The following is a 69,602-nucleotide window of genomic DNA, read 5'->3' on the forward strand; positions in this document are numbered from 1 at the left end:
GAAATTCGAACCTATGCTTGTCTGAAACCACCAAGTGTGCCCTCCTCAATCACTGTGCTGGCACACCCTTGGTGGGCTCCAGCTCAGTGCAGTCTGGTTGAGGGGGAGGAAGAGGAGGGCCCTGCCTGTCCTTGCATAAGACTGGGGAGTGGAAGGCAGCGGGCCGCTCCTGAAGGAGCCGGCGGCTGCCTTGTCCTCAGGCGCTGTGTACTGGTGGCCACCAGGTGGCAGTGGCATGCGGACGGGATGGGGGTCTGCATTCTGCTGCCCTGAGCTTCCATGACCCCAGATAGATCCCACTTCTCATGGCCTGTGGTTTCCCCATCTGCACAGATAGAACCTTAGATCTCTGTAATATCTAAGGAACCCCTGCAGCTCAAATGCCATCTATAAGAGACAGGTGCGGCCACTGGAAGTCAAATGCCCCCAAACCAAATATACTGTTTTTCTTCGCCCACACTGAGAAATACCCCCAAACCAGAATTCCATCACCAACAAACCCCCTCCACCGCTGCAAACCCCCACTATACTATCACTGTCCAGAAGAAATATGCAAGCCACAAAACTTAGCCACATAATTTCAAATTTCCTAGTAGCTTATTAATAAATATAAAAAGTGACATTAATTATATTTTACTTAACCCAATATATTCAGTGATTATATCAATGTATAATCAATATGGAAAGTTATTACCAAGATAGTCTGTCTTCTTTCTGAGCTACACCTTGAAATCCAGTGTGTATTTTATACTTAATAGCACATGTCTCAATTGAGACTAGCCATGTTTCAAGGCTTCACCTGCCACATGTGGCTAGTGGCTGCCCTGGTAGACAGCATAGTCCTAAGATATTAATGACAAATATTTATTGAGGTATGCACTATACTATCTATATACATTGCTCAGTCCTCATAACACCCTATGAAATAGGCAAGATTATTATCAGTCTAATTTTGTAGATAATGAAACTGAGGTTCAGGGAGGCTTTTTGGCCAAGATCACAGAGTAGGTCAGCAGAAGAGTCTGGATTTGAACTTGGCTCTGTCTGGCGCCAGAGTGTGGCTCTTCATCTTGACATAATCCTGTCCTGGTAGGAGATGTTTAGGATATGCAGTCAATGGGACCCACTGACTGGGATACCAAATCCAGGGAATGCAAAAGCCCGGGAGCCAACAAGAAGGCCTATGAGGGCAGTAGATGAGAGGCCTTGAAGCTACCGTTCTCCCACCCTGAGTTATGTGTTTGGCAACGTTGAGCTTGCCCAGCTAACAACCAGTGACTCTGTCAAGAGGAAATCATGATCTTAGGAAGAGCATGTCAGTGTAATGAATAACTGAGCTTGCCCTCCCCCAAAAAATCTGGTGTCAGGAGAAAGTGAAAACTGAGAAATGCAGGAATAACCTGCAGGGAGTGTGGGAGAGGGTAGAATTTCAAGGGACAGGGCTAGGCCCAAAGTGTGGAAGTTATAGGAAGCAAGTTGTAACTGCCTCAGAAAAAATAACAATAATGACAGTGTCAGTAGCTAAATTTATTAAGCACTTACTAAGCAACTTAAATGTAGCATCTTATTTAACCCTCATCATACTAGGAGGTAGGTACTGTTTCACCGTTTTACACGTGAAGGAACTGAGGCACAGGCTGCTTGAAGGAAGCAGAGTTGAGATCAGCCAAGTAGTGTTGACACTCTGCACTGCCACACCATCCTACTGCCTAGAATGGGCTGCTCATGGAGGCGCTGAGCCCACTGTCTCTGGAGGCATTTCAACAGACCACCAGAGATGTGTGGAAATGCTCAAGACAAGGATCACACCTGAGCAGGACAGAGCTAGTGAACTGATAGTGAAGCTTGTCTGGAGAGTAACGGAGGTAGCACAATTGCCCACAAAGATTGGGAAGGAATCCTGCCTTTCTAATCCATCACCTTGGTAACAGGGGCTACAGGAGGCACGACCATCACTAAGATTGGTCACAGCGAGTAAGGGGTCTGTGGGAAGCAGCATGGCAGAGTAGTTAAGAGAATGGTCTCTGTTGATAGCTTAAACCTGGGTTCACATCTTGGGTTTCCCACTTGCTGGCACTTAGCTAGTATTTGTACATCTCATCTAATCTTCCTGAGACTCACAGGGCTATTGTGACAGTAAAATGAGGAAACACAGAATAGTTTATACTCAGAGATGAGACGAGCTCTGCCGAGGCAGGAAAGTCAGGAGCCAAGGCCTTGTTGTAATTCAGAAAGCTTCACTTTCCCCTCAGACCCAGTGGACTGGACTGATGGTGGCAGCATTTGCAAAATGAGCTGCTAGGCTGAGGAGGCAGGTCTGAGAGGAGAGCAGGAAAAGAGAGGCGGCAGGGAGTTGGTGCCTAGGAGAAGAAACACTCCAGGACCACTCCTGCCTGGCGGGGGGAGGCTGGTCAGCCGAGTGACAGTGCTGTGCAGGGTGGCCCTGAGGAAGTGCCGGTGACTCGCTGTGCGGGAGCCCAGCAGAACCCCTGCTCTGCAGCGTCACGGTCCCCCCCCCCCACCCTCCCGAGGCGTTCCCTTCTGGACCACAGGTTCAGACACCAGGACCTGCATCCTCTTCCAGAGGCTACCCTCACCTCTCTGCTCCGCCTCCCGTCCTGGTTTCACTTCTTCCCTCCCAGTCACCTCCCAACCCAATTCTCAGACCTGCTTTTGTCAAGATCTCCCATGCCTTCCGGGTGGCCCAGTCCAGTGGGCCTTTCCCTCAGCAGTGTTTGACGCAGCTGACACTCCTTCACTCCTCTGTTGGGATCTGTGATCACACCCTCTCCCTATTTCCCTTCTGCTCCCTGACCACTCCCCTGCACTGCTCAGAGCTGCTTCTCATCCGATCTCTACACATCAAGGGTCTCTAGAGCTCAGCCCTAGTCCCCCGGTAAAAACTGTCTGCAAGCCGATCATTTACAAACATGTATACTCACTCTTCAAGTTTTAGTCTGGCACCGTCAGTCATCGATGATGTCTCCACATGGGTGTCACACAGACTATAGCCACAACAAAACTCTAGGGTCTTCCTATCCCAGAATGTGTTCTCCCATCTCCTACATCCCAGTGAATGCCACCATCCATTGCATAGCTCTAAACCCGGACACCATCTTTGACTTCACTCCCACAGCAAGTCCTGACATTTCTACTTTTCAAAACAGCTATCGAACCCATCTGCTTCTCCTTGTCTCCACACCGTCTCTCACTTAAATGATTTTACCCCTAACTGATCTCCACACTCCCACTCCTGCCCCTGGGAAATCTGTATGCCATACGTCATTAAAAAACATAAACCAGCCCCAGCCCATCCCTGCTTGACACTCCCCACCAGCTTCCCATTTTCTTGGAATAATACCTAAGCTGCAGCCCAGCCTGTCCCTTCAACAGCATCCGAAACCACCCTCCCCCTCACTCACTAGGCTCAGACGCGCTGCACTTCTTTCTGTTCCTCAAATGTGCCAAGGACTTCTTGTTTCTGGAAAAGACATCATCTCCGTCACCGAAGCCAAAAAGCTCAGCAACATCTTGGTCTCACCCCTCTATCCATATTCAGTTTGGTCTGAGGCCTGTGGATTTTCCTCCTGACATTTTTATTCTTTGTCACCTTTCCTGCAATGCTCCCAGCCATGGCCCCCAACAGGCCTGACTCTCCAGCTTGACTTTTCACCACAGCCTCCTGACTGATCTCCCTGCCTCCAGCCTCAGCTGTGACCTGACCCCTAATCCCAGCCTCAGCTACTGTAGCCCAGGATCATTCGTCGCCAGGTGTCTCCATTTGCCCCTGTGTCCTGGTGACTGGTGCAGAACTGTGCTTGATACATATTTGCTGGATGAATGAATCCTAAGAGAGGGCTTGATCAGTCTTGCTCAGTTGTACTAGCTGAGATCACATGTCCAAGGGCTATACTATTAACTTGCCTGCCAGACAGCAGCTGGGAGAAGAGTCAGGAGTCCCAGATCCTAAATCGGTTGTAGGACATCTGACCTAGGGCAAATCAAATCCTCTCCTCACTCCATTGTTCCTTCAGTACGATTGGAAGGAGCAGAGCAGCTAGTCTCTTTCTCCCAGAAACACTGTGAAGTGAACAGAAGTGAGGTGAAAGTCGCTCAGTCATGTCCGGTTCTTTGCGACCCAATGGACTGTACAGTCCATTGGAATTCTCCAGGCCAGGATACTGGAGTGGGTAGCAATTCCGTTCTCCAGGCATCTTCCCAACCCAGGGATCAAACCCAGGTCTCCCACATTTCAGGTGGATTCAAGGCCATTTGTTACAAAATGTTTCCTCACTCTCCTTCTCCTTGGACCTTCACAGCAGTCCCAAGAGGTAGTGGGGATTATCTGCCCCTATTGTACCGACTTTCAACACAGCCTGAACCACCCTTTTAAACCGCAATTTGGATAATGACACCTTTTGCTCAAAGCCTTCCCATGGTGCTTTTTTCTTTCTTTTCTTTCTTTTTTTTTTTTTTTTGGCATGTAGGATCTTAGTTCCCCATCCAGGGATCAAACCCACGCTCCCTTCAGTGGAAGCACAGTCTTAACCACTAGACCGTCAGGTAAGTCCCAAAGCCTTCCCAAAGCTCTTGATTTTACTCAGAGTGAAAGCCAAGGTTGTGACCGTGGCCACAAGATCTGGCCCAAGACCTTGTTCGCCGCGCGTCCTGTCACGCCCCACCTCAGTGGCTCCACGCCAGCCACTCTGGCCTCCTTGCTGCTCCTCAGCCAGGTCCATCCCCACGCTGGGATCTTTGTTCTGGCCGTTCCTTCTGTCCAGGGAATCCCTCCCTCAGACATGGCCTAGGTTAACCACCTCATCTTCAAGCCTGTGCCCAAACCTCGCCCTGTCAGAGAGGCCCAGCCCACCCCCCTATAAAGTACTGCCACTTGCTCCCACCCTGCAGTGCAGGGATTCCTTTTGTTTCCCCATCTCGGCCATTACTCTTTAACAAACAAGTTTATTTGTTTCCAACTGGAATGCAGACTCCGTAAGGGCAAGGATACTGTCTGCTTCATTCATTGACATAGCCCAAGGACCTGGCACGGAGTAGGTGGGCAATAAACAATTGTCAAATGTGTAAATGAGCAAGTGAGAGGAGTGAAGTAAGGGGCTTGCCCAGGCCAGGTGTGACACGTACAGGACTGTAGTGTGGGCCTGATCCTTCCCCATAGAGAGGACCTTTTCTGGCCTCTTGTTCATGGCCAAGATGTGCTAGGATCCAAGGGGCCCCAACACAGAAAGGATGGCCTGGCCATGTGCGGTGGTGGACAGGGCTGGGCCTACACTGCCTGCCTACCACCTAGGGTGGCTCTTTCCTCTCCCAGGACTTGGGGACCAAGAAGGAACACAAGATTGTTAGAGGTCCTGGGGGATTCCACCTCCTGGCTCACCCAAGTGAACAGGCAGGAACTCACACCTCTGGGGAATGGAGTGCCCAGACCAAGGGAGAACAGGCATCTCAACCTAGACCAGCTCAACAGGGACACCATAGGAGGAGACTCCCAGGATGATCCGGGGGTGAGGATAAGGGCCCCTCTGGCTTTGTTGTACAGCTCCAGATCTCTGGGCACAGTCCTAGATCCAGATTCAGCAAGTTTGCAGAGGGGCTTCCCTGGTGGTTCAGGGGTAAATAATCCACCTGCCAATGCAGGAGACATGGGATATCCCACATGCTGTGAAGCAGCTAAGCTCATGTACTGCAACTACTGATTCTGTGCTCAAGAGCCCAGGAGCTACAACTGCAAGCCCACGTGCTGCAACCGCTGAAGCCCTATTGCCAGCACTCTGCAACCAGAGAAGTTACCGCAGTGTACCACAATGTCACTCCTGCTTGCTGCAGTTAGAGAAAAGTCCATGCAGCAATGAAGACCCACTGCAGCCAAAAATAAATAAAATTTTTTTTTAACTTTGCAGAAAAAAATTTATCACTGAACTACTTAATGCTTATTGCACACTTAACCTCTACATCAGGCATATGTATATTAATTCATTCAATCATCCCAAAAAGCCAATGGTTTAAGTTCTATTAGTATGCCCATTTTACAGATGAGGAAACTGAGGCATAGAGGAGTTAAGTCATTTGCTCAGAATGACACATCCTGACATCCTGTAGTAGTGGAGCTGGAATTAAAAATATATATATTTATTTATTTGGCCAAGACAAGTCTTACTTGCAGCCCAAGGGATCTTTAGCTGTGGCCTGTGGGATTTAATTTCCTGACAGGGATCAAATCCAGGCCCCATGCATTGGAAGCACAGAGCGCCAACGACTGAACCACCGAGGAAGTCCTTGGAATTTTTTTCTAATCAATACAAAACTTTGGATAATTTCTGAGAAATTTCAAGGAGGACTACAACATACATTTTTTGCTTATGCTGTGGAAGAGCCCACTGTCAATGTAATAATGTGTCAAGGGAACAGTGGTGGAAATATAGTGCCTTCTGAGCAGCTAGCACAGTTTTTATATAGGAGGGAATTGGATTTGTACACAATTGCTTTTAATTTTTTCCCAACCATTTATTATTCAAAATTTCAAACATACAGAGATGTTTATACATTGCACTTAGATTCACCTATTGTTAATTTTATCTATTATCTTTTTTCCTGAGCTATTTTGAAAATAACTTGCAAACCACATTTCGTGTCACCTCCAAGTACTTCATTCAGTCTTTAGCCTCTAAAAATATATTTTTCTAGCAGACTAAAATTGCATTATTGTACCTAAGAAAAGCAATAATAATCCCCAAGTATCAGCCGAAGTTCAGTCTATATTCAAATTTCCCCAGCTTCACAAAAATATCTCTTACAGCTTTTTTCCCAACCAAAATCTTGTCAGAATATACAAATTGCATTTGGTTATTATGTTTCTTTAATCTTTTAAAACACAGAACCCTCTCCACACCCACACAGGCATCTTTTTTCATGACACTGACTCTTCCTTGGGTGCTGTTGTTCTTTGGAGACTGTCTGAATTCTTCTGTTTATTCATAGTTTTATTTAATTTGTTCTTCTGTGTCTGGTAAATTAGAATTTAGGTCTAATGGCAGATTCAGTTTAATGAATTTTTTTTAGCAAAGATACTTCCCAACTGACGCTGAGTATCTTACCTCTTTAGGAAACACAAAATGTCACACTGCTCTGTGATCGGTGATGCTAAAAGTCCGATCCTGTGGTGGCAACCGCAGGACTGCACCACTGTAGGGTGGCTTTTCCTATAAACAACCAGCAAGGACTCTGGAGAGATGCCATGGCAGGTGGGTATCCTGTGTCCCCCAACCCTTTGTCTCATGATTTTGGCATCCATTGGTGGTTAACTGTTACACTGGGGATTACAAACAGGTGATTTTCTAATTCTGTCTTCTCTTTTACATTAGTTAGCTTGCATTCTTCTGGAAAGAAGAAAGAAAAGAAAAGAAAGAAAAACTTATCACCTGGGATTGAACTATATAGTTCCTTTTGAAGAAGCAGGGAAAATTATTCTTACTGATGCTGGAATTGTCTCATATTTGGCTGGCAGGTGCTCCTTCAAGTTGGCTTCGGTGTCCTTCTGACAAATACCAGTGGTCCTTGAGCATTTCTTTGCTTTCTGGGGAAAAAAAAAAAAAAAAAAAGATGTCTGCAACTCACCTGTTTCCCTTCCTCAGCCTTGGGATCGACCATTTTGGCACTAGGATGTTATTCGAAGAAGTTAGCCTCAGAGCTCTTCTGTTTAGACCGGATCCAGCTCTGTGCGACCTTGGGCCTGTTCCTTTCCCCTTTCTGAGTCAGACTTTCTTCATATGAACAGTGGGGGAGCTGAATCCTGCCTTAACCCTGGGTCCTTCTCAGGGTGTGGCAGACACCAAGCCTTCCTGCTTCCTGTCATTCTGTCTCCATCTCCATCAAAAGAATGGGTAGGACAGGACTCCTCCACTGGGCAGTGGGGCCTGTGTGACACCTGAGACCTCTTACCCTACTAGAGGAAGAGAAGGGAACCATCATCCTGTCCACTCTTCTAGCTGGAATCTCCAGCCTCTTGTGGGCGAGGACAGGATGACCTTTGGGGTCACCCTGAACTTTGACCAAAAGCTGCTTCACAAAGAAAAGGCTTTTTTTAAGATTGCCATTTTGTTGTCACAGTCAGCTCAGAATCAACTGACTTTGATGTTAAATGGAGTTTTACTTCATATCAAAGTTATAAATTCACATATTTAAATAATCAAATCCTTCTAAAAACCTGGCTGCAAAAAAACAGAAGTCCTTTACCTTCCTTTTCCCACCACTTTAAAACGTTTTTAGCCTCTGTGTCTCTCAATAACTTCTGGTACTTTCAGATTGTTTCAGTTTTAAACATGATCTGGTTGGCTTTTCACTGTGGACACAAGACCAAGATTTAGTCCTCTTTCCTTCTCTTCTAAGTCAGTTTTCCTATCCTCTCATCCTCCCCAAATGCCTCTACTGTATGTTTAGTTAGATCAGTATTCAAAATTTGCCATATTATGACAGTAAATGCCATTTATAGCTGTGCTGTGTAGTATGGTGTGATGACTATTCATTTCCTATATAACTTTTGTTTTCCCCAACATTAATAATTGTCTTGATACAACTTAGCAACTAAACAACAGCAACAAAAAATAGTTGTCTTGGGTTTTTTTTATTTGCTTAATTTTCTGTGAAATTTATCATAACCTCATACTCTCCAAAAAATGATTTAAATCATCTCTCAGTATATTCAGATCTATCAGCTGTGTATCAATTTTATCTTATTGAAGAAATGTCTTTCAGAGCCTGTGGACCTGATCCAATACAAATCTATTGCTTTTCTCTTGGGATTTCTCTGTGCCACTCTTCTGGGGAATCCCCATTCCCTTTTGTGAGTTGAATTTCAGCTTCCTATATTCCAAAGTGAAAGTGAAGTTGCTCAGTCGTGTCCAACTCTTTGCGACCCCGTGGACTGTAGCCCACCAGGCTCCTCCGTCCATGGGATTCTCCAGGCAAGAATACTGGAGTGGGTTGCCATTTCCTTCTCCAGGGGATCTTCCCAACCCAGGGATCGATCCTATATTTCAAGTCTTCCTTTATTTTTAGTGAAGACCTTCATTTTGGTAAAGCATACGTTCATGAAGCTTTCTGAGAAAGAAAAATTTTTGAGATAATGAATGTCTGAAAATATCTTTGCGATACCTTCATACCTACTTAATAATTTGGCTCAGTAAATATTCTAGGATGGAAATAATCTTCTCATAGAATTTTGAAGGTGTTGCTCCATTATCTTCTGGTTTCCAGGGTTGCTCTTAAGAAGTCCAAAGTCATTCTGATTCCTGGTCCTTGGTATCTGTCTTGTTTCTTTCTGTGAAATTTGTCTTTGTTTTTCTATAACCTCACTTGATGTGCCTTGGTGTGAAATTATCTTCATGCTTTGTCTCTGGTATTCACAAGGTCCTTTCAATGTGGGAATTTATGTCTTTGAGTTCTGAACATTGTACTGAATTTTTTCACTGACTTTTTTTTTTCACCTTTGTTTTCTCTGTTCCCTATTTCTGGAACACTGATATTTGGCTATTGGGCATCCTGGATTGGTCTTTAATTCTCTTATTTTTTCTCCCAATTTCTTTTTATCTTGGTGGTCTACTTTCTGGGAGATTAAAAAACTATCTTTTACCTACTGATTGTTTAATATCTACCCCTGTACTTTTAATCTTTAAGGTATTTTTGTTGTTGTCATCATTGTTCTAACAGTACATTTATCTTTATAGCATCCTATTCTTGTTTCATGGGTGCAGTATCTCCTTTATCTCCCTAAAGCTGTTAATATCTATTTGTTTCCTACATGGTTCCTTTTTGAGATTTGGTTATTTGTTTCTTTACTCTCTTGTGTGTTAGAGGTTTTCTTCAGATGTCCCAAGAGCCTTGATTGTCTAAAAAAATCAAGTGGAACCTGTGACTGATGTGAATGGCTTATTGGCTGAGGTCTTCCCTGTAAGGTTATTTGGCTGGGTTGTTTCATCGTTGAACCCCAGTATCAGAATCTTTAGGTCATTCCTTGTGGTCATGCTCTCCAGAGAAGGATTCTCTCATTTATTGCCCAGAAAAAGAAGGTCTGGCTTCTGGCATTTTGGAAACTGGGTTGGAGAGAAGGCTGGGACTCATCTTCAGAGCTGGGCCAATGCCCTGCACTGTGCCTGGGGATAAACTTCCAGCCCTCTTTCAGGGAGGGAGGGGTAGTTGGGGAGGGACAGGACATGGATATCTAACTGTACTCCTACCCAGTGTGTCTAGTTCTCAATTCCTGAACCTGTTCTACCACATAAACTGGTGGCTTCTCAGCTTTTCTAGCTGCAGGTTTAGAATTAACCTTTCTTGGGTCTGTTAATGACTACTCCTAACCCACTTGCTTTCCAGCTTCTAAAATTCTGCTCTTTTCTCCTTTTCTCTCTGTCCATACAGATCTACACTTAAAAAAAAATAGAAACTTATTGTCAAGTGAAGCCAAGTGAAAGAGGAAGCAAACATATAATGTGTTCTAACCATCATTACCAAGAAATCTTTTTTTAAATTGAACTATCAATTTCACATGCCATAATATTCAGGCTTTTAAAATGGTACAGATCAATGGTCTTCCTATGTATCCACAAAGTTGTGCAACCATCACCACTGTCTAATTCCAGAATATTTTCATCACCCTGAAAGGATATCCCATACCCATCAGCAATCATTCCCCATCCCCTTTCCCCTGGCAACTGTTGATCTACCTTCTGTTTCTATGGCTTGCCTAGTCTAGACACTTCATATAAATGGAATAGTACAATATGTGGCCTTTTGTGTCTGGCTTTATTTCACTTATCATGATTTTTTAAATATATATCATGATAATTTAGTGGCATTATTAAAGTGTATACAATCCAAATTTAAACACTTAGCCTCTAATCTCAGTTTCACTTGAAATAGATAAGCAAATTTTATTTACATATCATTACCTCTCACTCTTTGATGATTTAGAACAGAATTTTCTAAAATAACTTTTGTCAAACTTTGTCTCTTTAGATGTTTGGTCAAATTCACTTAGCATGATGCTTTCAAAATTAATTGTGGGGCATGAATCAGTACTTCATTTTTTTTTTAAAATAAGACTTGTATTGAGACATTAAATCTTTATGGCTAAATAATGTTCCATTGTATGGATATACCATGTTTTGTTTGCTCATCAGTTGATGAATATTTGGGTTGTTTTTGCTTTGGAGCTATTATGAATAATGGTGCTATGACCATTTGTGTATAAGTTTTTCTATAGATACATGCTTTAATCTCTCTTGTGTAGATATCCAGGAGTGGAATTACTGGATCATATGTAACTCCATATTTAACTTCTTGAGAAACTGTCAAATAGTTTTCCAAAGTAGCTGTACCATAGTACATTCCTGCCAGCAATATCTGAGTTCCAATTCCTTTACATCCTTGTCAACACTTGTAATTATTTGTGTTCTTGATTACAGCCAACATAGTGGATGTGAAGTGGTACCTCATTGTGGCCTCAATCTGCATTTCCCTGATGACTAATGATGTGGAGCATCTTTTCATGTGCTTATTGACCTTAAATTTGCTGAAAATTTAAACATACACACAAAGACATAAAGATTAATAAAACAAATGTGGCCTATAAGATACAGATAGTGAGAAATAAAACCATGCCAACAGTTAAACCTCCCCTGGGTACCCTTTCCCAGACCCTCTTCCTGCCCTCCCTGTAGAGGCCTCCACTGTCATGAATTTGAATGACATAATTTGAGCATTACGAAGCAGAAGGGTGGAATGGTTAAAATCAAGAGATGGATGCATGATTCTGGGCAAACATGTAGCCTGTCAAAACCTCAGTGTCTCTATCTATAAATGGAGATAATAAAATAAAACAGCCCTCAAAAGGTCACTGTAAAGATTAAATGAAACAAAGCATGCAAAATGATTAGCACAGTGCCAGCTCAAAGGAGGGCTGGGTAAGTGCTGGCAAATATTAGTACCAGAGCCTTAGAACCAGGGACTCAGATTCATAAAATGCTTGTATTAGCAGAGAGCAGAGAGAACACTGAATCCAGCTTTCCTCCCCTGGCTTTGAGATGACATAACAGAGGCCCTGAGAGAAGGAAAGGATTTGTCTAAGTTCATAAAAGGGGGGCAGCCCCTTTATGTACCCACTCATCTACAGGTGAGAGGGGAGACAAAAAGAATTTTCGGCTTTTTTTTTTTTTTGCTTCAAAGTGATTTCCTATCTAGGGAGTGAACATTTGCCTGTTTCTTGAAACCTCCAAAGAGCCTTATGAATCCACAGGTCTGCCCAGAAACAAGTGACGAGAGCCCTGGGCAGCCAATGGAAACATGCTGGCCTTTTCACCTGCCTCGGTGGGGGCTCCCCCTACTCATCCTGTCCCATTAAAGGCAACTTGCTGAAGTGAGGGTATTTCCAGCTTTGTGGCTTTCACTTCCACTTGTACCAGGTGGGCGGAGTGGCCTCCTGTGGACGAATCAGATTCCTCCTCAGCCCCAACTTCAAGAGGTGAGCACGGGGCTCAGCATCCCACATACGCAGGCAGCAGCAGCAGCAGCAGGAGTGGGAAAGACCAGAGGTCAGAAGCATGGAGGACCAACGTGACCTCATCTCCAACCATGAGCAGCTGCCCATGCTGGGCCAGCGCCCCAGAGCCCAGGAGAGGTATGTGTGAGCAGTAGGAGAGAGCAGCCAAATCTGGGACGGCACAGACGTATGCGCACAGGGCTACAGAAGGGGCACTGGACCGCGGGTCGGACGAGGTGTGAACTCAGGCTCTGGCTCCAGCACTAACTGGGTGGTCTGGGGCAAGTCTTTGGCCGTCTGGCTTCAGTTCTCCCGCCTGAGCGAATTCCTCCAGGGCAGGGGCTTTAACTTTCTTTGCATCACATACTTCTCTTCTGAAAATCAGAGAGCTCTTTACTCATTCCCTACAGTTTCCCACAGTATCAGGAGCATCCCAGAGTCCCTTGAAGCTGGGCCAAGCCCTAGATTAGAATTTTGAAAATATTATGGATCCTAGACGGAGAAGCAGATTTTCTAAGAGAGAATGGCAGAAGCAGCTCATCATTGAGGAGTTTCCTCCTAGTTATCATAAGTTGGTATATGTGTTTATATCGAGGGAATTATAGTTGCAGGTGTCTGTAGAGTAGATGAAGATGTTTGCTATCACAGGAGGGAATGAGAGATGTTGGAGGAGGGTCAAAAAAGGGTGAGGTGTGGGGCTCTGGCTAAATTTCCAGAAGGGGCTGTGGGTTGATGTGGGTGGTGCCCTGCCCATGCCCCTCTCCCTTGCAGTAAGGGGCCAGCACAGCCATCCAGAGGACCCTTTCCCAGATCCTTATCTATCTGTTTCCCTGAAAAAAAATGGGGAATGGTTAGAATACAGCTACCCCAATGTCCCTGCCCACCCCACCCCCCCCGGTAATTTGCATATTACAGGGACTTGTTGTGATGTCAGCAGTTGCCAGGCAGAAGGGGGTTTGGGAGAGACTCTTAGAGATGTCACCAGGAACTTCATACTGTGGGACATGTAACTAGAGATAGACCATTAGTGCCTGGCCTGTGAAAACCTTGGGGAGTTCCATGACTAGGAGGGCCAACTCTTGTGAAGGCTGGATTCTGGTTGAGGGTCTGCAACTGTTGTGTATGACTTGTATAAATCAGTTTCTCTCTGGGTCTCAGTAGTAGCAGCAGCAATAATAATGACAGTGGTTATGATAATAGTTCCTATTCACTGGATACTTGTTACCAATCCTCAGTCCCTGTTAGATATTAGTATGATTAGTTTTGTGGTGGCATATAACTAAATGCTAAACTCAATCATAATTCTTTTACTAACTCTTTAAGTTGGGTACTTTTATTATTTCCATTTTTACATAAGAAAAAATTGAGACTCATATTAACAAGTGAGTCACCAAAGTTATTGCAGCTAGTGAATCCTAGAGCCAGAATTTGAACCCAGGACTAGTCTGATATTAAAATTTGAATTTGTCTATCATCTGACCCCCTTCTACAGGCAAAATTTGCAGGGAGGGGAAATGGGTTGCCTCTGAGCACAGGCCACCCAGTGAGTTGCAGAGCCAGCGTGGGCTCAGTGAGCAGAAAGGGTGCCCCCTTGTCAAATCCTTGTCTGGCTTTCCCTCAGTTCAATCACTGCTTCTAAAAACTGTCCTGGCCTGTTTTGGACCCTTCTGTGAACACTTCTGCCTGGCAACATTTGTACCGTGATTCCCCCTAGTTCTGGTTGGCTCCTGACTTTGGCCAGTTATTTATCAAGAAAGAGGCAGTAGAAAGGAGGAAGTGACAAGAGTTGGCACTCATCCAGAAGCAGGAGACAGGCCATCAAGATGCATGAAGAGGAAGGAAACCAGATGCTGAAGTTAATTATTAACTCCCTTGCGATTAGTGCTCAGTGTTGCAGACTGCTCACTGTGTGCTAGGCATGGAGTCAAGAGCTTGATCCTGATCTCATTTTATATAGCAACCCTTTGAGTAGATACTCTTACCTCAAGTTACCAAGAGAGGTTGAGTGACTTGCCCCTGTTCCCTGAGCTAAGGGAATGACAGAACCAGGATTACAATCCAGGTTACAGGGTCTCATCTTTATTATGACTCTCTAGATTCTTAGACCTTATGAGAAACTGAGGTTCAGAGAAGAGAAGGTGGGAGGCACAGCTGGAACTCAACTTGGGTGTGGGGTTGCTGAAAAGGTGAGGTTATAGAGCTTGAACTCAGGAAGACCCAAGCGTGGGTAGACTTTTCACCACATCAGAGGCCAGGCCGCCCCTCTTCCTTGGGAAGGCCAAAAAGTAGGATTTGTTTTCCCCTCCTTTCTGGTTTTCTCCTTTTCTCCACACAGGATTTTTACATTCTCCTTTCAGAGTAATAATCCCCTGGACTGGGCCTTGGTCCAGAAATCACAGAGGATTGGCGAGCAGAGAGGCAATGAGACTGAGCCATGTTTGTGATGTCATGAATTACTAGGCAGCAGGGTCTTCCTGGGGTTTCCTCAGCTGTCCTTGCTGGTTCCCTCGAGAAGACAAGGCCCTTGTTCTTGGCTCTTCCCCACACAGGGGCAGCTCCACGATTTCTGCCTGGGAGGGCTATAGGGGCAGCAGTGGCTGGAGGTAGGGGGTCAGGGGAATATCGTCAAGCTGTAAGTTCATAGGCACTTATTTGTGCGTAAAGCGTGTGTTTGTTAGGGGCAGCTGAGGGCAAGGGCTGGAACTGTGGGGGCACATTCCCCCGTTCTCAGCCAGTCCCCGGGGCAGCCACTTCTGTGGACTCTCCTCTAACCTATGTCCCCCTCCTCCCCCCACAGCAAGTGCAGTCGTGGAGCCCTGTACACGGGCTTTTCTGTCTTGGTGGCTCTGCTCCTGGCCGGCCAGGCCACCACTGCCTACTTCCTGTACCAGCAGCAGGGCCGGCTGGACAAGCTGACGGTCACCTCCCAGAACCTGCAGCTGGAGAACCTGCGCATGAAGCTTCCCAAGCGTGCGTGCCCTGCCTCTGTCCCGACATCCCCCCTTGCCCCTCACCTCACAGAACCCTCATGCCTGCCCCAGCTGGGCCCACTGTCCTCGCCCTCTGGTCTGGAATTCCAGCCCCTCATCTGGGTCCGAGCTCCCGGTCCCTGGGTCTGAGTACCCTGTTCCCTGGGCACTGGGACCACACTCATGCTGTGCCTTCTGCCCCCACAGCTGCCAAGCCTCTGAGCCAGATGCGGATGGCCACTCCCATGCTGATGCGGGCGCTGCCCATGGCAGGCCCAGAGGTAAGGCCAACCCCAGGGCAGTAGGAGAGGGAAGCTTACCCCGCCTGGATAGAGGGCAAGTGCCAAGGGACAGGGGATGACACCTGGCTCAGGAAAAGCACAGCTGGAGAGGGGTCCTGGCTGGGAGAGGAACAGGAATTCTAGGGGTGGAGGAAAGAGCCTCTTGGGGCCCTCTCTGGAGGAAGGCCTAGCCCTCCACAAATTATACAATGCTTCTCATTTCCCAGAGCGTCTCACAGTCCCTCCTATTTTCAGAGCCCTTGATATATAGATGATGTTCCTGTTCACAAAACTCTCTCCTGTCCACAAAGCCTTGGGCAGGAAAGCGTAAGCAGAGTAGAGGAACAGGATATTGAGGCAGGAAGATAACCACCTGCTCAAGCTCTCACAGTGGGAGGTGGTAGAGATGGACTTGTTGAACATCTGGGAATCCAGACTCTCACCCCGACCCCAGCTGCTGGCTCTGCTCTGGGCCCCACCCCCAGGGGCCAGCGCCGGGGACTCCTCCTCCCTTCCTTCCTTCCACAGCCCATGAAGAACGCCACCAAGTACGGCAACATGACGCAGGACCACGTGATGCACCTGCTCCTGGTGAGTGGAGCCCGGCCAGGCAGCCCCCACCTCCCACCCCATCCCCACAGGCCCCGGGCCCGGCTCACAGCAGACGCTCAACATGGGCTCCACAGATTAGTGAAGCAACACAAATGTGGCCCTTAATGTTCTATGAAGTTCAGCTCCACTGCTCCCCACTTTTTTGTGTTTGAGGTGGAGAAACTAGGGCCCAGAATCTGGAAGTGACTTGCTGAAGATGCCTGTTTTATTCCTTCCCAAATTTTTACTGCATGTCTACTCAGCACCAGGCACTGTGCAAGGCTCCGGAGCCACAGTGGGGAGCAGTCAGATCAGTTCCTAGTCCATGGAGATCTCAGGCTAGCATGGGAGACAGACAAGTCACTAGGCGATGAGAGATGTGCAGGGGGCTTTGAGAGAAAAAGAGGCCAAGGATCTGACTTAGCTGGGGCAGGAGTGTTGGGATGAAGTCGAGGGTTCCCTCTGAAGGAGGTGAGACCTGGAAGATGAGTTAGAGTCTGCAAGGATCAGAAGACTAAGGACTGTTGGTAGAACTGGGCCTGGAATTGGGTCTCCCGACTCCCAGCCCCAGGGTGTTGTAGCTGGGCCCCTGGATTTCTTTAACACATCCCCTTCCCCATTAGCTCCAGTGTGCTGAGGTCTGGGCTCCACACCTCAGAACCAAAGATCAGGGCAACATGAGCTGTACATTAAACCTTGCCTGCCTGGAAGCTTTTTAACCTTCCTTCCTGCTCTGCTACCCTGCAGAAGGCGGACCCCCTGAAGGTGTACCCGCAGCTGAAGGGGAGCCTGCCAGAAAATCTGAAACACCTTAAGGACTCCATGGACGGCTTGGACTGGAAGGTCAGCAGCTTTCCCTGCACTGGTACCCTGCCTCCCTATCTAAAGCAGCCCTGGGATGAGGGGCCTGAGCAGGGAAGCCATTCTCAGGAAGCTGGAGGCGGCTTCCCAGCACTTAAGCTGCCACCATGGGAGAATGCTTGAACTCGAGGAACCACCTTGACGAAACCCTGTGGGGTGTCTAAGGGGGAACCAGGTCCCCACTGGCCCTCCACATCTCTGTTCCCAGGGGCATAGTCAATAGGGTGGGAGTGGGCTACTAACCCTGACCCTTTGCCTTTATCTCCATTAGCTCTTTGAGAGCTGGCTGCATCAGTGGCTCTTGTTTGAAATGAGCAAGAACTCACTGGAGGAGAAGCCCTTTGAGGTTCCACCAAAAGGTAAAGGGAATGTGAATCTTGGGGAGGCGGGGTTTCTGGGAGCTCCCTCAGGGATAGGGCCTTGGGTGCTCCCTGATCCAAGCACAGGGCTCTCCCAGCCTCTCAGCTCTTCACTCCTGTTTCTCCTGCCTGTTCTTCTGGGCTCGTCTGCCCTCAGCCCCCATCCTGTCCCTTCAGGAGGTGACCTCCCTTGTGGAGGATGGAACTGCACAAGGAGGCCTGGAGCAAAACCCACCCAAAACATCCCAGGAGTCGTAGCAATGATCTTCCTCACCCAGCACCGCATCCTGCAGGCTCCCAGGAGAGGGTTGAGCTCATGATTCCCACCCTTTCAAGGGACCTCTCCCAGGGCACACAGCCATGGCTGCTAGATAAGAGGGCCTTGGGGCTCTTCCATCTCATGGGCAACGTGTAACAGGGTTTTCAGCCCGAAAGCCTTATGGGTGCTCTGTTCTCATCCTGGTGCTAATTGGATATGTGACTTTGGGCAAGTCTCTTCCCTCTGGGCTTGTTTCAGAAGTGGAAGATCAAGGGCCCACCCTTCCTGAACCCCAGGATTCTCCATCATGGATTCAGAGAGGGCACCTTGCATGTTATCTTGACCAACTTCCAGCTAATGTTCAAATCCCCTCTATAACAGCCTCACCACATGGTAACCCCCATTTCTACTTGGATACCGCCAGTAATGGGAGCTCAGACTTAGCAAGGAGTCTACTGCTTTTCTCTAGAAATCAGAATCATAGGTGCAATTCTAAACTCTAATAGGTTCTGAGTGTCAGAAGAAATCGTGATGATCTGGGATGAATTAGCAACACAGCCATTCACTTCCTCTCTGCTCCTGGACCTGGTTGGTCCAGGCCTCAGTTTCTCCATCTGTGCAATTGGTAGAGCAAGTGCAGCCACTTGGACAGAAGGCATTAGGCACACAGCAGTGGTATGTGGACCTCTGGTTCTGCTGAGACCCCAGCCCAGAGCCCGCTCGCTCACTGTGTTCACCGTGCCTGTCGCTTCAGTACTGACCCAGTGCCAGGAAGAGGTCAGCCGCATCCCTGCCATCCACCCGGGCGTGTTCAAGCCCAACTGCGACGAGAATGGCAACTATATGCCGCTCCAGTGCTATGGGAGCATCGGCTACTGCTGGTGCGTCTTCCCCAACGGCACCGAGGTCCCCCACACCAGGAGCCGCGGGCGCCATAACTGCAGTGGTAAGCAGTGGCAAGCAGTGGCCACTATGCCAGGAGCAGGAAGGATCAGAAAGGCTGAGGGGCAGGTTGTCCCCCTAGCACACCATGGGCTAGGACATGCAAGGTGCCCTCTCCAGGGAGCAGCCACTCAGCCATGCATCCACCCACTGTGCATTCCTTATTTGTGTACTATTATTTCTCTCCTTATGTCCACACTCATCTAAATTCATTTGTCCTCCAACCCTTCCACTCTACCCATCCACGCGTGCATCCAGGGCCCTCCAGATCCACCCATCTGATTTCATCACCCCCTCCTTGGCCTCGCTCATTCAGTTCCCCAGCCACATCTCACTGCTGCTTGCAGCCATCCAACAAGCGTCCTTCCATTCACATCTGTTCTACCAAGTACCAGGCTTGTGGCAAGGTTGGGAAGAACTAGCCCACCCAGGCCCCTTGCCAGTGGGCACAGTAGGCCGGACTGCAGCTAACGAGTGGACTCTGTTCCTTTGCAGACCCAATGGAGATGGAGTATCCGTCATCTGGGCTGGAGGTCTAAGCAGGATTTCAGTCAGGTAAGCACCCTTGCAGGACATCTGATCCCCAGCAGCTTATCCCCAGAGGGGCCAACTCGCTTGTGGATGATGACCCCAGGCCATTCTCCAACTTCCTTCTCACAGATGAGGACCAGGGCTGGGGGTTCTGGGGCCATGGCGGTCAATTCTTGTATCCAAGCAGGAGGCAGTGGAGGGTGAAGGGCTCTCGACTGCTCTGAGGCTACAGGATGCTGGGAGGGGGCAGGGACAAGCGACTCTACCCCTAACCTGCTGCTTCCCTCCCTGCAGTCGCCCTGTGAGCTCAGCAGACGCAGACGCAGACGCCAGCACCCAGACAGCCCTGCAAGGCCAGAGCTTCCCTCCCTGCCCCAGCCCCCTCCTTCCCTTACACACCCCTCCCCTTGCTGTCTCCCACCCTGCACCTCCCCTCCTTCCCTTACACACCCCTCCCCTTGCTGTCTCCCACCCTGCACCTCATTCTGAGACTCTGCCTCTCCATCATCCTGGGACACAACCATCGTATCAGAACGGCATAGATTAGCAGAGTACTTGCTGCCCAAACTCCCATCCACTAGCAGGAATGCAAGGTCCACGGACACGGACCATGAGTGCGGCTGACCCCCACTGCTGACACCACAGCAGGCTGACATGGAACTCCAAGATCGAGGCCCGTGGAAGTGGTGGGCAGGTGCAGGGAGAAGGGACGGCACTGTCCCAAGTCCCACGGCAGACACCTCTGCTGTCCCTCCCGTCCAGGCTTCAGCTTTCCAGCCCTTTAACTGGGGGCATGAGCCACCCCTTCCCTCTGCCCAGCATCATACACCCAGGAAGAACCAGCCTCCCCAAACTGCAGCCCCTCCCCTCACTTTCTGCCACCTCCCAGTTCCCTCTGCACAGCCAAGCTTGTCATCGGCCTTCCGGCCACGGCTCCTGTGAGAATAAAAGGTAGTGAGTAGGACACTCCCGGCTCTCAGCTGTTCTGTTGGGCATGGTCTGTCTACCCCAAGGGGGTGAACTGAAGACCTTAAATCCTGTGGTCGAGGAGGGAGGTCACAGCCTGGGGAGCCCACACACAGATGCCGGGCTGGGGGGCTACAGTGTTTGGACACAGACCACTTTTCCATGTTTCACACACAGGAATACTTTACTTCCAAGAAGAAGAAACAGGCTCTTGCCCATAATTCTTTAAGCACCAGCTCTTCTGGGTCCAGCTTCTCCTGTCCTCGTTTTTATTTCTATACTAAGAACAGTACAAGTGTAATGACAGATGGCAACAACGCAGGCCCTTGTGTCGGGACCACCAGGGAGTGGGGGCTGTGGAACTGGGGGCCAATGTCCTACTTAAGGGGTGGCCACTGTGCGGCCCCAGCTGCTTGTTGCCAGGAGGAGCACAGGCCTCTGTGGTCACATTTCTGGACTTTCCAAGAGGAGCCCTAAATGAAAAAGTTTATTGAAATCTCTCCATTTCTAAGTCTGAAGACTTGCTAGGGGTCAAAGGAACCCAACAGGAAAATGCTCTGCAGCCTCTGTTCTAGCCAACACACTTAGAGGAAGAGAGGTGACCTGGGAGGGGGTCCTTGCCCAGGGGCCCCCAGTTAAGGGTAGAGTTGGCTGTTACCCTGACTCTCCCAGAACCCCCAGGCTTAGTGCTGTTTCTGCACGGACTCTCACTGTCTCCAGCAGAAGGCTAAAAGCCTTGGACCTTCGCGACCAGAGGTGCTTCACACTGCTCTGGGACCAGGGAAGTGGGCTCCCCCCGATCACCACCATCACAAACTCCTGTGGATGTCACCATGACACATCTTTTGAGTGCCTCCACTTCTTGCCTTCATCAAAGCAGAACCTTTGTAACGTAGCCTGACCATGCCCAAGCTCCCCCTTAGCTTAGATAGCCTTCCACACCCCATCAGGGCCCTTCACTGAGTCTCCTCCTTTGGCAGACAGGGTGTAACTCACCACAGTATCCCAGAGTCTTGATACACCGTCAAGAATAAATCCTGAGCAGATGAGGTCTGTTCATCTCCCAGTGTCAGTAAGACTCTCCCTTCCAAGAATCAATCAATTGCAGAACGTTTGCCCAGAGGCACTGGGAACTTGCACCTTTCCTTCAAGTCTTTTATTTTCTGAGTTCTTACAAAAAAAAAAAAACCCCCATACAAACAAAATAGGAAAAAACTGACAAAAGGAGGACAAAGCCTCAGCATCGGTCGGAGACCGGGGGCTCGAAGGAACCGCAGACTGAGCCTCACTGGGTCTACAGAGCAGAGGCAGAAAGTCTTGAGGCCTCTAGGCATGTTGGGAGCTGAGAAGGGAGGGGCAGGTCACTTAAAAAAATATATATATACTGTACACGTCCATCCATCCGAGGCATCCTGCGTTGGAGAGAATTCAGTGAGCAGACGTCATGGAGCCAGGCAGGCTTCTTCCTCCTCAGACCAGCCTCTCTTCAGGGCTCGCTGGTTTGGCCAGCATGGACATTGCAGCTGGCCATCATCTTCTGGGGAGGGAGGGGAAGTTAAAAATTCAATTCCCACCCTCGCTGGGCAGAGCGAAGAAGCATGGGGCTGGCCACCACTTGGCTAAGAAATCCCTGGGAGAAGGGGATATAAGACTTCCCCAACTTTTTCTCCACCAAGGAGAACAAAATCAAATCAAAAGCTCTCCCCATGCAGGAGAGGAGCATTAACTAACCACGGTGGACACCTGGTGGTGCTGACTGTGTCCCAGGAACTGGGACGAAGGTTCAGAGCTTAGCTTCATTGAAGCCTCACCACCTGCCCAGGCCTGTATCACCCTGTTTACAGCAGGGTGGGGCTCGCTCAGCTAGGCGGAGCACTCCACCCCTTCACCACCACCTGGGAAGCACAGAGCCATCAGAATGGCTTGCTTTGAGTAAAACATGTTCCTTCCCATGAGGAAAGGCCCTTGAATTACAAAATTAGAAAGAAAAGGAGTGACAGTGGCGAAGGAGAGACTGAGCTGTCCCCAACCTCAAGCCTTTCCCTTTTGTACAAGGAGGAAGCATGCCAGTGTGCCCCTCCGCCACAACATCCGAGCAACCCCCACCTCCCCAGCCCCGAGCAGCTCAGTGGAGGTCACTGTCTGGACTCTCCTGGATCTTTCTGACTCTGCAGCTCTGATTCCCGGCATCACCCACTGCCCTTGAGGAACTGAACCCTCTTTCTCCAAAACCCCTTCCCCTCAGGCCCACCCCCGAGGCCCAGTCTCACTCCTGAGGACCACAGTGGGTGCTGGAGCTGACCACTTGCTCTCCCCAGCGAGCAAAGGGTCAGCAGGGGTTCCCAGGCCAGGAGTGTACCTGCCACCCGGCGTCCCTCAGACAGTCTGCTCTGCCGTCTTCTTCTGTGAAGAGAGAAGCAGGAGACGCTGTTGGACCTGAAGTGTCTCCCCACCCACGCCACCCCCACCAGGAAGGGCTATGACAGTTCCCTCCTCAGGCTCTGTGGCTCCCCCAGAACAGATACTGGGGACACACAGATCCTGAGGGTGTGGAGGGTGCCCCCTAAGCCCTGGAGGATGGAGCCCAGGACTCTGCAGCAGCAGATGCTCCGATTTTCTGACCATGGCTGGGGCCCTGCTGGCCATGGTGAGAACCGCATCTGAGTATGAGGAGCTGAGGGCCCCTGGTCAGGCGGTCAGCCCTTGACATGCATGAGGCAGGCCGTGAGTGTTTCTGCCGTGGGGATACTCCGCCAGCTGGGGCACACACATCCAAGGGAACCTTTTCTCTCACCCAGAAACCTGCAACAGCCTAGCTGGTCTCCCGGCCCCAGGGGGGCTTCTCTTTTCTTCACTTGTCATAATAGCCTCCTACCTCACAGGCAAGACAGGGCCGCTCCACGGCTCCCATATGCACAGACCTTGGGCCCCTCAGGTTGGCCCCCACCTCCTAGCTCTTCTCTAGTGTCTCACAATACACAAGCTCCTGTTCGGGACCCTGAGAATGGTAGGGGCACAGGGACTGGCTCTGGCTTACCCTACCCTCTACCCTGACATCCGGAGGCTGGGGCGGATCACATTCACCTGGGGACAGGGTCTGGGTCCCCTTTTCTAGCCCAAGACTCCTTGGGACTCACTCTACCTTTCTCTTCTTTTTCTTCTGTGATGGTGAGCCAGGGTCTTTGGTTGAGGCCTTTTTTGTTTTCTTCTTCTTTTCCTTTTTCTCCTTGTCTTTTTTTTCTAAGGGAAGAAAGTAAAATTGCTAAACAACAGATGTTAATCTTAAGGGTTAGGGTCAAAGTGGGCAGACAGGGCAGGCCTCCAGAGGCCCTAGAGCAGCTCTCTCCTCTCCATGCCCCACACCCTGGGGAGCCATCGAAACACAAGTCTTATGATTTCTGCCCCCATGGAAGCCCTGGACTGTTACCATTTTAACTCACTTTGTAAACTTTCTACACACCAATTTTAAAAAGACACTTTCAACCTGTAAAATGGGAATGAGTGACCACCCATCAGACAGGGCTGGGGTGGGGGTTAAACGTGGCCTGGCTGCACGAGGCCTCCAGCACAGAGTGCAGCAAGGGGCGGCTGCTATCCAGGAGCCTGGACCCCAGGAGCCTCGGCTGCCAGGGCACGTGGCTGTGGCTGCCGTGAGGGAGTACAGGGCTCTGCGAGCGGAACACGCCCTGGAGCTGTGAGCGCCATCCTGGTGGTGGTGGCTCCGCTGCTCCAGGACCTGGTTCCGGCTTTGGCCGTCCTGCTCCCAAGACGAACAAGACATTCTTAGCCCTCTCTGTGCTGGCTGAGGGCCACCTGCCTGAGAGGTGACTGACAGCCCTCAGCAGGACTGGGGAAGTGTGCTCTGGGCTACAGCAGGCACTTACTCTTGTCAGATTTCTTCTTCTCTTTCTTGATCTTAAGGTTGCCGTGGTCTCCTCCGTCACCCTTCGGAGTCCCCAGCTCCCCTCCTGGCTTCTCCTTGGCCCCTTGAGAGCCGGGAGACTCCTTCTCCTTCTTCTCCTTGACGTCACCACTTGCTCTGTCCTTCTTGGATTTCCCTTTGACAGTCCTGGGGGCCTTTTCCGAGGAGACCACATGCTCCCCACCATCTGCAGCTGCCAGCTGCTTCTTCTTCTTGCTCTTGGGGGCCTTGGGGGCTGTCTGGTCTTCGGACAGCTTCCGCTTATGGCCCAGGCGGCCCTTCCGGTTGCCTTCCTTGGCGGTCTCCACGGCCTTCTTCCTCTCCTGCTCCAGCAGCTCTGTGAGCACTTTTGCCACCGAGGCCTGCACCTGCGCCTCGCTCAGGGGCCAGGGCTCACTCAGGAGGCGCTGGGTGATGTTGCTCTGCAGCGCCAGCATGGAGGCCGGGGTACTCCCAGGCCCCTTCCTGGGCTTCTGAGGTGTGGCACCAGCCTCTTTTCTGCCTATGGAGAGAGGACCTGGGGTTATGGACCTGAGAGAATTGGGGACTAGACCTCCAGTGGCATGAAAGCCAAAGGGGTCCAGCATAGACCTGACCTTCTCTGATGCAGTACAGATGGGACCATGGGAACCTGCTGGGTCTCCTGCCCACACCTCTCCTCCTGCTTCTAACTTAGAGCTCTTTTCATGTCTCCTCACGCTGAAAACTCAAGTTCAGGCTGGGGATGGAAATTAACTTCAGCATGTTAATCAAAGGGCTTGTAGTATTAGTTGCTAAGTCGTGTCCAACTCTTTGAGACCCCACGGACTGTAGCCCACCAGGCTTCTCTGTCCATGGGGTTCTCCAGGCAAGAATACTGGAGTGGGTTGCTATTTCCTTCTCCAAAAGGGCTTGTAATCCGCCATCAAATCAAAGAATCTATGGGACAGGATAGACAGCACCTTCCAGTCAGGAGCCCACGGCAGGGAGACAGGATGCCTGGGCCCTGGGTCTGAAAACCAAACTTAGTTCCTCGTTTATAAAATGAGGCATTGGATGAACAACAAATCCCCTCACTGTTCTAAACCACAGATGCATTTAAAAAAAAGCCAAGGTCATGTGGCCATCCAACTTATGCCCACTTGTACGCTGGAAGCCTGCAGCCCTCTGTGGTCAGGGGTCCAGGTGGCTTGGCCTGGGGGTGGGGGGTGCAGGGAATATGCACACGGCGGCTGACTAAGCAGGTTTACTGCCTGCCAGAGCGACTTCTGCTGCAGCCTTTGTTTAGAATTTTCCACGCCTCTGCTCTCCTTTGATAATTGTGTGCTGACTACACGTGTGAAAAAAACCTTCCACAGCCCCCTCTAAAATGTCTCCTTGTCACACCCGCCTCTCACAAAGAGAAGAACACTGGGGAAGAAAATGAGCAATGACTCCTCTTGCTGACCCAGCACTGGGCAAACTGCAGCTAGAGGCCCCAGGACTGGGAGCTGAGTATATGTCCCGGCACTGCCCCAACTTCGCAGGTCCCTTTGGGGTCTCACAGCACAAGAGTGGTGACACCCTGGGCTCTGGGAGGTGCTGGGAGCTTGGCCCTGGCTCCATGTGGAGAGGATAAAGCTGTTCCCTTCAAGGTGCAGTGGGACCTCCAGCAGCTCTGGCTCCAGAGCCCCGGGGGGCTGAGGAGGTGGGCAGAGGGGGGTCCCAGGGCAGAGGGAGGCCCCCTTCAGTCCTCTGGTGCTTCGTGGCAAGAACAGGAGTCAGCTAGAGAAGGGAGCCAAGGAGAGCACACGGTGCCTCAGCAACCCACTTCTCTGCCTCCTGTCTACCACACACCCTAGAATGCCAAGGCCAGGGAACCTTGAGAGCTGGCCCAGGCAGACCCTCTGAGACACCTGTCCCAGAGTGCTGGCACAGTCAGCAGTGGCTGACACCCTAGGCCAGGTGACCTGAGCACTCGAGTCTGCCCTCCAAATACCACGTGGCTTTCTTCTCCACATGTGCCATGTTCTGTATGTGCCACCAATGGACCCACCAACCCCTGCCCTGTACGGTTAAGGCACCGAGGTCCAGAGTCACCATGGGCTTGTCTGAGGCTTCAGAGCATGTCAGTCCTTTGCCCGGGGTCTTCACCATGTGCAGGAGACTTCTTCAAACGTGACCCCATCTTCTGTCTGAGCTATCCCAAGTACGTACACCCTGTACCAGGAGCCCACTTGTTAGGAAGAAAAGTCAACAGGAACAGCTAGAGAGCACCAAGGCCTGCCCTAAAAGTCAAGGTGCACTTCCTCTAAGGTAGGGAGCAGCCTATAGGGTGCACCAGCATCCCTCAGGGCTGGATAACCCGACCTCCGGGTGGCTCTAGACTACAGGAGCCAGACTCTAGGGCACAGGCCCCTGCACTTTTGACGAGCACCTCCAGGCCTGATGTAGCGGTACCAGACCTCACTTGGGGAGGCCCTGCTGGCAGACAGGACCATGTTGGTGGGACTGCTCCTGAGGGAAGCAAAGGGGCTCCTTACCTTGTTCTTCCACATCCTGCTGTGTCCTTCCTGCGGCCCTCAACTCACCTGTTTTAGGGGACATGGTGCCTGCTGCTTGCTGGGGCTCCACTTCCTGCTTGCCCTCTGGGGCATCTCTGGTGGCCGGAGTAGAGGAAACAGAGAGGCTGGTGTCTGGTTTGGGAGTGGCCTTTGAAGTCTTGGAACCAGCTGGAGTCAGCCCAGGGGTCACAAAACCTGAGAGGAGAGACTGAAGAAGCCCAGTGTGAAGAAGCCCAGCAGTGCATGGCCCACTGGAGGGGATCAGCCCCGGGACCCTCAGGCCAGCAGTGCATGGCTCACTGGAGATCAGCCCCGAGACCCTCAGGCCAGCTGGGCAGCGGGCACACAGGCCCTGTGTGCGCACTTCCTGCACTACTATAATTAATACATATTTTAAATGGGCTCATTTAAAAAGGAAACTTATTACTAATTCAAACAGAAAAGCACTAGCACTTGCCACATAAAGATGATAATCTTAAAAGAAATCCCATCTGTTATCTGTTAGAGAATGTTTTCATCTGGAAATCACCTAAAATCAAGGTAAACCTCTTCTATAGACTCCAAGAGTCTGCTTCTCACAGCTTTATGCTGAAGTGGGACCTCAGGAGAGGAGCTGTGCAGACAGGACCCTGCCCAGGGCCCCTGGAAAGAGGACGGGCCTGGTCCCAGACCCATGACCCAGGGCATGGCCTCAGCCTACAACTGCATGGTAGGTGAGAGCCTGGCCTGGGGCTCCCACATCAAGGCTCCTGAGACTGCCAGCCCCTTCGCTTGCAGTTACCTGGGAAGGTGCCACCACCTCGTCGTCACTGGACTCTGTTGTGGTCTCTTCCACCAAGGTCTCCCTCCTGGAGGGGGCTGAGCCTACAGGAGAAGCACAGGTAACTGTTGGGAACCCCAGGTTTCTTTCTTCTGCCCACTGGACAGGCCAGAGCGCTCCGGGAGCAGGAGGGCCCCGAGGTGTCCTGTCCCTGTTTATGTGCCCCCACCCTGATCTAAGTCATCATCTGCCCCTCATTGATCCCTTCCATGATCTATTGCTATTCGCAGCGTTTCCAGTGAGACACCTGCATGCCCAAACCTTCTAATCCCTAAGAGAGGTATGGTCCTGGGAATCTGGGGATCAGTTAGGGAAGCCTGATCCCAAAAGGTTGGGCATGGCCAAACAGTCAAGTAAAAAGGTTGTTCATGTCATGCGGACCAATTTGGTCATGGGGTTGTGTAGCTGGGTAAACTGAGGTCCTGCATGAGATGCCTAGGTCAAAGTCATAGAACATGGGCAGCTACAGAGCAGAGATCTGAGCCCAGGGCTCCACCAGGCCCTCCCGCATTTCCCTCCCAGGAGCCTCACCTGGCCTGTGGGCTGACGGGGCCGCCTGGGACCCCTTGGCATCGTCCTCGCTTCCCGAAGAGCTGCTGTTGCTTTCATCTGAGGTTGCAGGGGCCTTGGCTGTGGGGTGCCCCGAGGGAGTGGCTGTGGCCCGCTGAGCTGCAGGAACCTCAGGCTTTCTGAGCTTGTTGGCCATTCTGACCTGGGTAGGGGTGCTCTGGGGACTTGCTGTGGAGAGTGTTCCCACAGCACTGTCAGTCTGATTTGGGGAAAGGAGAGAGAATGGAAAGGGAAAATAAGATCTGGTGCTTACTGAATACCTCAGGGAAGGGCCAGGTACCACTAGAAGCTTCACAAACAGGCCCCATTTAATTCTCCCACCACTCTCTAGGATGGGCAGTTGGAGACTCCCTGGCAGTGATTAGGACTCCAGGATTTCACTGCTGAGGGCCTGGGTTCAATCCCTGGTTGAAGAACTAAGATCCCTTAAAAAAAAAAAGTTTTGGTGGGGGCGCATGCACAGTAGAAGCCTGGGAAGGTAAATGAGCATGCTGAGGTAACGGGGTAGCTAAATGCCGGTGCTGGGACTTGGGCCCCTGCCTGTACCCTGCCTTTTATCTCCTGTGTCTCTGAACACTATTCCCTCCAGGGTGAGGCCTGGCCCCCAACTCCCCAGCTCACCCCACTTGAAGACGGGGTCTTGGCAGCAGGAGGCTGGGCCTCACTGGCTTTCTGGGCAAGAACCTTCAGGGCAGCCTGCGTCAGCGGGAGGTTCCTCTTGGTCACCTGTGAAAGGCAAAGGTGAGGAGCCAGCCTGGCTCCATGCAGACAGGACCCTGCCCAGGGCCCCCAGAAAGAGGATGGGCCCAGACTCATGACCCAGGGGCTGGCCTCAGCCTAAGATTGCATGGGTGGGTGAGAGCCTGGCCTGGGGCTCCCAGGTTCTTGGCATGCCATCTAGGCCACACCCTGGTCACATCCTACCTGGCTGGGGTGGGAGGGGACCTGTAGCTGCCAGAGGAACCTGGAGGTGGAGTGGAGGGCTGAGGGGTGGTCGAAGGGGTACTGCCACTGACTGGGCAGAAAATAAGGTAATAGTATCCTTCTCATAGGATCCACAGACAGCTCCCAGCCCAGGGAAGGGAAGGGGCTCAGGCCCCCCGAGGCCCCACCACTGAGTCTGAGCCTCTAGACCAGCGGCTACAGCAGATTCCTCAACAGGCTCCCTGGGGCCGCTCCTGTTTCCCACATCTGCCAGCAGCCAAGGAGAGAACGGAACGAGGACTGGGTGTGATCCCTCGCCAAAACCTCCAGGCCCCCTTTAGCCCTCACCATGGGCCGTGAAGCCTGGCCCCTCTGCCCCTGCTCCCCGACCTTCTCCCAGCTCTCACACCCCCAAGCGCTCCCCCAGAGGCTTCTGCGCCTGGGTCTCCCTGCTTGGAGGGCTCCCCAGCTTGCCCAGACCTGGTTGCTTCTCCGGCCCCAGCATCGCCTCCTCTGAGAGGCCACCCTGGCCTATCCTTTCTAAGGCAAGTCATCCTACTGTTTCTTGCTTACATCGATACTACACCCTTCAAAGCACCCACCAGTTGGTGAGTACTTTAACTCTTGGTCTCCTTGCTTAATGGCTGTCCCCCACCTTGGGAACTCCATGAGGGCAGGGCCCCTCCCTGTCTTCTTCCTGCCGTACCCCCAGTTCCTAGCATGGACAGATGCTCAGCACCATCTGCTGGCTGAAAGGCCAAATGGATGCAGGTTGGTGGGTGCAGTGACCACAACCCAGCCACCCACTCAGCAACCATGCTCCCAGGAAGCTCTTTTTGCGTTAGAGGTCGTGATGAGCCCCAATGAGTGGAGGTGCCCAAGTCCTGCTTTGGCCTATCCAGCTCTCACTCCTGCCATCTCAGGAAAAAAGGGGGCGGGTGCAAGCGCTTGGGAAAACAAACGGCTATGGCCCCACGAGCAATAGGCCCCAGAAACAATGAACTAGGATCTAGGAGCCCTGGGTTCCAACCCTGCCTGATCCGGGAAGCGTCTTGACGCTCTTGCTGAGGGCGTGGTGCTCAGCTTCATCGTTTGAACAATGAGCCATTAACTCTCCCCTGCTTGGCTTTTAGGTTCCAGCAAGGACCAAAGAAATAAAAATGCACTGAAAATAGTGAAGGCTAGGAAGAACACTACTGGTCACTATGATGAACATTAACAAAGGGCAACTTTTGTTCACGGCAAACCGTGAGAGAAAAATCAAACCAAAAGCCTGGTATTGTTGGAGAAGCTGCTAGAGTCGTGCTGGTTCTGCCCGGCGGGCCACGTGCCAGAGGATGCTTCCTGACCTTCAGGGGCACGGATCAGGGCTATGGCCAGGCCAGGAAAGGCCCTGGCTTCCACGGGTGGGTGAGAGCAACTACAATGCCACCCAGCAACCCTGAGGGAAAGTGGTGTTGAGCAGGGGCCCCTCAGCCCACTGGCCCGGCAGCGCCCCCTTGCCCACCAGGTACCTGAGTGGCTGAGGCCTCCTGCTTCTTGCCTTCAGACCCCTGACTTGTGTCCTCACTGCTGGGAGCCCCCACCACACTGGCTCTGGGGGCCGCCTTTGGAGGTGCTGTGGGCACAGTCACCACGCTGGTCCTAGTGGCTGAGATGGAGGGGGAGGGGGTATGTCAGGGCAGAGAAGCCCTGTGGCCTCCCCCAAGCAGAAAAACCCGCTCTATCAGCCCATCCTGGGAACCTTGTGCAGTGCCCAGGGCCCATGTGGGAGAAGCCCCTTAAACCCCCTCCCAAGCCTTCCAGGCAGGAGCGGCCCCTGTCTCCATGTTTTATAAGGGGATGAGACGGCAGCTGTGGGCAACACCCCAGGCCTCTTCCTTAGCCCCTCCCCACCTGCAGTCCCACTCGCTGGCTAAGCTGCTCCTCCTGAATGACAGGCAGAGCACTGGGGCCAAACACGACTCTGCACATTTAAAACCCTCTCTCTCAGAAAAGCCGTGGTCATGTGCAGAGGCTCAATCACATGTGTTCACTGCAGCACTATTTGTAACAGCCCAACACCCCAAATAAAACCCTTAGCTTCCTCCAACTCGACACTGGCTGAAAAAACTGCAGGATTCCCAGGTGACCACTCTGTAGCCAGCGGGGATCACGCTGTGACTATGGAACGTTACAACATGTCAAGATTACTGAGCATATGTACAGTATGGTCTCACTAAAAATACACACTGTACCTTTGGTTTTTGTAAAGTTAATAGCTGTAAAATGTTAACAGTGATTATTTTGGATAGTGGGATTACAAGCGATGCTTTTTCTTTTGTGCTAATCTGCATTTCTTAATAAACCCGCCAAGATCAGGTATTAATATCATCAAAAAGTGTTCTGGTAACAACAATGATAATGATTACCCATTTTCTTGCTATCACTGTCAGAATCACAGATCGTAAAAGTCAAAAGAAAACCCAGATCTGGTTCTGTCTCCAGGAATTCCTCCCTACACCTCTCTGTTTAGGGATTACTCGATCTCCTTCACATGCCACCAGGAATGAAAGGCTCACTACCCTGCAGCCCTCTCCAAGTTTAGTCAGCCAGCTGTTACAAGGCTCCTCCTGAACTACAAACCTGGTCAATGCAGCTTCGAGTCTCTAGTCTAGGTTCTACCTTTTGCAGCCCGCACAGAGAGGCCCTGGCACAGTTATTGCTCAAGCCAGATCCTCATGGGGATGAGCCAACATAGGGTCGAGACCTTGCCCTAAGCCCCTCCAGACCAACTACTTGCTGAGACTCAGCCAGTGTCTTCTCCCTTTGGCACCTCAATGGATGTGTGTGTGTACACGTCTGGCAGCTGCAGCCAGGGAGTCAGCCCTGCAGGGTGGCCCGTGCTCACCAGGAGTCGGGCACTGTGTAGCGGGGATCACGTCCTCGTCCTCGCTCTCAGAGGAGCTCCTGGCTGTGCTCTCCGAGGCCTGAGCCTTCCTCGGGGTGCCTGTAGCCTGCGCTTGGGTGGGGGTAGCAGCTGGGCTAGCTGGACTACGATTAGGGTCGACAAAAATCAGAGGGGGTTTAATCACCTTGAAAAACAAAAACAAAACACATCCCCCCAGTGATTAACAGCTTGGCCAGGGGAAAGGGAAGGTGGGTAGGGGAGGGTGTTAAAAGGCAAGGGTTCCAGAGAGCTCCCAAGGCTCTGCCAGCTCACTCCCAGCCCAGGCACCCGCCAAGACATTGCACAGCTCCTCAGAGCTCATAGGAGCCCACCCGACCCTCAGAGGAACCCCTGAGATCAACAGTATCAGCTCCATCATACAGATGGGAAAACCACAAGTCCTGAGGGGAGGGAGAGTTGCCCAAGGTCACACAGCCTAACTGAAGCCGAGTCAGGCCCAGAACATGGAGGTCAGCCTCCTTCCCCTCGCTGATTTCAGAGACACACATTCGCTGTGCGGGGCGCTCTGAGCAATGACCCGCCAGCTGCCTGACAGTTCGCTAGGGGGCTGCTCACTGTCTAGTTGCCCCCATGCCCGGGACTCTGATGCTGTCTCCTGCCAGGACACAGGAACGTGGCCCAAACTACACGGGCCCAGGACCTTCAACAAGTTAACTGCTCAGGGAAAACCAACTAAGACTAAAGTGACCCAATGTAGCTGGTGGCCCTTACCTAGATTCCTATTTGACCAGATACAGAAAACGTCATAAGGCAACTGGGGAAATGGGGACGCTGACTAGGTGGGCCAATTTTTTAGTGATTGTGCTTTAAAAAAAAAAAACAAAAACAGTGGTGTTGGGGAAGAGAGTGAAGATGTGGATGTACCAAGACTGATCACAAGTCCAGAACTACCAAAGCTGGGATGGTGACTGGCGACTCTACCCTGTTCTAGCTTGGGGCATGCTCTGCATTTTCCAGTAAGACACCGAAAAAAAGAGAGAAAAAAGTAACACTCCTTGTGGACTCTTGGCAGACGTCTGGGAACCACAGCTCCAGTGAACATGCCCACTGCCTAGAAGGACACCTGGGGAGCCTACGTTCCAGTCCCCAGAGAGCTGACCTGATCTGAGTTCTGCCCCCATCCCCCTGACCCCACAGGGAGATGGAGGGCAGCAGGAGAGCAGAAGGGAGCTGCCCATGGCTATGGTCTGGAACCCAGGTCTCTGCCTACCCCACTGGGCCTGACTCCGCGTCCTCCAGGGTGCTGTGGGAAAGGCAACATGAAACGGAAAGCAGAAAGGGGCCCGCCCGAGGGGGAAGCTCTGCCGGGCCCGGGCCCTGCCTACCCCTGCCAAACAGCCTCCCCCACAGCCGCTCTGATCTGCCACTTCCAGAGACTTCCTTCCCACATGATGAAAGAGAGAAGGATGGAAGTGGGAGAAGGCTTTCAGTTGAGGGAGGGGGGATCTATATATATGTGAGAAGACAGAGGAACAGATTGTCGGGGACGAAGAGAGGCAGCGAACCCACTGAGGCAAACAATAGCGTCTGGGATATTAAAAGCAGCTCCGCAGCAGAAGCCTCCGCCCTGCTCTACCTGCCCACGCTGCCTGCCGTGCCTCTGAGCTGGGGTGGGGCAGGGCGGAGGGGCCGGGGCCCATGGAGCCCTGGATGGGAGAGGAAGGTTCAAAGGTGGGGTACATGGGACACACTTCTGACCCCATCTCTGCCACGAGCTCACCGTGTGGCCCAGCCCCTGAGATTCGTGAGCCTCACTCTCCCACCTTCTGGAAGGGCTCTTAGTAACCCAGTCTGGGCTCTCTCACCAAAGAGCTTCTGGTCTGCTTTGGAAACCATAAAGCATGATACACATGGGGTAACAAGGACCTTCTTTCTCGGGTGGGTCAGGAAAGACTCACTGGAAGCGGAAGCAGCCTCAACACCTGGCTGGACCTCCACTCCGCCCCCTGTAGGTGCTGGGCAGCGAGGGCCCAGAGGGAACACACAGGATCTCTTTCTATTGCAGGGGTCAATGCCTGTAGGACCAAACCCAGTGGCCTTCTAGAAGTAACAGCTGAGTGCATCACAAGAGTACCCTCATTCAGGTCATTGCAGTCGGGCGGGGGGTGGGGGAGTGGATTGGCCTAGACTGCTGACCCCGGGGACAAGGGACACAAACACGAGGGGACCAGAGCTCTGGATGGCAGCACTTCTCTGAGGCCTCTCCCAGAAGTGTCTGGAGCTGGTAGCACATCCTAGACCCACATGTGAGGGAGCTGAAAAATCCCACTCCTGGGCATGTGGCCCAGAGCCTCCATGGTTCACCAGCCTTCAGGGAGTCTCACCCCAGGGGTTGAGAGTGCCAGTGGCCTCACCCAGGGTAACCAGCAAACTGGTATCAGAGCCAGGACTGGAAGCTGGTCCTCCAAGCACCAGACAGGGACTTCGAGGACCAGCCATGCTAGACTTTAGATCTTTAACTCCTTAATTTCAGCTTCTTAGAGGCCTCTTCTTTCTTTCCAACTCAACCTGGAACTCTAAAGGCAAGGCTTTGTCTGTTAAAATTTGGTACCTACCCTAGGCCCTAGCACAGACTCTGGCCTGGGATTAATGCCTATACAACAGGGCTAAGCCACGCAGGGACCATCCCCTGATCTGTCTTTGAGAGGTAAGCCCAACTCCTGCAGTGGGGGAGACTGAGGCACAGTGAGGGGACCTGGGAATGGACCCACAGCCCCTCTGCCTCCCAGCCTGGGGCTCTGCCCACCACCCTGGTATCAATCCCTTACTCTCAGTGATGGGCTAATAATAAAAACAGTGAAACTCATCAGTAGAGAAGTGCTTGATAAATGCATAATAACAATAATAATCATAATTAGAGAGCTGGGGATTAAGGAGCTAAAATACCCTAAAGTTGGGAGGAGGCTGCAGCTCCCCTGGGCTATGCCGGCTTCCCTGAATCCTTCTGGGGAATGCTCAAAGTGCTGATTTTTTTTTTCCTTTTTCTTTTCTAACAGGGACTCCAAAACCTTGAGGACTAACGTACCAATTAAATGGTTCAGTTTAAGCATGATGTTCATTTTAATTGTGTTAGTCTGCCCCCGCAGAGAAGGGAGAAGCAGCCCCCTCCTTCCCAGCTGTTTAGATCCTGCACAGAGGAGGCGGGCTCCAAAAGGCTCCACGGAGAGCCCAAGGGCAGGGCCCGAGCCCCGCTGTCTTCCTGCCACAGGGAGGGGAGTGTCAGGGCAGGGCCAGGGAGCGAGCAGAGTACGGACAGCCTGGGTTCTGACACCAGGTCTGTCCCCTTATGACAGCCATGTGACACCAGGGCAGCTTGTCCAACTTCTCTGGCCTTATTCCTTCCTCCTCAAAATGGTAATAAAAGAAGCACCTTTCCTCATAGGGCTGGTCTGGGGATTAAACAGAAAAATGAAAATATGGGGACTAGCATAGTCCTTGGCACTCAGGAAGTGGCCAACGGTAGATGGAGTTGTTCACAGTTACTCTTCTAATCTAGGCTATTAAAGGAGAGAAAGACAGTGAGCACCCCAATACCATGGGTGTGCATGACACCTGACCCTATTAATGGACTAATCAGTGTATGATATGATATTTAAGGGGAGCTGGATAGGGAGACCCCACTCATCTGACAGTTGGGAACTCCGGCATCTCTGAAGGGCCTGGCAGAAGCTTCTAGTACCTTGGGGCTAGGGGAGGACAGAGGGCAATGCCGGCTGTGGGAAAGGCCTGGGGCTCACACAGAAACTCAGACTCCTGCCAGGTGAACGCCAGCAAGCCTCTGGAGCTGGGGAGATGGGGGGCTTGGTTCCGCCCTCAGGGGTGGAGCCAGGGGAGGATGGCTGGCAGTGTGTGGAGATGGGCCGTAGCTTCCTGAGCGAGGTCTAGGACCAGGCCCGCGGGGCTCTGACAGAGTCCCAACAGGAAGTGGGGTACACACGGAACCAGGGGCCAGTGCCTGCCTCTTCCTGGGCTTCTTAGGGGTCATAAGAATTTGGGGAGATCACTCCAGCTTGTTGGGCCTTGATTCCTGACACAGCACGTGCCTCTCGTAGTAACAGGCCCTCCCCGTCAGGTGGCATGCTGTGTACCTGCTCCTCGGGGCTGTGGGAGCCAACTCTGACCCTCCATTGGCAGGCTCTGCTACCTGCCTCCCAGAGTTATTGTGGAGATCAAAGTGTTAAAAAAAAAAAAAAAAAAAAGAGAGCGAGCTTGGGAAATGGGGAAGCGCTGTAAGTGGGACAGACCTGCCCCTCCCCATGCCCCTGCCCGCCGCCGCACCTGCCGTCTCCCAGGCGCATCTGCCCAGCTCTTAGCCTAAGTGCCCTTAGGGACAGGGCCGGCCTACCTGGCTTGGCGTCAGGTCCTCATCACTGCTGGTTGAGGACTCCTCTGCTTTCTTCTCCAGGGAGGCTGGGGCCAGGGTCTTGCTTGTGGCAGTTTTGGAGCTACCCTCCTTCTGACGGGACAAGAACATGGTGGGCAAGGGGGCGTTTGTTAGCTGAGAGGAAGCACAACTGAGAGACCGAGCAACGAGGCTCACTCTCCCAGGAAGATAGCATGACCCCCTGGACACACAGTGTGTGTGGCGGGGTAGCCAGCATGCCCCACAGACATCGGGAACACAGGCCTCCACGCTGCCGATCCTTCCTCCAGGGCTGACTCCAACCGTGAAAGGGATGTGTGAGTCAGGCACTACTAAAACCCGAGGGCTGGCATGCTGCTGGCTAGGCGTCTGAATGAGAGGTGACAGCCGCCCAGGACAAGGTGGCAGGGGTGAGCCAGGGGCCCCAGCACAGCTCACATCTGGCTGTCACATCCCCAGCTAAAAGCAGGAGCCAGCTGAGAGCAGTTCAACCAGCTGTTATCCTCTCCAGCCAGCCCAAGACTAAACGAGGGGGGCTGGCTGGTGATGGCAGTCAGGAGCCAGGGGAGGACCTAGAGCAGGGACTAAACTGAAAGGTGCTGGTGGCGGAGGGGAGCCCGGCCAGGGCGGAGGGCAGCTCTGCGCCTCCCTATTGGTGTGAAGGTCCAGTTTTTATTACTCAGAAAAGCAGGACCCACACTGCTGGGGCCTCCAGCTTCTTGAACCCACCTGCCAATGCAGGAGACTTAAGAGACGTGGGTTTGATCCTTGGGTCGGGAAGGTCCATTGGAGGAGGGCATGGAGCCCACTCTGGTATCCTTGCCTGGAGAATCCCATGGACAGAGGACAGAGGAGGCTGGTGGGCTACAGTCCATAGCATTGCAAAGAGTCGGACACGACTGAGCGACTTAGCACGCACAGAATTAATCCATTATTTATTTGGCTATACTGGGTCTTAGTTGCTGCATGTGGGATCTAGTTCCCTGACCACAGGTTGAACCCAGGCCCCAGCACTGGAAGCACAGAGTCTTAGCCACTAGACCACCAGTGAAGTCCCTGGAGCCTCCAATTTCTCAAGAAAAGCTAGAAGATCCTGATTTGGGCATGTACTTCCCAATTTTCCACTGGGTCAACTACAGTGCACACTGCAACAGCCAAGTCCCCGCGTCTTCCTTGCTAACACAACCCTGTCTCTGTTCTGGCGGCCCCCACCACAGGCTTTGGAGAGGGTGGCCCTTTTGTCCCAGCCAATCTCGGGAATTGCAGGCCCCGCATCAGTGAGTGACTTTTTTTTTTGTGGGGGGAGGGGATGGCCGAGGACAGGTAGAACACATGCCTGAGAGGTCAAGGAGCTAAGTGGAGGGGAAGTAAACTGGGGGATTTTCTCTTTAGGAGATGCTGCAGCCCTGCCATTCCAATGAGGCAGATGAGGCACAGAGAGAGAAGAGATCTGTCAGCAATGATGCAAAGCTGAAGGGACCACCTTCACAGGAGCCCCACCATGAGACTTCATGCCCTTAAGAACCAACCCCCTTAAGAACCATCTGAGCTCTTGTGAAGTAGCTCTTATCTTCTCTTGCAGATTAAGATGTCCTGACTGATACAATAACCTGATTAAAACTTTACAAAAAGCATCACGGTCCAAAACATGGCTAGGACCCTTGTGTCTCACTCTGGCATTTATGCTCCTATAGATATTATTGGTAATAAGCAACTGGAAGTGACTGCTGCCTGCAGGACAGCTGGCCTTTGCCGAGCCCATCGGACTTCACAACCCCCCTCCTTTCCACACTCTCCCATCTCCTCCCTGGGGAGCCTGTCTCCACTTTAGTGTCTAGCGAACCCCTTTAGTGTCAGCTCAATCATCTCATCCACCCTCTCAGACACTCATTTTCCCAGCTCCATCAGAAGGAGCACTACCAGAACATGCTCCAGTAACCCCATCACCTTGTCTCGCCCTACAGACTACAAGTTCCTTGAGGGCAGGGTCAACGTCTTTCATGCCTTCATCTCTATCAACAAGACAGCATGCTCAGTAGTTGATCTGCTACACTGAAGGCAGAGAGGTTAGTGCTATGAGCACTTACACCTCTTGGTGCTTATTTACTTGTGAAGAAAACACAAATCTAGGAGGGATTAGAGCTCAACCTGGAGCAGGGATTCCCAGCTTCCCTTACGGAATGAAAGATCTAGCCACACATGTCCATCAGGTCACAACTGGCTGGAGCCGAGAGGGACCATCTTTCTAGTTTTCCCTTGTTGCCACCACTCCCTCAGTCTCTCCTGACACCAAGGCTTCATGTCAGCTGCCATCTATCACCTCCACTAGGCCTGCACCACTCAAGTAATTTCCACCACATGTCTGAGCCCTGTGAGGCCTGGAGTCTGTCACCCTGAACTATAGGTTGTAGCCACTCCTACAAGCAGACAGAGGAAAAATCATCCAGATAAAAGTTGGGTCATAATTCCTTCTCTCTCCCCACTCCCCAGGCTTCACACTGAGCTAGAAGAAGAACTCTCCCTGAGAGATACACATACCAACGGGAGGCCCCAGGCCCCATTGTCTACAGGACGACAGGGTGAGAGATTTGGCTTCCTCCCACTCCCCAGGGCCTCATGGTACCTACACCACATCGAAGCCCCCTCCTGGTTCTCTGGGACATCCTTGAGGGCCTGGCCTGGCCTCCCATGGGGCGGGTGGGGCCCATGTGTATCGTGGAGGCCTTGGTAGATATGGGAGTACCAAAGCCACCTTTTACTGGGGAGGCCCTGGTTTGGCGCGAGGCAGGGGTTGTTTACAGGAGGTTTTACCTAAGGAAACATGGGGGACAGCCTCTGGGGGAAAGGTCCCTGGGGGCAGAGCTTAAATCTGGTCTTGCTTCTTCACCTGGCCCTGAACCCAAGTTGTGACGCGGGAGTAGGTGGCGGAAGCTTGGAGGCCTGGCACCACAGCTGCTTCCTCGGGAGGCCTCACCTGGGCTGGAGGTGCAGCTGCTGGCGCGTCCCCATCACTGTCCGACTCCTCCTCGCTGCTGCTCTCTGAGTCCTCCTCCTGCCTCCTGGCCTGGGCGGCTGGGGGTACTGCCTTCCCAGGGGGTACCGGGGCAGCCCCTTTCTTGGGGGACGCCTTGGTGGGGGTTGAGGCAGTTCTGACCTGGGGGGTCTTTCCTGAGGGCTTCGCCTGGAGTGAGAGAAACAGGATGAGGGAAGGGGGGGATGGGAGATGGCCGGGCACATGCAGCTGTGCTGTGGGCGGCTCCTGGCCCAGAGGACAAGCACGGGCTGCTCTCCGCCCCCCGGGGCCTCACCTGAGGAGGTGCCTCTCCCTCACTGTCCGACTCCTCCTCACTGCTCTCAGAGTCCTCCTGTGAGCCCCTGACAGGCCCCGGCTGGGCCTGGGCTGCTGCAGCCGCTGCCTTCCCCACAGCCGGCACGGACACGTGGCCGCTCCCAGAGACGGCGCTGCTCTGGGGGGCTCTCGCTGGTGGTGTTACCTGAATCGGGAGGAGGGAATGGTATTGAGGAAGGAAGAGGAAAGAACGGCTCCCTTTAGGTGAAACCCCACCCAGGGCATGGTTCTGGGGAGGTCACTCCCACCTGTGCAGGACCCTTGTCTAGGCTAGGGCCATTGCTTGGTCCTCCCCTCCACTCCACCCCGGCACCTCTTTCAGCTCTGGTCCTACTTGCCTTGGCTGGGGACCCCACTTTGGCTTGAGCAACAGCAAGGCCCCCCTTTCCAGGAGCTGGTGCTGCCGCTTTGGCTGAAGCCACTCTGGGAGCAGGAGGGTTGGCTTTGGTCTGAGGGGTTTTCACTGAAGTCTTCACCTGGAAGGAGAAAAGGGAATTAATTACGTAAAGGATGTAAGCAGTTAGCCAAGAATGCCGATTCTGAAGTCAGATGCGAGTCTGGATTCTGACTCCTCCAATAACACCTGTATGAACCTGGGCAAATCATGTGACGTCACTAAGCCTCACTTTCTTCCTCTGTAAAATGGGAATGAGGAAGGGTGAGGATGAAATGGGAGATATTCATAGTGTTTAACACAGTGCTGGCACACAATTAAGCACTCAAACTCATTACTGTTGTGAGCACTTTTTCTTCAAGTTAGCTAAGCGTAAGACTACCCTGAACAAAGGGTTTCCAGGCTCCCTTTCAGCTAGGCGGTCATGTGATTAGCTAATGAATGTAAGTCAAGCATACACTTGATGTAGGAGATGTGTCTTCTTCCTTCCTGCTGCCTGGAATACTGAGGCAATAGCTGGAGCTCAAGTAGCCATCTTAGTCTATCAGGTAGAAGCCAGGTACTCAGGATGGCAGAACAAAAGGAAGACCATTGTTGTCTGAGGTTTTCTCCAGCTTAACCTAACCTTAACTGATGTCCAAGGAATCCCCTAAAAGTTTATCAGTGTCTCCAGCAAATACAGACCTAGAAACTCAAGAGCAACAAAGAGCAAAATCCTTAACAAAAGTGTGAAAGGAAAGTTTGCTAATGTGAAATAGGATGAGGGATTTGGCAGCATCTCAAGGACCACCTCATTCAGAGATGTCATCTGAGCAGAGATATGCCCCATAACTTAGCTTCCCTCATTTTCATAAGACCAAGTGAAATTAACATTATTGAATTGAACAAAGAAACCAGTCTAAAGCATAGCCTATGTGTGATGAAGAAAGGGGGCTAATCAGCACAGAACTCAAATTATCAGAGGGGAGTAATGTCTTTGACATAGACTTACAAAAACAAAAGACCATGTCTAAGTTGCCCTAACAAGTCAGTTAGTTTAAAAGGATTGAAATCACACAAAATATATTCTATAGCCACAACAGAATTAAATTAAAAATCATCAACAAAAACAAATCTGTATTAATTCCATACATTTAGAAATTAGCCCACCCCTTTTTTTTCCTGGTGTGTGGCCACATTGCATAACATGTGAGATCTTAGTTCCTTAACCTGGGATTGAACCAGCCTCCCTGCAGTGGAAGCACACAGTTTTAACCACTGGACTGCCAGGGAAGTCCCTCAACGCACTTCTTTTTTAAGACATTTACTGGGCTGCACTGCATCTCAGTTGCCGCATGGAGGATCTAGTTCCTTGACCAAGGACTGAACCCAAGTTCCCTGCATTGGGAGTGTAGAGTCCAGCCACTGGACCACCAGGGAAGTCCCCAACCCACTTCTTAATAATCCATGGCTCAAAGAATAAAAAATACAGTACTTTAAAATTCATGGGACAAAGCTAATACAGTCCTCAGAGGGAAATTTATTGTGTTAAATGTTTAAATTAGAAAGAAAAATCTAATATTAAACGAAACAAATCTAAGATTCCATCTTAAAAGGCTAGAAAAGGAAGAGCAAATCAAACTCAAAGTAAGGGAAGAAATAATAAAGATCATTGGAAATTAATGAAATAGAAAACAGGAAAATAAGAAGAAAAAAAAAAAAATCAATGAAGCCAAAAGTTATTCCTTTGGAAAGAATGAAATTTGTAATTCTTTAGTTAAAGTGATCAAGTAATAGGACAGAAGACACAAATTACCAAAAATTATGGAAGAAAGCAGGACATCACCATAGATCCTATGGATATTAAAAGGATATAGAGGAATATTATGAACAAATTTAAGCTAATCAACTACACAACTGAGATGAAAATGGACAAGTTTCTACAATGGCACAAAGTATTAACTGTGCACAGAGTATTAAAAGGTACAAAATATAAACTAATTCAAGAAGAAAAAATGAATACACCAACATCAATTAGAGAAACTGACCGAGCCATTAGAAATCCTCACCCACACACACAAAGAGGCCAGGCCCAGATGGCTTTACTTATGGATCTGAATTGCACTGGGAAAAGAAACAGTACCAGTGGAACACAAACTCTGAGAAGAGAGGTTTTACGAGGCAGGGTCACACAACACCAAAGCCAGGCAAGACATCACAAGGAAACTGCAGACCGACCTTCTTTGTGAACACAAGACACAGAAATCTTCACAAATGATTCGCAAACCAAACTCGGCAACAAATACAAAGGAGAATGCACTCTGACCAAGATGGATTTATTCCAAGAACGAAAGACTGATTTAATACCCCCAAAACAACTAACGTCATACATATTAACAAAGAAAAAAAAATCACTTTCATAAAGAAAAAGCACTTGACAAAAATCTAACTCCAATTCATGATAAGAACTCTCAACAAATTAGAAATAGAAGGAAACTTCCTCAATCTGATCAGAAGCATCTATGAAAACCTTACAGCTAACATCACACAACAGAATGCTTTACTTTTAAGATTAAAAATAAGACAAGGATGTCTGCTCTCACCACCACTATTCAACACTTTACCGGAGGTTCTAGCCAGTCCAATAAGGCAAGAAAAAGAAATAAAAGCTACCTAGATTAGAAAGGAAAAAGTAAAACTGTCCTTAATTTGAAGGCATGATCTATATATAGAAAATCCTAAGGAATCTACAAAAGTCACTAGAACCGATAATCAAGTATAACAATGTCACAGGACATAAGATCATATACATCACAAATTCAGGCCCAGAAGGCACCACACCACTTATTTGGCCATTCATCAAACACTGAACATCTCTCCCCTGCCTTTCTCATACCAGGGCTATCTTTCTATTCACGGCATTTAAATCATGAATCATCTCCTTCCTGTGTCTTTGGCACATCTGGGTTTCCAGAACCCATCCTGTGACTGTTAATTTGTTTGTTTTGAACTTCAGGTTCCTCAGTGGACGGTTTACTTTCAGCTGGCTGGGTATCTCTGAGCAGATCAATTTCTGACCTCAGCGATGCTTAGAACACTGACTGGAACTTCTGATTAGAAACCAGCTAATATGTGGAGCACTGAGGGCAAGGCCGAACAAGGATTATTCCATTTAATCCTCGTAATAACCTCGCAGCAGAGGCAGTTATTATCCTCACCCCTTGGATGAAGGTGAGGAAAAGAAGTTGGCCAGTAAGACTCCTTTCATCAGTCCTGCTTGTTTTAGTAGAGGTTCGTCAGACCTCTTGAAGTTAGGAAAGACAGTTTCCTCTGACAGAGCACCAGGCTATAAGGCTAGGCCCCTGGAGAGGGATTGGCTGCTCTTTTTTTCAACCCAAGAGAATAGATGCCCCAAAATATGACTATTTCTGTGGCTGGAAAAGTTGCGGTAAAGATGTAGCAGAACGGGACTTCCCTAGCGATCCAGTGGTGAAGACACTGCACTTCCACTCCAACGGCATGAGTTTGATCCCTGGTTGGGGAACTAAAACCCCACAATGCATCTTGGCCAAAAAAACAAAACAAACAAAACCTCAGTAGAAGGAAGTGGGAAAGGCTTTGGAGTCAAGGGCTGATGGGGCTGGATCAAATTACCAAACAACTCCTCTATGCTTTAATTTCCTTGTCCAGAAACCAAAGCAAATGAACACTGTCTCATGGGACAGGTGGAAGGCTCAAATGCGAAGACCTAAGTGATGTGCTTAAGTGATCAGCACATTGAAACTTTTAAGGCACTGGTCAAATGTGTCTGTAGCTTGGAAAAACAGGATAGGAGCCTATTGAGCTGAGACTGGGAAGGCCAAGAATAGCTTAAAATTTCAGTAAAGGAATTACAGGACCTTGGGTCCCACAAGATAACAGTGAGAGAAAGACAAAAAAAATTCACAGAAATGTGTACTCTGGTACAGGGAAACAAGAAATGACTAATTTGAGTGGTTAGTGAAAAAAAGAAAGACAATTAAAAATAATAAACGGTGGGTGGGTGAGTGAGCAGGGAGTGAGCTATCTTCACTTCTCCCTGCTTTCCCAGTCTGGAAGACAACTCTTGAGTCTGCTCCCTCAAGGGAGATGGATGAGAACGTGCTGTGTGCAAGCCCCTTGGCTGGATGTGGCAGGTAAGAGCTCATCAAATTCAACTCTGTGCAGGTTGATTTCCAATTTACAGAAGAATAAACATAGGCCCTGATGGATTATAGCACTTGCTAGGACGTGGAGCTAGGACTTGAACCCAGGCAGCCCAGCTCCAAACTTCCCACCACTTGCCATTCACATGGTCTTCCCTAGTGATCCCACCAGAATGCTCTGCTGGGGGAAGTCAAAAAGCCAGGCACTCTCCTGGCTTTCACACAGGCTGCTTTCTCTGCCTGGAAAACTCCACATCACCTGGCCAACTCTTTCGCCCACAGTTTAGGTGCCACTTCATCCAAGAGATATTCTCTCCTGAAAAGGCCCTAGATACCATCCTCTGCCATGCTCTGCTGGCCTAGGCACACACCCTCCATCTCAACCCTGTCATACATGCTGATACAATCTGTGTACACATCCATGTGCCCCATCTAGGCTGGGAACTGTGAGAGCCAGGGTCAAAGGAGCCCCAGACAGGATGGAGCCTGGCAGACAGGGTACTCAATAGAGCTGGCGTAAAAAGAAATCTCAGTGGGAGCTCAAAAGGCGACGAAGGAGGTCCTGGAGCTCGACCCTGCAGCTCTTACGGGCAGAAGAGATGAGCGGAAAGTGCGGAATAAGGTGAGCTGAGGGTGCCACTCAGGCTTCTGCACACCTGGGGTAAAGGCAGCCGGGTTAGCCCATCCTCAGCCCCGTCCCAGGCCTCACCTGTGCGGGAGTTGCAGCCGCTTCCTCACTGTCCGACTCCTCACTGCTCTCTGAGTCTTCCTGCACCTCAGCCTTGACCTGTGCCACCGGGGGTCCTGCCTTCCCAGGGGGCCCTGGGGTGGTCCCTTTTCCTGAGGGCCCCTTGGTGGATGCTGAGGCAGCTTTCACTGGGAGGCTCTTCCCTACAGACTTCATCTGGAATGACACAGGAGAGAGGCCTATCACAGGAGCCAAAGGACCCATGAGGGCTGGCCACAACCCAGCCAAATGAACTTGGTCTCACCTGTCCCCCTGATGCAGCAGGAGCTGTCTCCTCCTCGCTCTCAGACTCCTCGCTGCTTGAAGAGTCCTCCCCTGGCTTCTGGGTGTGCCTGACTATGGCTGGGGATGACGCGCAGGTGGGCGTACTCACTGTTGCTGCTGTCCGGGGGGATGGTGTGCCGACTTGCACTGGGGGGACCCTGACAGATGCGGGTGTAATGGGGGTGCCCTTCCTTGGGGAGGCCTTGATCTGAGAAGTTTTCACAGCTGATTTTGCCTGAGGGGACACACAATTCAGAAGCTCAAGAAGGATCTTGGACTCAGAGGACCCATGTCCTCAGGGCTGGAGCCCACTGCCATTCTTCCCCACAGCTCCCCCGTAGAGCTGACTGGTCGTCGGGGGCAGTTAAGAGTCAGGCCATGCAGCCACCCCTCCCGAGACCCTACCTGGGCTGGAGTCTTGGCTACGGGCGCTTCGTCCTCACTGTCTGATTCCTCCTCACTGCTCTCCGAGTCTTCCTCGGCCCTTTCGACCTTGACCTGGGTGGTTGCAGACCCGGCCTTCTGAGGGGGGCCCTTGGTGGGACCTGAGGCAGGTCTGACCTGGAGGGCTTTCCCAGAGGACTGTGCCTACAGTGAGACACAAAGATGGAGAGGGTCACCCGGCCCAGGGAGTGGAGGTGGGGGAAGGGGAGGGGCTTCCGGCGCTGAGCAGGAAAGCTGAGCCTCACAGGCAGAGGACTCGCCGGGGCTGAGGTCCCTGCCCTCTGCACCTCCTCCTCGCTGTCCGACTCCTCCTCACTGCTGCTCTCCGAGTCCTCCTGCTTCCCGTCCTGGGCGGCCACAGACCTTGCCTTCTGAGGGGGCGCTGGGCCCGTGCCCTTTGCTGAGGGTCCTGCGCCCTTCGCTGTGGGTCCCACGCCCGTGGCTGAGGCAGCTCTGACCTGAGAGTTTTTCTCCAAGGGCTTTGCCTGGGAGTGACAGAGGACAGGACAGGAGGCTTAGCGGGGAACGTCTGAGGTGAGACAGGAGGGGAGGAGGGTGAATGGAGGTTCTGGAACAGAGGACGAGAGGCCCACAGGGTCTCTGCAGGCGACTCCCAGGGCGGGGCTGGGCGTCCTCCAGCCTCACCTGAGCCAGGCTTGCAGTCTGCCGTGTGGCCGTGGGTGCCTCGCCCTCGCTGTCTGATTCCTCGCTGCTGCTGCTGCTGCTGCTCTCCTCCTCCTCCTGCTTCCTGGGCTGGGCTTGGGTGGCTGCAGGCCCTGCCTTGCCAGGGGGTGCTGGAGAGGCCCCTTTCTTAGGGGAAAGCACCTGGGTGGGTGCTGCGGAGGCAGCTTTAACCTGGGGGATCTTCCCAGAGGGCTTTGCCTAGAGAGAGAGAAACAGAATCAGTGGAGAGAGCCCAGACAGTGGACTTGAGCAAACAGGAGAGAGATGGGGTCAAAGACACCACAGACTCCACGTGGCCCTGTGCGTGGCCGGGGCGCGTGGAATGGGAGAATTAGCCCTCAGGAGGCCTCCTGGGGTGGGTGCCAGCTCCGGGGCCCTCTCTCCACGTCCCACCTGCACTGGGGTCTTGACAGCTTGTGTCTCCTCCTCGCTGTCTGACTCCTCGCTGCTGCTCTCCAAGTCCTCTTCTGGCTTCCCTAAGGGCCCTGCCTTCCCAGGGGCTGCTGGGGTGGCCCCTTTCCCAGGGGTCCCCTTGGCAGGACTAGGAGCAACTCTGATTGGGATGGTTTTCTCCAAAGCCTTCACCTGGTAAAAGAGAAACCATGGTTTGTTCATTACTTTCTGAAAACTCTCTTGTGATGTCTTAAGAATAAAGCCTGAGCCTTTAGTGAGGCTCACGAGACCCCTTGCTTCTCTCCCCACTCCCCGCTTTGACTGACACTCCAGCCACTATGACTGGCCAGCCAGATGGCCATATCTCCTCATTCCTGGGGCCCTCACACCCCCTGTCCATCTCACCTGACCAATGCCTCATCCCCTGGGTACCAGATAAGATAGTAGTTCCTTATACTAGTTTTCCGTGATGGCCAGGGTGGATAGGCTCCTCACCTGGGCAGGCTCAGGGCTCTAAGGGCCTTTTACCACCAGTCTGACCCCTCATCCTTGCTGCTCTCTGATTCCAACAGTTTCCCAGTGCCTCTGGTTTTCCCTCAGGACATGCCCAGCTGCAGCTCTGGCCACCCATGCAAGAAGGGGGTCCTAGCAGATGAAAGAGCTGGATTTCTGTTTGCTAACAAGCCATGATTTGGCCTGAGAAGCCAGAGGGCCAGGTAACTAAAACTGCTCAAGTTCCTTCACAGCAGGACCAGCCGGGACAAAGATAGCAGCCTGTTTTCTAGACAGGGGAACTGAGGGGAAGGGGGTGCTGGGCAGGGTTCTTCCCTTTGGGCAGGAAGGGCAATTTCCAGAAGCAGCTGAGGCAGAGTCAGGTGACCTTGGCCTTCACCTCCCAGAGCCCCGCCTCCCTCTCCCCAAACTCCAGGGCCAGTGTCCTCTGGCAGTGGAGGTGCTCTTTACATAGCTGTCCCGGAACCGGAGGAGCAGGCCTCCCTTGGGCCTCACCGGGGCCTCCTCCTCACTCTCATCGGACTCCTCGCTGCTCTCGGAGACCTCTTCTGGCTTCTTGGCCCTGCTGGCTGGGGTTACAGCACCACCTTTGACTTGGGGTGTCACAACCCCTGCCTTCCCTGGAGTTGGGGCTGCACTTTTTCTCGGAGACTCCTTGACTGCAGCGGCTGAGGCTCTGACCTGCAGTGGTTTTACTGCGGCTTTCACCTGGAACAAGAGCATGGAATCAGAGAATAACCCTGTCTGCCACTGAGGAGTGTAAGATGCTTCATAGTCTGTAACGCTCTGTCTTAATGCCATCTCATTCTCAACTCCCTAAGATACCATCTTTACACCCATTTTCCGGAAAAAGACAAAAGGCTCAGAGAGGTTAAACCACTAACGCTGATAATAAGGGGCAGAATGCTCAACCACAAACCTCCTCTACCACTTGGCACACAGGGCTCAGTGGAGGGGTAGTCTCTCGCAAGCAGGACAGCTCATACTTGTCTACCCCTCCAAATATTAACACAGTATCTGATCATGGTGGCTACCACAAGGGCCAAGAGGCCAGGGCCTGAACTCTAGTCTTGGCACCAGCCTGCTGAGATTCCTGGGGCACACCCCCTGCCTCTCTGGGCTCTGGCCCACTGAAGCTATGTGTTTGGCTGCTGGCTTCCAGGGCCAAGTGTGTGTCCCTTCCCTTGACAAAGCCTGGACATGGAAGCCCAGGGTGCCTTTATAGCTGGCTGTAACTAGGGCCCAAAGGTGGGATGGAATGTGAGAAGCAGCCTGCAGTTAGGTCTGCATCTTCAGGGGTTAACTGGTTGAGGTGGGAAGGTAAGGTAGGAAGCCCTGTGGGTGCCAGGTCAATTTGATCCCTGAATCCTATTGTTCTCTCTCCCCATCTCTCCGCTGGGTGCCCTGGTGCCAGCCTTCAGCATCTCCTGCCAGCATTACTCCAATAGGCCCCTCAACCATCTCAGTGCACTTACGAAGCACCGTCCTCCAACCCAGGCCACAACCAGCAATGTTTTGGAACCATAAATCAGGCCATCTCACCTGTGTGCCTGCAAGCCTGCAAGGTTTCCCACAGCCCCCATGACAAAACCCAAACTTCTCTCAGTGGGCCTCATGGTCAGGCGCCGATCTGGCCCCTGCCTCCCTCGACGTCATCTTACGTCACTCTCCCCTTCATGAACCTGTGGACCCCTGTTCCTGCAAAGCACCAAGTCTGCTGTGTCCATCCCTGCCGTGCTGCCCCTCTTCCCGCACTGCAGCCCTGTTACTGCCCCTCATGGCTTTCTGCGTTTTCCGTTCATACCAACCATCACCACTGCAGTTAAATTTCTGAGGGTCCCTTTCACTCCTCCACGGCAGCAGGAACCTGCCTGCCACTTGGAAGGTGCACACTAAGGAATAACCTGCAGGGACTCCAGGCCACGGTTCACAGAGGAGACGAGGCCATGGACTTCCTCAGGCAGTACTGAGACCCAGCACTCACCAGCAGACCCAGAGCCTCCTCAGTAGGCTGACCCCAGACAGCCACACTCCTGACCCCATGGCCTTTGCTCGTGCAGCTTTTCCTGATCAAATACTCACACCCCGACATGCCCACCCGGTGGAGTCCCCTGTGCGTCAGGCCCTGGTCCCATGCCGTCTCTCCGAGAAAGTCTGCCCCCGCCTCACAGGAAGGATGGTGTCTCTCCCCACCAACTCCAGGCCCTCTTCCTGCCCAGAGCACAGTGAAAATCTGGCTCCCAACCTGCCCAGGCTCAGTCTTCCAGCTCCTGGTCACCCCAAAACACCCACTGAACGATGACACTGATACCACTGGAAGGTGAGGCCTCTGGCCAGGCCCCAGGAGGGTTAGAGGTTTGCAGAGGGCCGCTCTGAGGGTGGGTGGCAAGTACCTCCAAGTCCGTCTCATCGCTCGAGCTGGTGGTATCCTCACTGGAGCTATCAGCCTGGTCGGCGGATGCCATTCCTGAGGGATAAACAAGGAGGGGACTGAGGGCCAACCCTTTATAGACACGCCTGCCTCTCGTTGGCACCCTCCACGGCAATTACTCAGGGCTCCTGCACCCATGGAAGACGAACAGCTGAGGGGCATACCACACTGCACCCCCCCGCCACTCCTGCACAGCTGAAGGGCTGGTAAGAGGGGAAACAATAGGTCCTGACACACAAGCGCCAGCACCTGGGGGCTTAGAAAACCTCCTTCCCCCATCACAGGGAAAATGCCTATTTTACATGTGATACAGAGGCAAACCCAGGTCTCTTGGCTTAGCGTCTACGGCTCTGTGGAAGGCGCTGGTACCCACCTGGGAGCAATAAACCAGAAAATGCTCCAACCCCACCCCGGCTGCTCACACTCCCTCAGCAAAGCCTGAGGTGTCTCTGTAGCAGATTCTCCCTCACCCAGGGGAGGGGAAAGTGGCCTGAGGTGGGGGTCCTCGCCGTCATGGAGATAGCCGCCTGAGTTCCAGAATGTCCTGGGGGCCTGGCCCTTGAGGTTGGGGCTCCTTACCAGGCATGGCGGCGGTTCTGAGAGCTGACACGCTGCCCTCCTCCTCGGTTTCTGACACCAAGACAGCATTTGCCGAGGGCCCCGTCGTCTTCTGGGGTGACTTCCCAGTGAGGAGGTGGGCCACTGCCTTTCCCGGGGCAGGGTGTGTCGTGGAGTTCACCGTCTTGCTGGCTTTCGTGGTCTTTGCCTACAGAGAACAGGAGTGACAGCCACTGGGTATGGTCAGGTGGATAAGAGCACAGACCACATCAGCTCCCACCTCTGCCACTTCCCAGACCCGTAAGCTTGGGCACATGACCTCCCTGAGCCTCTGTTTCTTCATCTTTGAAGTTACGGATTCATCACCAACCTGTGGCCAGCCAAGGGGGAGCTGAAAACAGTACCTCCCCTCGAAGAGGTGTGAACTGAATTACAGTTCTTAGGACACAGCAGTTTAGCTAAGCGTTAAGTAGCAATTTATTGTGGGTGTTATCATGGCCTCGTGATTATTTCTACATATTTTTTGCTAATGCTCGAGTCAGCATCAGGGACACAGTCCTTTCCATGTATGTCTGAGACACCGCTTTGTGGATGACCAGAAAACGATATCCTGCCCTCCAAGTAGTTTCCAGCCTAGAAAATGCTTCTCGAGCTTTCAAAGCCACAGGTGTCTTGTTTGCTACGGTGTCTCCACTGCCTCGCGTAGCACCTGGAACATACCTGTATTGGTCATGACTCGCCGAGTGAAGAGCTGAATGCAGGGCCGGAGGAGGACAGGAGCCGGCTAGCCCAGGTATGTAAGGTGCCCAATGGCTCACAGCGGTGGGCATCATCCCCATCTTACAGACAAAAACCCGAGGCCGGCGAGGTGCATGGGACACACCACGATCACGCAGCTGGTGACTGAGATCTGAATCCAAGCTGGGCAACTACCCACAACCCAGTTCTTCTCTGATGCCGGGGAACATGTCCTACAGGGCACCTCAGCTCCCATGGGTGACAGCCTGGAAGATGGTCCCACTCACCTTGGCTTTTTCTTTCACATTTGAAGACAAAACTGTCCCTGTGACTGAGGAGTTGGTAGCCGCTAATTTCGGGGCTGCAAGACACAAATACCCGTTGGGTGAGCCAGACCAGCCTTTTCTCAGGGAAGAAGAAAGGTTTCAGCTCGCATAACAATTCAATTTGTATGGCTGCCTAGTGTTGGCATGAGATTTGAGGCTAAGCCTGGACTGAGGAAGGGCTCAGTGGTGCTCAACCACATCCCCCAGGAGCAAGAGAGGAGAGCGGCAACATGGAAGTCGGCTGACTGCATCCCCAGTGGGGTCCCAGCTCCCTGGAGGCTCGAGATACCAAGGGCCCCAAAGGAAATGGGATTGGCTCCCAGACCTACTGCATACCACCCTGGAGGCCCAAACAACTCCAGGGATGCCATTCCCACAGGCTACCTGCCACACTGCAGCCCCGAACGCCACTTAGCAAGACAGGGGCAGGTCATGCAACCCCAGGTCCACAGAGAAAGCTGCTCGAATTTAAACCATGTCCCAGTGGGTGGGGAGCTGAACTAAAAGACTGGAATCTTGTTAGCTGTCAGTTTCCAGATCCTTGTTGCCTTGATACCAGGATACTGTCTCCTTTGAGCTCAGGTTAGGGAAAGATTTCTAACGTATGCTGTGAAATAAAGAAGATGCTGTTGGGGGCTTCAGTGATTAAGAATTTGCTTGCCGATGCTGGGGACACAGGTTCAGTCCCTGGTCTGAGACGATCCCACATGCCATCGAACACACAGGCTTATGGACCACAACTACTGAGCCTGTGCTGTGCCGCGAGAAGCCTGTGCAACCAAACAAGAGTAGCCACCTCCTCACAGCAACTAGAGAAAACCTCGAGCACAGCAAGGAAGACCCACCACAGCCAAAGACAAATGAATAAATAAAGCCAAGAGAAAACAAGTGTTGATTAGGTTAAAAAATACGATGCTATTGAGAGGAATGACATGAGCTAATTCTTCTCCTGACATTTAATTCCATCTCTCTTCATTTTTTTTTTCCCAATTTATTGGCTGAGCTGGGTCTTTGTTGCCTTTCTCTAGCTGCAGAGAGCAGGGCTACTCTCCAGTTGTGGTGCGTGGGCTTCCCAGTGTGGGGGCTTTTCTTGTTGCAAAGCACACGCTCTAGAGCACAGGTCCAATAGTCGTGGTGCACGAGCTTAGCTGCTCCGTGGCATGTGGGATCTTCCCGAACCAGGGACTGAACCCACGTTTTTTGCGCTGGCAGGCAGTCTCTACCACTGAGCCACCAGGGAAGCCCTTTCTTGATTTTTAATTATGGAACATTTTAGGCCCGTTCATAAGTACCAAGGAAGAAGAAGGGACTAAGCCACCCAACCCAACCGTTATCAACTTGTGGCCAATCTTATTTCAACTGCACCCCTCATTCATCCATCCCATTGAGTATTATTCTGAAGAATACACCAGACATCGTATTACGTTGCCCAACAATATTTCAGCAGGTTTCTCTCAATGAGGGCTCTTAAAAAGTATAATTATAATTCTATTATTACAGCTTAAAAAATGCATTAATATTGAGTAAGCAGTCGGTAGGCAGTTCTAAGGCTTTTGTTTCGGATAGTTTGTAAGTGTGGATGTGGGCCTGTACGGATGTCTGTCTGTTTGAGTGCAGATGCAAAGGGGACCATCGTCAGCATCGTCAGGCTACCTTCCAGGAGACGCATTTAGGGAAAGGAAAGGGAGCAGGCAAGGGGAACAGAAAACCTCCCACTTCTCTTCTGTATGTTTTTGTATGAGTTCACAGAGAACTCGTTTTGCATTATAATTTTCAAAGATTAAGCAAAGTATAAAATACATATTCAGTATGATCGCCAATATTTGAAAAAAACATGCTCAGGAAAATAAATGGAAGAATAATTTGCCAAATTATACATGGCCAAGAATATGGGTAATTTTCCGCTACCTCTCTTAAAAAGTCATTTTCACATATTCTATAATGAATATAATGAAGCCTGTATTTCTTTTACAATGAGAAAATATATTTAAAAATTAAGAAGTTACCTTCTATGTAAGTAAAAACCAATAATGCAAAGAATGGTAATTCTTCTGTGGAGCTGAGACCACTGTTGCTTAAAGCACAAACCACCTGGAGAAGGTGGGGAGGAGGGGGCTGTGAAGGCCTCACAGGGTGGCCCCTGCCAACGCACTGGAACCAGAGTGCCTGGGACAGCGTACAGGTGCTAAACCTGCTCACTTCAGAGAGGCAACTGCTGAAATAGCCCCTGAGCACACAGAAGAGGGGCCCGCCGGCTGCCGTCTCTGAAATCTCTCTCGCAGTTCTTCTGAAAATGAAAGCTGCTCTTCTGTTTTTACCAGACTTATCTAGAAGGCTTAAAAAAATGCAGTTCCTGGACTGGAGAGGCTGACTCTCTACATGCCTCTAGACTCTAAGAGCCCATTCATGTTTTTGTTCACCACTGGATTCCTAGCACCTGGGACACAATGTCTGGCCCAGAGGAAGGGCTCACATCAAGACTGAAATAGGTATGTGGGGCTCTTACAACCTTCCCTCTAAAAGGACCTGGTCCTCCAAGGGCTCACAGAAGGTGAAGCTGGAGGTGGACTCTCCCTTGGAACAATCCAATATACAACAGCCAGTTCCCGAGAGGTGCAGGGTACTGCACCAAGCCCCTCTCAGCACCCAGGGCTCTTACTGGGTTTGGTGGTTTTGGCTTCTGCCTCCTCCTCCTCCTCCTCCTCTTCCGAGCTCTCTGAGGTGCTGATGGGGTCTGACACGCGGGTCCTCTTGGCCTGCAAGGCTGCATCTTCCTCTGCCTTCCGTTTCCGGCCAATCTCCGAAGTTCTGCAGGACAAGGGTGACTGGCAAGCTCAACCAGGGGGCAAGGACAACCCTAGGAGAGTTGAAAAGGAAGGCCTCCCACATCCTCCCTGACCCCAAAGGGCAAGTGTATAAAGAGACTTTAAACAGTGATGAAACAGAGTGCAGAAACAATTTTGTGTTGTGCATCTTCACTCATTTCATTGTATTTTTAGTTTATCTTCAAACACTCAAGAAGGGTGGAGAGTATTTTCTAACAGCCGCTAAGAGTCGCAGAGCTCTAAGTGCCAGCACTGTATACACTTCACAGAACCATCCAGGCTCCTCCTTCCTTTAGGACTTGTGGCACCCACAGTCACCTCCTCTGGGAAGACTGCCCAGGTCCCTGTTGTCCCTCAGGCCTCAACTGCAGTACAGCCTTCTCAGAGAGGCCCTCCCCGGTCACCACTGTCCTCTAAGATATTCTCTGCCCTGTTTCATTTTCTTCAGGGCACTTTTCTCTCTCCTGTTATTTTACTTACTTCCTACTTGATGTCCCCACTGCATGCCCAGGGAGGGGAGGGCTGGCAGGACCTCTTCCAGCTCACTCCAGTACCTAGAGTACCTAGCCTAAATCTCACGGCTAACTGACCTGCCCAGAGTCACAGTTTGAGGCTCTGGGGAGGATAAGCACGCAGATGGCTGAGTTGCCAGAATTTTCAAGCATCACATCCTCTGAGCCCAGCCTCCTGCCTGAGGGGGTCACTGTCTGTGTGCCACACTCTCCATGTGGGACAGATGTCGCTCTGCCACAGTTTGGGATGTGCTGCCTGGCTCCCTTGTTCCCAGGAAGGCCACTTGTTGGGAAATCTTCTACAAAAACATGTTTCATTTATCACACGTATAGGTTCACTCTGCCTCTCTCCTCCCCGTAGAATGTAACTTTCACAGGTGCAGAGATTTTTCTCTTCCAGTTTGTTTCCAACTACATAGAGAACAGTTCTGTCCCAAAGTAGGTGCTCACTAAACAGAGGCGAGTAGAGGGGTAATGCCTCCACTGGCCAGGTTTAGCACTTTATTTACTATTATTATCTTCATTTTACTGAAGGAGACTGACTTGGGGAGATCAAGTTTGTCCAAGGTCATACAGCTGGGTTTGAACCACCAGGTTAGGCTGGCTCTGGTGGGTGTGAGGTCCTTGTCCAAGTCAGCACCCCTCATCCAGAGAAGGGGCTGGTGGTAGGGGAGGGTGTGTGGCACGGCTCAGTGAAGCAGTTCTCTGGGGAACGAAGTGCTGTAAATAGGCAGACACCTGGGCATGTGGAAGAGGAAGTGGGGGGTGTACCCTGTGCTCACCTTAGCAGCAGAGGAGAGCCAAGAACTGAGGGCTGACAGGGCTTGCAAAGACCTTAGCTCTCTACTGGAAGCTGGGATCCCTTCTCTACCATGCTCGCCTTTGCTTACACACCTCTGATGACAGGGATCTCGCCAATCTACCATAGCCCACCTCAGTTTTGGACAGCTCTGATGACCAGCTGCTTTTATTCAGAAGCTGACACTTGTCTTCCTAAAGCAGGTTCACGTGGGTCCCACTTCTCTCTCAGGCCCTAGGCAACACCCCACTCCCTTTGTCTCCAAACATGTGCAGATAGTGGTCCCTCCACTGCCCCTCTGCCATCTCTTTTCCACCCAGACAGTTGCATGTTCACTATCATTCCTCATGGATCACAACTGCAGGTCCTCCACTCCTGTAGTTGGCTGTGGTCAGGCCAGTTCATTGAGGGAGCGATTACCCCCTCCTTCATTTTCAATCCATTCCTCTGTTGACAAGTCCTTGGATTATCCCCTCTCCTTGTTTTGCGTGTTTCACAGGCATTTCACATTCAACATGTCTCTGAAATCTTTCTCTCCATGTTGGGTTCCTTCCATTCAAGCGTACAAGTCAGACACCTGGGAGCTGACTACACTGCTTCTCCAAACCATCTGCAGACCCTCATCTCATCCTCTGGTATTCCTGCCAACTGTCTCCTTCGTATGTTATTCCTGCCTCAAGCCCCAGCAGCTCTTGTCTGAAGGCTGATATCCACAGCCTACCCAGTCGAGCCAGTGATCTCACTACTCTCCACTTCAACCGTCCATGGCTCCCAGAGTTCTCAGGGCAAAGACACAACTTCTCCTCATGGGTGATCAGGCCTGTCATGGGGTAGTCCCTGACGATCGTCCAGTCTCGTCTGCACTGCACAGCAGTTACAGCCTCAGACCAGTAGCTCCCTCTGCCAGCTACACTCCATCAGCCTTTCCACACCTATTGCCGAGTTCACTTCCCCACTCCTGCAGTTCTCAACTCAAAGGTCACCTCAAGGAAGCCACCCCTAAACACCTAAATGAGGTGAGGCTAACCTATTCAGGCAGTTTTGGCCCCAGGCACCTCTTTTTCATAATCCTCACCACCACTGTAATTTTATACTCATTTGTCTCATTCTCTGTGGCATGCTTACCTCCCTGACTCCAATGTCAGCTCCAGGAAAGGAGCCACCATGCATGTCTCATTCATGACTATATCTCTGTACTGAGATCCTGGCATTCAGTAGTTACTCAATAAATGCTCATTGACTGAATGAATAACAAGCTGCCAAGAAGCTCTTGTCCTTCAGAGACACTGCTCACAGCTCTCAGTGTCCTCTCTACTACCAGACAGACACCCGTATCTGTGGTGTAGCTTCCTAGAGGTGATAATAGTTTCTACAGTGGGTTACGGGGACAGATCTTAGACCAGATTAGTATCCTAGCTGATTTCATGCTGAGAGCTTGGGGTGTCCTTCCTGCACTCCCTCAGCCCCATTAGACTTACTGTTGCCAGTGTGTATAGATGTCCAGAAGGGTTACAGGCTGACTCAGGAAAATTTTCTGCAGAGAAGCAAAGAGAAAGCAGCAATTAACCCTCCTGAGCACAAGGTTCCTCCTTGGGCCCCACTCTCATGACATCATGATCCACAGAGAGATGGTTGAGAAGGGGGTCTTTCTGCTCTGGGCAATATGTCTGCTCAGCCCTGCCAGGACCACCCGAACCTTTCAGAGACACGCAGGGCAAGTACTTCCAACTAAAACCTTTTAAGACAATATTCCGGTGAGAAGTACCTTTGACAGAGTAGAGTGGGAATATTCCAAGCTAGCATTTATCCAGCCCCTAGCCTCCCTGGCACTCTCCAGGCTTAGGTGCCACAAGACAGGGCTTTTTCCACCCCTGACCTTTCAAAAGTCAGGCTGGTCAATCTTCCCAGGCAGTACGAACCACAGACTAGACACCCACACTGTCTGCTCACCCACTGGGCAGAGACTGGAACCAAATGGTGCCAATCCTTTGGTAGAAGCAAAGCCCTCTGGAGCCAAGATCAGAAGTCTACTCTCTACAAATGTCAAGAACCTGGGGTGTCAAGTGCCCCAAGGAGGCTGAGTGAGTAATGCAGGGCCAGGGATTTAGGCAGAGTGGCCAGGAGGGTGCATCTAGGGTCAGGCAAAGAGAATTTGTTAACTGGATAGTCTACTGTCTTCAGCTCTTTAAAGCTGCAGGTTCTTTCTTTATATGGGGATAACAGCAGTACCCATCTAAGATGCTGCTCTCAGGCCTTAAGGAGACAGTCTACAATAGTAACTGCACAGCACAGCAGCCAGTAACATTCAGACTGTAACTGACAGTGACTGAAAGTGTCAGTTTCACTTTCCTTGGCCCTAGGCACAGTGGCCTCCTCACTGTCCCTCAAATCTGTCAGGGGACTCCGCCCCCATCGGGGCTGGCTGTTCCTTCTGTCTTGAATGCTCTCTCCTGCCAACTATATGGCTCACTCCTTCACTTTCTTCAGATCCTCGCCCCAAAGTCACCTTCTCATTCGGGTTTCATGACCACCCTATAGATAATTTAACTCTGACATTCCTTATCCCTTCTACCTGCCTTATTTTTACAACTAGCACCTACCATCATCCCATACACTGTATCAATAACTTAAAAAAAAAAAAAATTCAGTCATTTGTCTGTTCCTGCTGGAATATATGCTTCATAAGGGCAGGATTCTTTCGTCTAGGCAAATGCCCCAAAAAAGATAGGTACTCCCTTTTGTTCCCTGTAGCTGGTAAGTGATATAACTGAAGTAAGAAAAGCTACCGAGGTCCAAAGACTGGGAAAAGCACAGATGATGTCTTATTTGTCATCCTTTAGTCTCTCCCAGAGGTCCTGAGAGCAAGTATCATGACCAGAGCCTACACCATAGCCAGAGGGACACCGACTAATCAAGTCAACAGACACCACACCAACTTAACACCTTCCAGTGGCTTACCACTACTTTACCAAAACCAAAGGAAGCCCACTTCCTGCCTCTGTCTCCCCAGAGATCTCTGTCACCCTTGTACTCCACACTTCAGTCATAAGAAACTTTCTGGCGGCCAGTACATATGCAACACTTTGCATTCCTACTTGGAACACCCACTTCCTTCTCTCAGATCTCAAAGCAGCACTCACTTCCTCTGGAAAGCAGTTCTGGATATCCCTGACTAAGGCGATCTGCCATTCCTGTCTTAGCACCCTATGCTTCTCATTCTTGGCAGTTAATGCAGTGCTGAGTGCACAGTTACTTTTGTGGTCCTTTGATTTATGTCAATCTCCCCTAACAGATTTAGCCTGTAAACTCTAATTAGTAAGCCAAGGGACCCTCCTCACTATTCTATCGCCAGCACCCTCACTGCCAGATTAACAGCTGCTCAAGGAATGGATGAAGTAAGAACGACTACACCACGAGTTCAACTCCCACTCAGTACAGAAAAGCTGCTAGGGGCTTGAGCTCCAGTTCAGTTAAGTAGCTTCAGGCCCCTTCTCGGGCGCTCTTTCGCTCCTTTCAGGGTTGGTAGCGATCCTCTCCTCAGACTCGCAGCAACCTTTTCGCCCTAGGGGGCCGCGCCGAGCCACGTGGCCCGATACTTCGAAATTTTAAATTGTCGCTCCCGGAAGGGGGTGGAGGTAAGGGGCGCGGGAATTATAAAGCCCAGAGCGTCCTTTCTCACTTCCCGGCCCGCCCACTCCACAGATAAGGAAACTGAGGCCCAGAGGAACTGGGAGCCACAGAGGTGCGGGGCAGAGGTTGCGGCCCCTTCAGCACCCCGGGCCGCGTCCCAAAGCACAGTGGGATCCGGGATCTGGGCGCCCGCAGGCCGCCAGAGGAAGAGGCGCGGGCCGCCTCTCCATAGATCTTGCACGCGGCCCTTGGACACGGCCCGCGCACGCTTACCTGGCCGCTCTGCTCCTTCACTTCCCGCGCCGCACGCACATAGCCCGCCTGCAGCAGATGCTGGTAGATCAGGGGAAGGAGCTCCCGCCGCTTCCTGGCCTCCGCCATGCCCGCGACCCCCGGCCTGTCCGTTCACCTGCACGCCCCCCTCAATCCCCGCCCGCCACTTCCCTTGTGCCCTTAGACCTCGCGCCCCCCACTTCCGGCCCCTCCTCCGTCCGCCGCGCGGCACGCCGGGAAACGTAGTCTTATCTCCAAAGGTGGCGGGCCCCGCCTCGGAAGATGAAAAGGGAGGAGGCATGGGAAGCATTGAGACCGCCTATTGGCGGGGAGGGCGGGAGGATCCGGACACTCCCCCTGGGCCGCCTAAGATTAGAATGCCTCCCTCTTAAATCCTTCAGACTCGCTCCTTGAAGGCATTTGTCTTCCTCTTAGCTGCGTGACAGCTGTGATCGGATTTTACTCATCTCTGAATATCCTATTCTCCAGCTCTCTCTAGACTCGAACTTCCACTTACCCACTCATTTAATCATTTCACAAATCTTTTTAGAACACATGAACCTGTGCTATTTGTCATCGTTCATTCATTCATTGAATAGTTATTGAGCGTCATACCTTCGGCAAGCGCTTAGGCTAGGCCTGCGAGATATATAAGATGTGGCAGCTGCCCTCAAAGCTCACAGGGAAGAGAGAGGCTGGCAATCAAGCAACTATGGTTCAATGTCTTCTGCACACTGTCTGGGGCAAGCACAGCCTACGGGAGAGAGGGGCCCCTAACCCCAAGAGTGTATCTAAGTTGAGGCTTAAAGACAGAATAGGAGTTTCTAGGTGCAGAGGAGAGGGCTGGCATCCCAGGCAGAGGGCACTGCATGAATATAGACAGGAGAAACCACTCCGGTACAGCCCAGGAAACCCAAACATAAAACGCGGTCTGTGCTGCTGGACTGTTGAGTTGGAGGGTTGAGGGAACCAGTGTGGGCACAGAAGGATGGACAAGTTAACAGGGCCTACAACACCCGCTCCCCCTGGTCAGATTTTGCACTTTGCTCCAAGGGCAATAGCCAGTCTCTGTCTGATTCTATGCAGGAGGGTGACTTGGGTTTGTGTTTTTTAAAGATTGCAATGGGGACTTCCCTGGTGGTCCAGTGGCTAAGACTCTGTACTCCAAACGCAGGGGGCCTGGGTTTGATTCCTGGTCAGAGAACTAGAACCCACATGCCACAACTAAGACTTCTCATGCCATAACTAAATAGTCCACATGCCTCAAGGAAGATTGACGATCCTTCGTGCTACAAAGACCCAGCACAGCCAAAAAAAAAAAAAAAAAAAAAGATTGCTATGACCAACGCATAGAGGATGGATTTGTGGAGAACAAAACTGGATGAGAGGGTGCTGTAGTTGTGGAGAGGAGATTGGCAGGGAGAGGGTGAGTTAGGCTGGGGAATATTTGAATCAGCTATTCCTTTTTCTCTTTTAACATATTTAAAATTTTTATTTGGCTGTTCATTTATTTATCTATTTGGGTCTCCTTATTTATTTGGTCTTCTGTGCTAGGTCATCATTGCTACCCGCAGCCTTTCTTTAGTTGTAGTGCTTGGGCCTCTCACTGTGGCGACGGCTTCTCTTCTGCGGATCAGGGGCTCTAGGGCACTCTAGGGCTTCAGAGGTTGCGGTATGTGGGATCTAGAGCATGGGCTCCGTAGCTGTTGGTACACGGGCTTAGTTGCTCCCCCGAAACAGGGATCGAATTCATGCCTCCTGCATTGGCAGGCGGATTCTTTAACCACTGGACCAACAAGGAAGTCCTGAATCAGCCGTTCTTAACTTCATGTGTCCATCAAGAAATGAAGAGAGCAAGAAGCACCTAACGTTTGCTGTAGAAAATTCTGAAGGTGTACAGACACATAACGTTTTCCGTCCAATTTTAGGATACGGGGTAAGTACATACCTGACCATCCTAGGCTTAGGAACGATTGCTCCAGGAAGAAATAGGGACAGGACCAGGTAACTGATGGAATATGGTAAGTGAGGAAGACGGAGGAGACTGATCTACATTCAGCTATTTAGCAAATATTTATTGAACAACTACTGTTGGAAATAAAACTGTCTCTACACCAATAGAGCTTATAGTCTAACCGGGAGACGTAACCTAACAAATACATATAATTTGTTACATGTATTTTGTTATTTATATGTTTTTGTTATTTAACAAAAACAAACACATACAAATACATTGTTACAAGTGGTGAGTAAGTGTAGAAAAGAAAAGGATAGAGTTTTTTTCTTATGGAAGAGGAGTATTTAAAAGCTATGCTGGAGTCATTCTGCCCAGGTTCACATTCCCGCTTTGTCTCTTATTAACTAGGTGACTTTCGTTAAGTTACATAACTTCTTGGTGCCTCAGTTTCTTCACCCATAAGATAGAGGTAATTATAATTTCTACCTGATACGGTTGCCATGAGGAATAAATGAGTTCTAAGCAGAAACGCACAGAAAAGTTCCAAGAATAGTACTGCACTTGTGTGTCCATTAGCCATCACCATGCAATCATCTGCCAGGATGACAGGATCTGTTTCTGCTTGGGGGTCAGGGAAGGATTCCCTGAGGAAATGACCTTTGTGAGGACCTCTGAACTATGTGCAGAGGAGAGTGGGATAGCGGGGAGAAACCTAGGCAGAAGAAAGGACCTGTGCAAAGGGCCTGAGGTGGAAGGTACCACTGAGAGAAGAGGTGAGAAAATGCCTTCGTGACAGGGCCCAGAGGGAGCGCAGGGGGATTGGGGAGTTTAGAAGAAGGGCAGAGGCAGATTCTGTATCGAGGATCTTTCTCTTCATCCTCAGAGATTTAGGAAGCCACTGACAGTGTAGGTCCAAGAAGGATAGGATGACATTTGCATTTTAATGTGACCCCTGTAGTCAGAGAGTGGAATGGGGGGCTTGTGTGTGTGAGCAGCTGCAAGATGACAAGTTAGGGTTAGGAGGGCAGGCAGGCATCCAGGGAGACTATCACAGGGGTGGTGCTGGTGGCAGTACAGGTGGAGGGCTGTGGAAGGTTCCAGGTATCAGGAAGTAAAATCATCATAGAGATGTGTGGGAATGGAGGGGATGGAGAGTGAGTGTCAGGATGACCTCTGAGGTTTCCATGAAAACAGGCAGTGGTTTTTCACTGAGATGGGGAAAACTGAAGGTGAACTGGGAGGAGTTGCTGGGTGAGTGATGATGGGAGGCTGTGGAGGGGGTCATGAAAAATGCAAGTTCCACTTTAGACGTGTTGAGCTTGAAAGACCTTTGGGACCCTGGAGGTAGATGTTGTTGAAAAGGCCTGGGTTTGGAAGCACACGAGGATGGGAAGTTGTCAGGAGACAGATGATCACATGGCTGTGGGTGAGGCCCAGACTGGCCAGAGAGAAGAGAAGGTGCCCCAGGATGGAGCTGTGAGGCACACCCACAGGTTGTGGCTGTGAAAATGAGGGTGTACCTGCAGAGGCTGCAAAGGAGGGCCCAAGAGGCGGGAGAAAACCCAGAAGAGTGGGCTTAGGGAAGGAAGCCAAGGGAAGGAAGCTGAGAGTTTTGGGAAAGTGGGGAGAGTCTAGGGGCAATGCTCTGAGAGTCAGAAGGATGAGGATGGGACCAGTGGCTTCAGTTACTGACAGTCATGGGGACTGTTGGTGGTGGTTCTAGGGAATACTGTTTGTGCAAAGTGATAGAGAGGGTCAGATGGCAGCGATCTGATGAATGAAGAAGGGGTGAGGGAGGCAGTGGGTCTTTTGAGAAGTATTTGTGTGAAGAGGAGGAGAGAGATGTTGTGACGGCTCCGTGTGTGTGTACGTGTGTGTGTGTTGGGGGAAGTGAAGTGAAGTCGCTCAGTCGCGTCCGACTCTTTGTGACCCCATGGACTGTAGCCTACCAGGCTCCTCTGTCCATGGGATTTTCCAGGCAATAGTCCTGGAGTGGATTGCCGTTTCCTTCTCCAGGGCATCTTCCCAACCCAGTGATCGAACCCGGGTCTCCCGCATTGTAGACAGACGCTTTACCGTCTGAGCTACCAGGGAAGTCTCATGTGTTGGGGGAGGGGAGGTATGTTAGAAGGTGGAAGAGACCTGAGTTTGTTTTCCAGCTGATGGCAGATCGAGGGTAGAGATTAATTAAGGGTGTGGGAAAGAGGGGAGGCAAGCAGTGAGGGATGTTCACAAGCTTGCGCGAGGGGATGGGATCAGGCGCGTAGGTGGAAGGGCGGGTCTTGGAAAGGAGGGATGACTTCTCTGCAACCAAAAGAGGGAACAAAGAGAGGATGGGTGCAGATGTAGATGTAGGTTTGTAGTGGGATGTTAAGGGAGATTTCATCTTCAGCTTCTATTTTTTCTGCAAAGTGGGAGGCAAGGTCTGCTGAGAGCGAGGGAGAGAAGTGGTGAGGCATTTGAAGGAAGGAGGAGAGTGTGCATTCAGAGGAGCAAACTTGCCCACAAAATTTCAAATGCCTGACAGTGTTGACAACCCCAGTGTGTCCTGTCCTGTTGGCTGGGGGATTTCCCCACTGTGGCTCACCAGCCCACGTACAAGCAGGGGAAAGTCCTGGGTGAGGTTTATCCAGGCCCAGGGCTGTGCCGGATGGGTGGAGAAAAGGGCATAGGGGTCTAAAATGTTGGCAAAATAGATGCCTAACCTTTGGGCCCTGGCATCTAGGCTGGGCAATGTGGAAAGTGAAGACAGATGCAGTCCATTTTCAGGGAAAGAGTGGAAGACTTCATGGACTGAGCAGCCACAAGGTCAATTATCAGGAGCCTGAGCTCAGAGAGGATTGGCAACTCAAATTGATGACTATGCCCGGGCCACTGACTGGGTGGCTGGTGGGGCTACTCACTGAGATGGCAAACAGGGTGATAAACATGTGAATGATTAGGAAGATCAACGTTTTTTTTTAACCCTTTCAAGAACCAGTTTCAGCCCCTTGGAGCATTATGGCCCCAGTTAAGAATGCCTGCCTTAGTAGAATGTAAACTCCTTGAAGGCAAACTGGTGGTTCTCTTGTTGGCTGCATTATTCCCAACCTTAATCTATAAATACTGGCCAATGAGAGGGTGGTTACAGCCTGCCTCCTGAGGAAGAGAGGAGGGCAGAGCAGACGGGGCCCATGTGAGTATAGACCGAGAAGCGGAAATGTGGGAGGCTTCTACAAGTCAGTGGAGAAGAAACTGAGTCTTCTGTCCTTGTATGACCTTGGGAGAAACAGAGAATTGTTATTAAATTAAACAAAAACCAAACCAAGACAGTCTAATACCTTTTGTCTGGCAACAGGTTGTTTGTTTTTGTTTTGTTCCTAATAAAATTCATTTTAGGCACTTATGCTTTGTCCTTGGCTCCTGGGAGGCTGCCTCTTCTGTGGACAATTTCTTTATTTCCTTGATTTTCCAAATCATACCCTTCACTGAATTGCCTTGGGGGCCCAAGCTTAAAATCAAAACATTAAACTGATAAAATATAACATGGCAACAATTAAGGCAGCAGCAAACAAAACAGTGCATTAAAAAGAAAAAAAAAAAAGAACAAAACACACACAAAACTAGCCTCAGAGCATTTTTCTTCCACTTAGAAAAAGATGTCTTAGTGTTAGAAGCCAGAAGCTTCCAGGCCACTCAACTGTGAGTGACTCTTGGGTACGGTAAGCAGTATGCCTGGGTTATCTTGACTTCTTGAGCAGGGCACTCAGGAAATGAGTGAAGGAAGGAATGTTAATAGAAGGGAAAGAAGCTAAACAGGTAGGACTCTACTCCCTTATTTTCCCAGCAAAAGTGGCTCCTGCACAGAGGTGGGAGGTAGCTCAATATAAGGAAGAGGATCCTGGGCCAGGAGTCAGGAAACTGCTTTTTTTGACCTGGCACTGCTGTGTGACCTTGGGCTAATCTCTTGCCCTCTCTAATCTTCAAATTTTCTTTTCTTCTTTGGAGAAACTGGACTAAAACCAACACAAACACTCTCCAGAGAGGCTCCCTTTGCCTCCAGCACCCAAAGTCGGCCCCCTTATCCACTGTGACCATGGGTTCTCCCTGGGCCAAGTCACTTGAAGGTTTCCCACAGCTTTCTTCTCTCTTCTAGGATGACAGTTTCTCTGTTTCTTTTTTCCTTCAGTCTCATTGGAGTTTTTAAAGCTTACAAAAGATTGAAAAGTTATTACTGAAGTAACAAGTCAAACAGTTTATAGATATATAAAGACTGAGTTAATCTTCTCTCTTTCATTCATTCCCAGCCCACTTCCTCCCATCTAAGTACTAACCAGGCCTGACCCTGCTTAACTTCTGAGATCAGACACAATCAGGCACCTTTAGGGTGGTATGGCCATAGACCCATCCCATTTCCTGACACCCAAGTGAGGCCCTGTGGGGCTCCCAGGTACAAAGTCCCTTTTGTCTCCTGTTTCTTATAGACCAGACTCCAGCTTCCATGACCTTCCCTGAGTTCCAAAGGGTGGATTTGAATGGCTGCCAATTAAGAGAGGAGCAGCAAAGTTAAAGGGACCAGAGAATCTCTTCAAGATTGAAGGCCACCTGAGATCAGATTAAGCCCTGCTCACATGTCAGAGACTTCACCTTTGAACCATTAGTATATTACCTTCATCACTTCCTCCCAGGTTGGGGACTTCCCTGGCCATCTAGTGGTTAAAACTCTGTGCTTCAAATGTAGGGGGTGTGAATTTGATCCCTGGTCTCGGAACTACACATGCTGGATTGCACGGCCAAAAAAAAAAAAAAAATCCTCCTGGGTTGGAACACATAGTCTTTCAAGGCAGAAACCCGTGTGTCTCCTTTTGCTTGGCAAAGCAATAAAGCTGTCCTTTTCTGCTTCACCCAAAGCTGTCTCTGAGATTTGATTCGGCACCAGTGTACAGAGAGGCTGAGCTTTCAGTGATTTTCGCTATACTCAGCCCACTTCAACCAGTTCAGGGGCCTGGCCTCATGTACTTCCTTGCAGACAGACACAGGCATCCTTGGCTTCAGTTCCCTAATCCACTCTCTCTTTTTTGTTTTACACAAGGGGGTCATGCTAAACACAAAAGTCCACAACTTGCTTTTTCAGTTAATAACATATCGGAGCTGTTTCTCCAGATGTTTGGCTCGACCACAGGCTTTTGAGTAATAGTAGCAGCTCACATTTGTAGAGTGGGTACCATGAGCTTATGGGATGCATAGAGCTAGTTATCAGCCCCGTTTTTGTTCTTGTTTTGTTCACTGCACAGCATGAAGGATCTTAGTTCCCTGACCAAGGAACGAACCCATACCCCCTGCAGTGGAAATATGGAGCCCTAACCACTAGACCACCAATGAAGTCCCTTACAGCCCTCAGGTAAGAAAACTGAGGTTCACTGAGGTCAAGGCCTCAGCCACACACCCAGGGAGTGGCACGCCTTGGATAGGCTCTGGCTGCCAGAGTGGCCTAGCCAGCCCCCAGTGGGGCAATTGACAGAGGCAGGAGACAGCATGATACAATTTAGTGCCTTCTAGTTGTTTGGCTGAGACAACAGTGCCACTCAAAACCACCTAGTAAATACATTTGTACAGACTGGAGCTTCAGTTTTTGTAGGATGGAATCAAAAGTGGGCCAGAGGAGATGCATGGGTTTATTTTAATAGCTAAAGCCAGATTAACTGCCCAAAGGCTTGTAACAAACCACAGTCTCATCGGCATAATTTCTTCTTTATGTGATTTTCTTTCTCAGAGCTGAAAGTGTCCTTGGAGAGCAAGGAATCTAGTTGTCTCTTCTTGCCCATAAAGGTACAAGCCCAGTGGTAGGGACCGACTTGGAGGGGTCCCCAGTGGGATAGGGGCAGAGGTAGGCCCCATCCCTCTTGGCTTGGACCACTGCTACACTGTTCTTCCCTCCAGGCAGTCTCTGCCCTCATGCTCTTCTCCCCTGTCACTCTCTTCTTGCCTGTCCTTTTATTTATCTTTTAAAACAATATTTATTTATTTGGCTGCACTAGAGATCTTAGATATGGCATGGGGGACCTAGTTCCCTGACCTGGAATTGAACCCAGGCTCCTTGCACTGGGAGTTCAGAATCTTAGCCACCAGACCACCAGGGAAATTCCCCTTCCTTGTCTGTTCGTCACACCACATTTGGCATGACACTACTCCTCTGCTTACCAAACCACCCCCAGATGAACCACTGACCATGGGACCTATCACAGTTTCCTAATAGACATTCAAGCTCATCCCAGTCCGTTCATCCTTCAAAGCCAAAGGCAAATTCCACCTCCTCAGAGATGCCTTCCCTGACTATCCCAGCTTCTCATCTCAGCATCGTTAAATGCAGCTAGGCCCGCTCTCCAGGTGGCTCCGTCCAGGTGGAGCCACATTACAGAAAGACCGGCCAGGAGGGGGCAGTGCACAACCAAAGGAAGGTCTTTCTAAAGGTCAAGGTCACTAGGGTGCCTGGAGCCCGTGCCACCCCCCACTGTGGTGTGTACCCCTTAGTCTCTCCAGTGTGGATACCTGTAGGAATATGAGGTTCCATCCAGTGGTGTGAACAGTGGCAAACGCCGCCTCTCCCTGCGTCTCCCTGCATTTCTATAAAACAACAGGGATGGACTGGTTGGATGTTTCTGAAAAGTGGAGAGAAATAAATGGACATTTAAAAATGGAAATCATGATGTATTTATTTTAAAGTGTATTAGACCAAAAAAATAACTAGCACATCAAACCTGTTATTTCACAGATATTATTGCTTAGAGTGGGGCTAAAGTAGGCATTCAAGTAAAAAAAAAAAAAACAGGGAGTCGATGCAAAAGACAGTATCAATTAAATAATATTACAGGTAGTAAGATGACGGTGAATGGCTACAATTGGGAAAACACTGGTCTGCTTCTGATGTTCTAGAATTCTGTGATTTGCAGTGACTCCTGTCCTCACTTGGGGTGGAGGCGGGGAAGAAAGGAAGGAGCTGCTGTAGGAGCTGGAGCGCTGGGTCTTAGAGTGGAGGGGCAGGAATTCAGCAGATGGGCCGGGTCCCCACCACCAGCCCTTCCTTTCCCCGTGGAGGGTAGGGTTCTTGCCCTCCTCCCCGCCTGCTTTCTCAGCTTCCCTGCAGTTACTAAGGAGTGGGAGGCTGCGAGGGGCTGTGTTCTGAGAGCTCATCTGCTCCCTCATTCTCACCCAGCACCCTGTTTTGGCATAAACTATTCAGGGTGATGATTAACAAGGATGCGGGAAGGCACTGGGGATGGGAGGAAAAGCAAGGTGGTGTGGTTAGCGTTTGCTCACAGATGTGGATGTCCAACCTGGAATGACCATCTAAGGATTCCCAGGCATCAGCATCACCGGAAAATTCTTTAGAAAGACGATTCTAGGGCCCCACCTTAGGCAATTCTGATTCTGGGGGCCCAGCATCTGTGTGTTACAAAGCTCCCCAGTCCCTGCTGAAGCTCCTAGGTTTGCTTCTCCCTCAGTGTACCTGGGGAGACACCAAGGCTCAGAGAAGTTGTGTCACTTACCCAGAGTCACACAGCAACTCAGCAACAGATGTCCTGATGATTCCTAGCTCATTGCTCCCACTGAGTATCCCTCACTGAGCCTGGTCCACAGTCTGCAGAGAGAACGCCACTGGCAAACAATTTTTTTGAGCCTCCTTTGCCTCTGGGCTTCTTAAGGATTTTCCACAGAAAAGAACATGCTGTGTGAGCAGCCATCTGCTGAGAGGGCTGGAAGGGTTGATGAGGGGTGGAGGAGGGTGGCAATGGAAGGGGTGGCTGGGAGATGCGGGTTTCTCTCTGCAGTTGCCAGCCTGCACAATTAGCCTGCTGAGGGCAGGAGCCAATTTGGATGATGCCGTCAATAGTTGGGTTTTCACATGGGATCCTGAAGGAGCAGAATCAGGAGCAGTGACTAGGATACATTTCAGATGGGATTTTCTAACAGAAATTAGTGACCTGGGAGACAGTTGACCCTGGAGCAACTTCCAGCTCCCTGCTTTCCTTTATTATAAAACATTTAACATGAAGAAATACAGGGCCAAATACATACCATGTTCCCAGGGACCTAGATTGCGAAGCATGACATCACAAATAAACCGGGGCTTCCCAGCCCATTTCCCCACCCCTGCCCACCGCTCCAGCCCACTTCCCCACCCCTGCCCACCGCTCCAGCCCATTTCCCCACCCCTGCCCACCGCCCCAGCCCGGAGGGTCAC

At 50.9% G+C, this 69,602-nt stretch overlaps 2 protein-coding genes across 9 annotated transcripts; one reads left to right on the top strand and one right to left on the bottom strand.

The window, feature by feature from the left end:
• Positions 1-12,402: 12,402 nt before the first annotated feature.
• Positions 12,403-20,309, top strand: CD74 (CD74 molecule). Of its 2 annotated transcripts, XM_040239610.1 has the most exons (9): positions 12,403-12,688; positions 15,348-15,520; positions 15,727-15,800; positions 16,329-16,391; positions 17,139-17,234; positions 17,524-17,611; positions 18,625-18,816; positions 19,308-19,367; positions 19,638-20,309. In XM_040239610.1, exons 1-8 carry the CDS (start codon positions 12,612-12,614, stop codon positions 19,349-19,351), a joined length of 807 nt encoding a protein of 268 aa, XP_040095544.1. In that variant the 5' UTR covers positions 12,403-12,611; the 3' UTR covers positions 19,352-19,367; positions 19,638-20,309. The 2 variants fall into 2 exon arrangements, with proteins under 2 accessions (XP_040095544.1, XP_040095546.1); XM_040239612.1 differs by lacking the exon at positions 18,625-18,816 and having other exon boundaries at positions 12,437-12,688.
• A 1,106-nt stretch (positions 20,310-21,415) lies between these two features.
• Positions 21,416-59,629, bottom strand: TCOF1 (treacle ribosome biogenesis factor 1). Of its 7 annotated transcripts, none has more exons than XM_040239574.1 (27): positions 59,425-59,629; positions 57,000-57,055; positions 54,045-54,193; positions 51,347-51,420; positions 50,343-50,529; positions 49,726-49,799; positions 47,828-48,040; positions 46,820-47,011; positions 46,388-46,624; positions 46,003-46,227; positions 45,704-45,886; positions 45,408-45,533; positions 44,996-45,190; positions 40,068-40,205; positions 39,689-39,874; positions 39,355-39,561; positions 36,363-36,473; positions 31,958-32,141; positions 30,582-30,718; positions 28,765-28,869; positions 28,105-28,342; positions 27,535-27,617; positions 26,781-26,961; positions 24,194-24,733; positions 23,452-23,549; positions 22,669-22,712; positions 21,416-21,846 (listed from the first exon to the last, which is right to left on the bottom strand). In XM_040239574.1, the coding sequence occupies exons 1-26, from the start codon at positions 59,530-59,532 to the stop codon at positions 22,686-22,688; spliced, it is 4,254 nt and encodes a 1,417-aa protein (XP_040095508.1). In that variant the 5' UTR covers positions 59,533-59,629; the 3' UTR covers positions 21,416-21,846; positions 22,669-22,685. The 7 variants fall into 7 exon arrangements, 6 of the variants coding, with proteins under 6 accessions (XP_040095508.1, XP_040095507.1, XP_040095506.1 ...); XM_040239573.1 differs by having other exon boundaries at positions 21,416-21,843; positions 45,279-45,533; XM_040239572.1 differs by having other exon boundaries at positions 45,279-45,533.
• Positions 59,630-69,602: the final 9,973 nt, after the last annotated feature.

The sequence above is a fragment of the Oryx dammah genome, unplaced genomic scaffold, assembly GCF_014754425.2.
Source record: "Oryx dammah isolate SB20612 unplaced genomic scaffold, SCBI_Odam_1.1 HiC_scaffold_5, whole genome shotgun sequence".
NCBI lineage: Eukaryota > Metazoa > Chordata > Mammalia > Artiodactyla > Bovidae > Oryx > Oryx dammah.

Excerpts from the sequence above, each read along its gene's own strand:
- TCOF1 (XM_040239573.1), bottom strand. The coding sequence starts at position 59,532 with ATGGCGGAGGCCAGGAAGCGGCGGGAGCTCCTTCCCCTGATCTACCAG. Across the intron at positions 28,343-28,764 it reads AGACCCCGTCTTCAAGTGGG|ACTGACAGTGCTGTGGGAAC; the intron begins GTGAGCTGGGGA and ends TCCCCAAATCAG. Across the intron at positions 24,734-26,780 it reads CACCATGTCCCCTAAAACAG|GCAGAAAAGAGGCTGGTGCC; the intron begins GTGAGTTGAGGG and ends CTCTCTCCATAG.
- CD74 (XM_040239610.1), top strand. The coding sequence starts at position 12,612 with ATGGAGGACCAACGTGACCTCATCTCCAACCATGAGCAGCTGCCCATG. Across the intron at positions 15,801-16,328 it reads TGCCCATGGCAGGCCCAGAG|CCCATGAAGAACGCCACCAA; the intron begins GTAAGGCCAACC and ends TTCCTTCCACAG. Across the intron at positions 18,817-19,307 it reads CGGGCGCCATAACTGCAGTG|ACCCAATGGAGATGGAGTAT; the intron begins GTAAGCAGTGGC and ends GTTCCTTTGCAG.